Source organism: Rhinatrema bivittatum, chromosome 8 (genome assembly GCF_901001135.1).
Source record: "Rhinatrema bivittatum chromosome 8, aRhiBiv1.1, whole genome shotgun sequence".
Lineage (NCBI taxonomy): Eukaryota > Metazoa > Chordata > Amphibia > Gymnophiona > Rhinatrematidae > Rhinatrema > Rhinatrema bivittatum.
Genome location: NC_042622.1, coordinates 220,432,395 through 220,503,776, shown reverse-complemented (window position 1 = coordinate 220,503,776; position 71,382 = coordinate 220,432,395). Strand labels below are relative to the sequence as shown.

General features: G+C 47.9%; 2 protein-coding genes and 1 non-coding gene across 3 annotated transcripts in view; 2 read left to right on the top strand and 1 right to left on the bottom strand.

Annotated features, from left to right (window-relative positions):
* The window catches only part of LOC115097539 (mast cell protease 1A-like), a 26,385-nt gene extending 1,542 nt beyond the window's left edge, over positions 1-24,843 (top strand). The window contains exons 2-5 of the mRNA XM_029613470.1: positions 5,985-6,144; positions 8,829-8,961; positions 10,123-10,368; positions 23,280-24,843. Coding sequence (XP_029469330.1) covers positions 5,985-6,144; positions 8,829-8,961; positions 10,123-10,368; positions 23,280-23,417 — 677 coding nt within the window. The 3' untranslated portion in view covers positions 23,418-24,843. The remainder of the gene's footprint in view (positions 1-5,984; positions 6,145-8,828; positions 8,962-10,122; positions 10,369-23,279) is intronic.
* Positions 24,844-32,043: 7,200 nt separating this feature from the next.
* On the bottom strand, positions 32,044-46,419 carry MED16 (mediator complex subunit 16). The gene is made up of 15 exons (XM_029613469.1): positions 46,350-46,419; positions 45,708-45,868; positions 45,458-45,565; positions 44,724-44,893; positions 43,966-44,397; positions 43,774-43,879; positions 37,212-37,367; positions 36,348-36,559; positions 35,996-36,202; positions 35,064-35,274; positions 34,352-34,485; positions 34,067-34,259; positions 33,260-33,476; positions 32,979-33,062; positions 32,044-32,440 (listed from the first exon to the last, which is right to left on the bottom strand). Exons 2-15 carry the CDS (start codon positions 45,841-45,843, stop codon positions 32,314-32,316), a joined length of 2,493 nt encoding a protein of 830 aa, XP_029469329.1. The 5' UTR covers positions 45,844-45,868; positions 46,350-46,419; the 3' UTR covers positions 32,044-32,313.
* A 280-nt stretch (positions 46,420-46,699) lies between these two features.
* On the top strand, positions 46,700-46,806 carry LOC115098409. Its single transcript, XR_003858499.1, has one exon. It is a non-coding gene; the product is annotated as a U6 spliceosomal RNA (small nuclear RNA).
* Positions 46,807-71,382: the final 24,576 nt, after the last annotated feature.

Here is a 71,382-nt window from a genome sequence, read left to right as displayed (position 1 = left end):
CAACTTTTCACAAAATTATTTGCTCTCCGTCACATCTCTCTCGAGAACAAAAAGTAAATTGCACACAACACTGAAAACCGCATTCCAGTCATAGGATTCTAGGAAGGTTCCACACCTTCTGCTGGATCAGCGTACAAATGACCTAAAAATATCTTACACAATTTTTTGAAACCACAGAGACCCCCCCCTTCTTCTTCAGATGTTACATCAGAGGCAGTCACACCTGAAGAAGGGAGTCTCAATAGATCATGTATGCAAGAGAAGAAAGACATGAGGAAAAATGAGAAGAAAGGGAACAAGAGATGTCAGAGAAGGGGAAGGAAGCAATGAAGAGAGGAGAGAGGAGAGAGGAGAAAAGTAAAATGGAAAGGAGAGCCTGTAAGAAAGGAGCGAGGAAAAGATAGACGAGAGAAAAATCGGAAAAAAAAAAAGAGACATCAATGCAAGAAAAACCCTCATCCCAGTAACAAAAGGGAGAAAATAATATTTATGGCAGTTTAGTGACTGGAATAGGTAACACGGTGATCTAGTAGCTGCATGGCTCGGATCAAACTGAATTCTCTGCAGGCTGTGATGGCTTCTATTGCATAGATTTATTATTCAAAATTATTTCTATGACTACTACGACTTCTTATTTTAAAATGCAACTAGACATAGGCAGCACTGTACAGAGGCAATTATACTGTAAGGGGTAATAGCGTGAGGAAAACTAGCAGCGCTCATCACTTGCAAATGCACCCGGGATATTGAAAGTAAAATGTACTGCTTTTCTCTACACCCTCCTACTTACCGTAATATCCTAGCGATATTAAGTCGGAGGAATCAAAAAATGTAAACAAATAAATAAAAAAATTTAAAAAACCCCCAAAAATCTGCCCACTGGTCTGCGGGTTAGAAAAGCAGATGCTCAATTTTACCGGCGTCCGTTTTCCTACCCCGCAGCTGTCAGTGGATTCGGAAACTGACGCCGGTAAAATAAAGCGTCAGTTGCTGGGATCCGCTGACAGCCACCTCTTCGCTAATAAGGAGGTGCTAGGGACGCGTTATTGTCCCTAGCGCCTCCTTATTAGCACGACACCTCATTTAAGTAGAGAGTCGCGCGCCCAGGAGAGGTGCCTGGGTGTGCATAGGGAGAGTGGGCGCTCAACACAGAGTGCCGGCTCTCCTGCATTTTTTTACTGTATCAGCCTGTGAAAGCAGTGGTGTTCCCTCCCTCTGATTTCTTATCAAAACTCAGGCACAGCTGTGTGGCCTTCACTTTCTCTCTCAGGCTTTAGTATAAGTTAATAAGAATTGCTATCTCATCATAGACTTAGCGGAATAATTAAATAAACAGACTCTTGCCTGTTCGTAAACATTTCACAGTGCAAAACAGCAAACAGGAGTTCACTCAGAGGTTGGCCTGAGCCTTCAAACTAGTCTGTGTCTGGGTGAAACTCTGAATCCATATGGCCTACCCTCTATATACATCCTCAGCAAAAGTAACAGAAAATGACTCCAACACTGCCTCACCCTCCATTACCTCCTCTCATTGCTTCTCCCATTTGATTTGATTTATGTTCCGCCCTTTCAGGCATTTCAAAGCTGATTACATTCAGGTACTGCAAGAACTGCCCTGTGTCTGATTCACTCTCACACCCAGTCAGTCCCTCCCCCACATATCTTCTCTGGATCTATCCTTATTTCCTCCCTCAATATTTGTATTATTATTATTATTACTTTTATTTCTTTTTATATTGCATTTCTAATTCAATCAAAGTAATTAACAATTAAAATACCTTACAAATATAATTGCAATTAACATTTAAAATGCACTGCAAACATAAATACATAAAAATATAAAATATCCCGCCTGGCTCTCACATCCCCCTTCACCCCTCTTTTTCTCGCAAGCCCTTCTGGCTCCCCATCACACCCCTCAAGCTCTCTGTCACCATTCTTCTCTCTCTCACACACCCCCTCCATCACTACCTCACCCCCACCCTGGCTTTCTTTCACCCATCGGTACTGTCTCGCACATGCACACACACACACACATGCACGCACACACATACATACACACACACACATGCACGCACACACATACACACACGCACACACATGCACACACACACACATGCACATACACACACGCACACACATATGCACACACGCGCGCACACACACATACACACGCGTGCACACGCACACACACACATACACACACGCACACATGCACACACACACATGCACACACACATACACACACGCATATGCATGCACACACGCACACACACACATACACACGCGCGCACATACACACGCACACACGCGCGCACACACACACACATACACACGCACACACACATACACACACATACACGCACACACTCTTTCCTCCCACATGCGTGGAATGCCCTCCTGGAAAAGGTAATAAGGACGAGAATGGTAACAGAGTTCAAAAGGGCGTGGGCTAAATACAAAGGATCCCTAATGGCTGGAGGATGTTAATAATGAAATGGGGGTAATTTTCTATTCACTACTTGGGGTAGCTTGCACAGAGCGGCAGCTGCTAATACCCTTAACAGAAAGCTTGGGGATAACCTGCATGGAGCAGCACTTACTATTACACTATAAAACTTGCTGGGCAGACTGCATGGATCATTTTGTCTGCCAACATTTACTGTGTCACTATACGCTGACTCTCTTATCATCTCAGAGGGCCCCAGTTTGCGTTGCTGATTTCAGGGAGAGGGAGGGAGGGGGGGAGGTGAGGAGATCGCATTCACCTCCCTGCCTGCAACCCTCGCAGTCCCAGCGTACACCCACTCTTCCACACTAGGCTTTCAGAATTTCTCTCCTCTCCCTGCCCATAAAATCGCAGCCCCTTGACGAGTGTTGCAGGTGCTGCCTCTCTCCTCTCCCAACTCTGCCCTGGGCCGAGTCCCTAGTGCTAGGATCCCAGGCTGGGTCGGTGTCTGCTCCAGCTCCTCCCCTCCTTCTGCAGGTTGGAACAAGGCAACAGGGCGGGAGGGGATGAGACTAGAGGGGGACACAGCAAAACAGAAGGCAGTGGCTCTGCTTCTTTCCCTGGGCCCCTCGCCTCCTCTTTCCCCCTCACACCTGCAGTTGTCTGCTCCAGTCTCATTCCCGCCCTCCTGTGGAGACAAGAGTGGGAGGAGGGGGGCAAGGCTGGAGCAGGCATTGCAGAGAAGAAATCATTTGCTGGTTGGCTTCCCTGGCCCCTCCCCTTCCTGGTCCCAGAACAGCTCTTTTCCATTGCCTGGCAGGCAGGTGTAATAAGATGTGCTCGGCAGAGCATACAATTTTACCTGCAGGTGCGCGCACATTTTTTTTTTGTGAGTGTGCAAACGTTACTCCTGATGCAGCAAGGAGTTTTGCACACACACAAAAAAAATGTGCCTATAACAATGTGCATACAGATTAACGCCCCTCATCCAAATCTCGTGCTAATGATGGCATTTAGCTATTTCCCAAATAAATATAGACAATAATCCATGCCATCTCATTTATCAAAAAAACTGGAATGGAAAAGACCTTCATATGCTCGACCCCCACTGAAGCCAGACGTTTGTAAGGTTTCACGTGGATTTAGTCATCGGTCCGAAATTGGGGAAAACAAAAATCTTTCCTCGATGTGCACTCTTCACAAACTGGCAAACAAACAATCAGCCAGTGCTCAAATACCGCCTGAATCGGCGCCGCGTACTTATATCGGCACAATTCAAATGCAGCCGCCACTTATCCCAGAACTTGTCTCGCACGGAATCCTGACGTGAATTCGCGTTTCCCAAGAGGCTGCGTCTGGGGCGTTGCACGGGCCCTCGGTTTTTTTCAAGATAGCGTGGCAAACGAGACCACAGCACAGCAAAGCTCCTGGAGACTTACGGGATTCATATTGAGAAAAGTCACGGCTTTATCTGAACTCTGCCACTTCAAGCACGAAGTATTCCAGCGCGGTCTGATTGTTTTGCCAGTTGGCGAAGAGAGTGCACACTGAGAGAAGATCTTGTTTTCCGGACCGATGATTAAATCAGCTTGAGCGCTTGCAAACTGATTGCTTCAGTGGGTCGAGCGGATAATGGGCCTTTCTATTCACATTTTTTTTGACAAATGGGATGGTTTGGATTATTGCCTGCATTTATATTATTTTGGTCCAGCCTTAAATGTAATTGGGTTTGATTATTGGTGTTAGCTATTACCCACCCCATCCCCAGTGCAGAGAGGTGTGCTGGCTTAACTCAGGTTTCCTTAGCATTGAAAACATAACTCCTGGACAGAGGTGGGTAAAGTTTCCAAGGATAATGTTAGTCAATGGGCGGAAGTTTGAGCTCTAGGGACACACAGAGAACATGGTTTATTTGCATAACTCATGCTTTTATGCTTGCTAAGCATTATTTTAATGCACATTGTATGGGTTTGTGTGCTTAACTCCTGATTCATTAGCTTATTGCATTGGGAGTTAAAATCTTTTTAGCAGATGCATTAAAAAACTGTGCATTTAATTTCAGCATGCCCCTGGCTAGTGCCAGCCGAAGCCCCTGCCAGAGAGAGAAAGACTTTATAATTGGTACTAGTGGTGACCTCTGTTCTGGGTCATGATTAGGAAAGGATCTTTCCATGGGCACAGCATTGGAGGGAGCTTACCATGCCTTGCAGCGTTCTGCTTTTGTCACGCTCACCCTGCTAGCCCAGCCACTCTTAGCGGAGCACAGTCCGGGGTTCCCCTGTGATGGGCTAGGGATGGGGGCGGGGCTTACTGCCTTCGCACCACCAGTCTCTGCAGCCGGGCTGACTGGTCAGGAAGGTGCAGGTTCTAGGGCAAATCAACCACAGTGGGGCCCTAGAAAGCCGAAACTATTGTGTTAGGGATGGGGCCCTCTAACATGCGGGATCCTGGGCAGTCACCCCCTATTTGCCCGTAGCCTTCAGTAGTTGGGTCTGGGCCTCTTGCATAGCTGCACTACTGCTTGGTTTATGGCAGTGGCAGACATGCAGAGTCCATGCATGCGCCAGGCATAACTTCAACATTACAAAAATGCAGTATGGATAATCTGTTTACATGGCTGTGGCCCTCCTGGGAACATATCTGGATGGGCAAGTTATGAAAACATTAAATGCAACTCCTCCACGCATCCCTTTGTGGTTCAATGAAAAAATATGCATGCTCTGATGGTTAGAGGCCATTCTGAAAATACAGTGCATGGGTGGTTTTAACACATTTTCAAAGGGAAATGCTAAGGATAACTTTGCCTTTGAAAATTCAGGTAAAGTACCCACATTTAAAGCACCCACCTCGCTTGTGCCTGCTCTTTTGGTTTACTGTTTAACTTGACAGATATCACAGTAACTCGTTCAGTTTCATCCCCCATTGCGTTACAGTGGACCCATTCAGCCCATTTTTCAAACATGAACACGCGGCTGTACTATGTCCTACAGAGCCGTGCCGAGGTGTTACACAGTAAGGGGAGCTGGGCTAATTGCAATTCCTCCAGGATAGAGCATGTCCTGATATTTAATTGAACACAAGGAGAAGCCATACTCCTGAGAAAATTGACCTGGCGGAGCATTACCACTCCATCCCAACCCCTTACAGCAGCTAAGAAGTAAACCCGGGGTTCACAAAAGGCTTTTAACCAGGCTGCAACAAGGCGTCCCGGGGCAAGGAACTTGTAACATGCACACATGTATGACGTTTCCACAAGGACATACATGCACTACTGGTATTGGAAGGGTATTCGCTAGTCATTAATAAGTATCCATTATAACCGGGGCCTTTTTTTTTTAAAAATGTGTTCATTGTAAATATATTTTTCATTATGCCTTATATATATATATATATATGTGCCAGATGTGAAAATATTAACCCAATGCTCGCGCAGGAGCTTCCGTAACTAGCAGCAATCAGAAGAACAAACGTTGCAGTAAAGAAGCCCAGGCAGGCGTTCCTTGTACTAATCTGCAAAGACCCTTTCGACTTGTAGGGGTCCTGCGAGATCAGATAATCGGGGGCAGGAAAGTGACGCCTCACTCCAAGCCCTGGATGGCCCTCATCACTTTTTCCCTTGAGGGGCGGAGCTGGCACTGCGGAGGATTCTTGGTGAAGGAAGACTTTGTGATGACGGCAGCACACTGCAACGGCACGTAAGGGATTAGCACTCACCTATCCAGCTTTGTTTAGTTTCTCCGCTAGCGTCTAAGACAGTGGTTCTCAATCTTTTTTTTTCCTGTCGGGCCCACATCTGACGGGCGATGCCCGCCATGTGAGACACTGAACGCATTTTGCCATCATATGGGGGCTAAATGTAAACATATAGGCCGCATCCACAGGAACACGGGGGTGCAGAACAGAACTAAGGATATTTCCCTGTACAGCTTATCATACAAAAAAAAAAAGATATTCTGGAGTCAGTAACCGCAACACAAACTCCCTCTGCTACTAAGCATACTGTAAAATAATAATGCAAAACATGAAAATAAACCCTCTGTACCTGTGTGGCAAACCTGCTGTACCACAGCCGCACGAAGTCCGAGGACTCAAACGGCAATAGCCCTACCTGGGAACAGGCAGCAGCGCATTACCATTGTAAGTGCTACTGAGAAAATGCAATAAATAAGAGCCGTACAAATCCCTCCATTCCAGTAAAATAACTTACCTCAGTCACACGTAAAACACAGGCAGATCGACCTTCCCCAAACACAGAGTAAAAGGCCACAAATCACAAAATGTGGAGACTAAAGCTGGAATGGAAACCCCAAGAAGCCCCTCTGCATGCAGAGCAACACCGAAGAACTAGAAAGAGAAATACATTTCCTCCTACAGGGGCCGATGCAATACCCTGAGCGCACTGTATAACCCGCAGATGGAAGCGGGATAAATAGGCGCTAATCCACCCCCTAATGCAATAGAGGGATTAGCGCCTATTTAACGCGCGTCCTACGCGGAGTGAATGGGATAGCGCTCATCACATGCAAATGCACGGGAAGGAGGCTATTACTCATTCACTCCAAATGCAAAAAAAATAAATGTATATCTCAGTCGCACAATTATCACTCAAATATTAACGCCTGCCCAGCTGAGCGCATTGAAAAGAAGGACAGAAAAGCAGAAAAACCTGTACCTCTTTTTTAAAGTAAAAGTAAATAAATAAATAACTCGGCAGCCCATTTTCAGTACTGGCAGACGGCCGGTTATGAAAACTGAGGCCGAGTTTACCGGCGTCGGTCTTCATAACCGGCAGCCGCGGCGGAGTCGCACAAGCAACCCTAGCGCGACCCCCTAATTTAAATATTGCATGGCGCCCCCCCCCCCCCTTTGGGGCACCATGCGCGCGTTAAGAGAGCGGGCGCTGACTGTTCAGCGCCCGCTTTCTACGCGCCTTTATTGCATCGGGCCCCACAGTAAGCAAAGTACATAAAGAGAAGAAATGCACGTTCCCCGAAAGTGACATCACTCCCCCTCCATGGCCCCATCATCCCTCAGGTCTCCCAATTACTCCCTTTCAGTCATCCCCTCACTCTCACATCTCTACCCAGCACTCCCACCCCCCCTCCCCATGTCCTCTTCCCTATTCTCCCTCTCTCCCCCCTACTCAACTCAACCCCCTTCCTGCTCAGCAGCACCACAAGCCCTCTCTCTTCCACCTCTCCTGGCTCAGCATCCCCATCCCAATCCCTTTCCGCAAACCCCCCAAAGGCGAGGAGAACATCAGCAGCACCACTTCCAGGCCCAGTGGGGGAAGATAAATTGGTGTCCTGTGGGGCTCAGAAGAGCAGGAGTCGGCAAAGTCTTGCTCTGATCTGCGTGAAGGAGGAAACAGCCTCCCACTGAGCCAGAAAGAGAAGGGAGGGAGAGCAGCCTCCCATCGGCCCGATAAAAGAAACGTCAACCAACTCCCAGCAGGGCTGATGCGGAAAGAGCAGCCTCCTGCAGGCCCTGCCTCACGCCCAGGACCTCGGGACGCAGCAGGATGTCCCGACACAGCCGTTGAGAAGCAGCGATCTAAGGGGAAGGATCAAGCAGCAGAACTCCCAGGGGTCCGTCTCATGGCTCCAGAGAGAGATTCCCTCAGAAAGCCTCTGCACATCTGGGTCCTGTTTTAACTGGACATTTTCCTACTGAGCTTCCCCTACTGCCAGTAAACAGTAAGCAGGAGGAGTAATCGCACAGAGTTCAGTGTTTGGCTTACCCCTCACTCTCCCCAGCAGTTAAGGATCCTCTGTGCTTGTGGTCCCAGGCTGTACCCCGCACTCCCCCTTCCCCATGGATCCTCTGTGCTTATTCCTGACTACCTTTTTCTCTCTTTCCTCCTGGTATGTAAGGATCCTCTGGGTCTGTCCTAGGTTTTCTTGAATTCTGTCACTGTTGTTGCCTCCAGCAGCTGCTCAGAAGGCCATTTGGTGCCTTCTATATGAAGAAATATTTTCCAGTGTTACCCTTGGATGTATCCAATTTGAGCCTCTTGTCATGAAATCTTGTTCTAGAACTTCTTGTGCCCGTGTTTCCCTGAATGTCTCCTCTCCCTTAGGATATTCACATTTAGGCCTCCAAGTCTCATTTCGCTAAAGCCTGTGAACCATTTTGGCAGCCCTTCCCCAAACTGCCCCCGACTCTGTCTAATACCCTCATGGAGGTGCTGCCTCCACGCCAGGTTAATTCACCTTAAGTTGGTTGCCCTAAAAACCAGATCTCTCTGTAGCACTGGAGGACCAGGGTTTGCCACCCTCGGTCTGGGGCAAGTGGGGGTGGGGTGGCTTTTGCTTTGCTCTGAGGTACAGGTTTGCTTGTCGCCGCTCACCTGCACACTGTCTGCTAATGTGGCTTTCAGGGACATGAAGGTTCACCTCGGCGTTCATGATGTGAAGGAGGATAAGTCTACCTGGCAAATTTTCGATGTGAAAAAGTTCTACCCTGGACATTACAAGCCCGATACCAAGGAAAACGACATCCAGTTACTACAGGTGGAGTCTGATTTTAGCACTGGCTGGAGGGATGTGCAGGGCGTTGTTATAACGTATTTGTGTACTTGAGAACTTCCAGGACTAGAAAATCCCAGCCCCCCCCCAAGGGCACAGGCTAGGCGACCTTAAGGGTCACAGAGAGTGGCAGAGGTGAGATACTGACTGAGGGGGGCAATCTTAAAATCTGCCTGGCTAGGTTCGAAGTCCGCGGTCATCTTTACGAATGAGCCCAGGGACAAAGGAGCCGCACTGCCCTTCTGGAGGGATGCTTTTTTTTTTTTTATTCCCCACTGAAAATAACACGTGTATATTTGAAAATGCAAGCCACGTGCCTCCTTTCTCTCCCCCTACAACCTAAACACACTCCCGGGAACACCTGCAGAAAAACCCTCGCTCTGATGATCCCCGTGCTGGGTAAACAGCTCCGGAAACCGCCATCCCCTCCCTTCCCAAAGCCAACCTCTGCTTCAGAAATTCAGCCCTGGCTACCCAATTCCCCAGTCCCCGCAACATCGCAGGAACCAGAAAGGGGCTGGGCAGCTAGGAGGGGGGGGGGGGGGCCCTTACTCCCCGATTCAGCAACCCAGAGGCAGGAGGAGGCGTGCGGTGGCAATTCCCAAAGCATTGACTCTCTTCCCACCCACCCCAGGCTGATCCTCTCCCTCGGATGGTAGGAGGAAAGCAGAGTTGCTTACCTGTAACAGGTGTTCTCCTAGGAGAATGTGGTGTTCACGGCTGTGACTGCCTGGGCCCCAGCTGCTGCTTTGAAGGGCACCACCCTAGGGGTGTCCCGAGTATTTAAAGTGCTAGTTTGGCCTCTGGCACATTCTCTCCATCACTTTGTTTTCTGCTCTGTTGGGTTTTTTTTAAACTTTAATTACAGATTTCATTGAAGGGGAAGGCCCATTTATTTTATGTGTATAATAAGAAGCAGTGAGCCGACTCATAAGAAAAGAATCCCATTCTGCAAAAAGGAACGGGTTCATAGAAATGCAACATAAAGAGGGCCAGAGCTCATCGGCCCACAGATGTGCTCTTGTGTTCGGAATAAGAGGGGCACGGGTTGCGTGTGACAGCCGTAGACGAGGGGAGGAAAGCAAGGGCCTGCACCTCATCCAGAGGATGCACATCCTGTTAGTAACTGGACTTTGATGCTTACAGCTGCACGGCCGTGCCCGCCTGAGCAAGACGGTCCAGCTCATCCCTCTCCCCAAGAGCGGCAGCGTGGTTCCAGTGAACTCCCTGTGCAACGTGGCTGGCTGGGGAAACTCGCCGGTCCTGCAGGCGGTCGACGTGGAGGTCATTAGTAACCACGAATGCTCAAAGGCCCTGGATGTGAAGGAAGGCTCTATCACGGAGACTATGATGTGCGCCGGCATTGGTAAAGAAGACAAAGACGCATCCCAGGTGAGTCATCTTTCAGGGGGGCACGAAGGAGGTCCTGGGATGGAGGTGCACTCCACTGGCTGCGGTGGGAGGTGGAAGTCAGGACTCGGCACGTCAAGGTTTTAGAGATATAGGGAGCAGGGGGCCGTGTATGGAATAATAGATGGAGCTATACTGTAACTTATGTGAATGTAAAGTCAGATCATATGTTATTTAAACTAGACTAGGCAGGTGGAAGCCACTAGATTCAGGCTCTGGTCTCTGCCAAACAAATGATTGTGGGGGGGAAACCCCATGAAACTGCTCAGCTCCTTGGTCCACGTAGATGAGAGGAGTATGTATGAGGATACACAGCAAGCCAAGCAGAAATGGCGTAAAAACTGGGAGCACAAATGCTCGTAGGCTAGGGCGTTACCATTCCTGATCTGCAAAGCCTCTGTTGCTATCAGAGACATGAGTCAAGGAGTGGAAAACGGCCACTCCAGGTTATAATCTGTTCAGGAAGGATAGGGGTGGGAGCCACGGGGGAGGAGTAGCTCCTTATGTAAAAAATAATATAAAAGTGACTGAAATGCAGGCGGCGTAGGGAAAGGAGGAGACGCTGTGCGGCTGCCTTGGACCGGAGCGATGGCAGGCAGGTCCACAGACACCGGTGCGATCCACAGCCCTCCAGCTCAGCTGGAAGAACTGGTCAGAGACATCCAAACGGTGGGAATGAAGGGGGCGGGGGGGGGGGGGCATGAGAAGGGCCACGCTGGGACAGACCAAGCTCCATTGCCCCCCAGCATCGTGGCTCCGACAGCGGCCAGTGCAGGTCACACATAGCCGGCTCACTCCCAGGGATAAGGGATGGCTTCCCCCAAGCGAACAACAAGTTTGTGGATTTTTTCCTCCGGGAACTTGTCCAAACCTCTTTTAAACCTCCGCTCATGCTTGTTGCCCTGACCAATGTCCTCTGGCAACAAGTTTTCACAGCTCAGTCGTAGGCGGCGTGAAAAAGAACTCCCTCCCGATCTGTTTTAAACCTGCTGGTTGTTAGTTTCACGGGGGGGGGGGTCCCCTTGTTTTAGTTATTATTTGTAAACATAAATAACCGTCCCCTACCTGTTTCGCCCCACTCGTTTTCTCAATAAACGTCCGTCGTTTCCCCTCTCAGCCGTCTCTTTGCCCCCGAGCTGAAGCTCCCGAACCTGCGCAGCCTCTCATCAGAGAGGAGACGCTTCATTCCCTTTATCGTTTTTCGTTGTCCTCCTGCGCACCTTTTCTGCTTCCATTATTTCTTTTTTTGAGATGGAACAATCGGAACTGCACACAATACTTAAGGGGTGGTAGCACTGTGGGTGAATACCAGTGGCGGACCGAGGGGCAATGCCCCTGGGCACTGATGGCCGACTCAGGGAGGCCCATGCAGCTGCCAGTGGGTTCCATCCCACGCGTAGCCGATAAACAGGATGACAGGCTGTGCGGCTGCCGGTGGACCTCATCCCGCCGACGGCTTGGTTGCAACACAGCAGGAAGACTGGCGGGGCCCATGGTGGAGCTCATCCCACCACGGCCTGAAGGGAAAAAAAAGTCACCTCCCAAGTGCTCCTCCTCCTTCGTGCCTGCACGGCCCCAGAAGAAAAACGTTGCTGGAACCACACGCGCAGGAAGGAGGAGGAGGAGCAGCGTTTGTGGGAGGGCCGCTGCGGATCCCACCTCGCAGCGAGCCGAGACGTGGAGACCCAGAGGCGAGCGGGAATGAGAGCCTGCGAGAGAGAGAGAGTGAGTGTGTGTGTGTGTGGAAGAAGACAGGTGGAGAGAGAAGAAACAGAAAAAAAAAAAAAAAAGAGACCCTATAAAAGCCTGTGACCAACCAATTAGAAAACCTAAGATCAGAAAGCAAAGGAATGTGCAAGAGCAGCACTTTCTCTATGCCGATCTTGCGATGTACGAGATCAGCATGGAGGAACTGGAAGCCCCCGCAAATGTTTAATACCGTTGGGCGTGCACAAAGGAGACAGAAGATCAGGTTCAGTGCCAGTAGCAGCGATCGGTGCCTCCCCTATAGCCACGTGGCAGCAGTGACAGTGGCAGCAGAGGAACGAGAGAGGTTCCGAGATTGCTGGCAAAAGAAAGAGAGGGGGGTCTGCCTTTAGTGTGTGCATGTGTATGAATGGGAGTCTGCCTGGGGGTGGGTGTGTGTGAATGCATGGGTGCCTGCCTGGGGACTGTCTGTGTGAGAGTGGGTGCCTGCTTGGGGTGTGTGTGTGTGTACGTGTGTGAGAGAGAATGAATTGGTGCTTGGCTGGGGGTCTGTGTGTGTGTGAATGAATGTGTGCATGTTCAGGGGTAGGGGAGAGATGGTATGGGGATGAATGGGAGCCTGCCTGGGTGTCTGTGCAAGAACGAATGGGAGCCTGTCTGGATGTGTGAATATGTGAAAGAACCAGTGAGAGAGAGAGAGAGAGAGTGTGTGTGTGTGTGTGTGTGTGTGTAAGAGAGAATCTGGGGGAGTAAGAGCTTGTGTGGGGGAATAGAGAGAGTCTGAGAGTGTGTCTGTGAGAGAGGTTGTGGATGTGCATAAGAGCATGTATGTGTGTGTGTGTGTGTGAGAGAGAGAGAGAATAGACGTGCAAGAATGTGTGAGAGAGGATAAAGTTTGTGTGCCCCCGAGCCCCCTAATACTTGACAATGTCAGGGTGACTGGAAATCAGGAGTTCCCAGGTATAGATAGCAGGGGCTTTTTATTTTTACCCTTATTAGCTTTAATTATTGGGTGTTATTTGATATATGTGCTGTTTTGAAATATTTTATTGGTGCTTGGGTAATTTAAAAAATGTATGACTAATTAATAGAAATTATTTTGTCAGTGGTATTAAAATATTCTTTTATTAGTATGGGGCACAGGTGGGCCTGCTGCATGTGTGGCTCGGTGCGTGCCCGTTTGAACAGGCAGGGCTTGTGTTCGATGTGTGCTGGGTCGGAGCAGTGTGAAATGCCTGCGATTGTCTTCCCTGACACGTTTGGAGGCTTGTGAAATGGCGCGGCAGGGGGATGATCCCTTCCCCTCAGCGCGTGAATGGTGGCCATTTTGAATTCTTTTTCGGCTGTTCTCATGCGCGCAGGTGGGAGGGGAAGGCCCCCCACCCCCTGTCTATCCTCAATCTGTGCCGGCCTTGAAGGTCAGAGCAACTCCGATGAGGCTGAGGTGCTCAGCACAGCTCAGCCTGCGCAGCCTCAGCCGTTTTCGACTGATTTTATGCTTTTGCTGCATGAGGCCTATTTGGCAAGCAGCAGGCGCGTGTCCCCACTCGCAAGCGTAGCAGTTAGCTGGAGGAGCATATGAGGGATCAGATGGTGGCTCGGGTCTCAGCCAGTCGCATCCCAGTGGTCCCGGAGGGGGAGGATATGGATGGTGCCGATGGTTCCCCGATGGGGGCGGGAAACCCTCTTGGGGAGGATTTGCCTTTGGACCCTGGCCTGGGAAGGCCTATGCAGGGTGTGGATGACATTCCAGTGTCTAAGGGCAACAACCCGAAGGTTGTACGTTTGTTCTGTAAGGAGGAGTTAGGTCTGCTGATTGCTCAGGTGCTTCAAGAGCAGGGTCTTAAGGTGCCGCAGGAGGATTCGGATTTCAAAAGTGCATATCCAGTTCTCAATGGTTTAAGGGGACTGCCAAGCGATTTTCCTCATCACAAGTCGATAAGGAAACTCGTGGAGAGGGAGGGGAATAATCAAGGCTAGTTTGAAGGTGGGAAGAGCTATGATGAAGCTCTATCCCTTACCTGAGCAAACACTGGAGCTCTTAGAACTCCCTAAGGTGGATGCAGCGGTCTCTGCGGTCACTATAAAAAAGACGATTCTAGTTGCGGGGTCCGCAGCATTGAAAGATCTTCAGGATCCTCCTAAAGAGGATTTTTGAGGTGTCAACTTTAGGTCTTCAGGCTACCATTTGTATGAGTTTTATGCAGAGGGCCTGTTTATGCTGGGTTCAGTAGCTTCAGGATCCTCAGACAAGCTCAGGTGCTGATGCCAACAGGGCAGAGTGTGTAGAGGCGGCAGTGGCATATGGGGCAGATGCCTTATATGATTTGGTAAGAACATCCTCTCGAATTATGGTAGCCACTGTTTCTGCTTGGAGACTGCTGTGGTTGCGTAACTGGTCGGCAGATGTGTCCTCCAAGACTCAACTGGGGTCCTTACTTTATAAAGGGAAGCTCTTTGGTGAGGATTTGGAGCAGTTGATAAAGAGTTTGGGGGAAAATAAGGCGCATAGGTTGCCTGAGGACAAGCTTAAGGGCAAGTGTTTTTTTCAGGCGAGGTCTCATTTTTGAGATATCAGGTGGTCCCATCCCAACCAGAGGTTCTTCGGTACCACAAAAGCAATTTTTGGCTCATGGTCATGCCTGGGGTTAGTCCTTTTATGATACCACTACCAGTAGTGCAGCAGGAGTTAAATCATCCCAATGAGGCGAAGCTGGTCCCCTCCCTCGTTCCTTCTATAAGGAGCCGATTAATTCGGTTTTGCAGGGAGTGGACCAAGATCACTCAGGATCAATGGGTCCTCACAGTGATAAGAGACAGTTAAGTGTTAGAGTTTGCAAGGCCCTTTCGAGAGTTGTTCCTGGTTTCCCCATGTGCCTCCTACAGCAAGCAGAGCGTGGTTCAGGAAACCCCTCGTCGGTTGGAGCAGTTAGGGACGGTGGATCCCATCCCTCGAGACAAGCACCAGCCAGGAAGATATTCCATTTATTTCATGTCCCAAAGAAAGAAGGCACTTTCCAGGCGATTCTGGACTTAAAGAAGGTGAATGCTGCAGTCAGGGTTCTATGTTTTCATATGGAGACCCTCAGATCCATTATTGCAGCAGTTTGCGCGGGCGAGTTTTTGGCCTTGCTGGATCTGACAGAGGCCTATCAGCATATTCCCATTCACTGGATCATCAGAGATTTCTGCAGTTTATGGTTCTCGGTCAGCATTTTCAGTTTCAGGCTCTTCCCTTCGGGTTGGCCACAGCGCCTCGTACTTTCACCAAGGTGATGGTCGTGGTGGTGTTGCATCGAGAAGGTATTTTGGTGCATCCTTATCTGATTGGCTGATCAGGGCAAAATCTGAGGCTCTGTCATCAGTCGGTGCAGAAGGTGGTCCACTTGCTCGAATCACTCAGTTGAGTGGTAAACCTGGCAAAAAGTCACTTGGTCTCTTCTCAGTCGCCTAAGTATCTAGGTGCCCGATTCAACATGCAGCAGGGCAAGCTTTTCTTGACGGAGGAGCAGGTTCAGAAGCTGCTGAGGTGGGTTCTGAAGCTGCAGAGAAAGGTTCACCATTTGCCAACCTTTCCAGTTCCCAGAGTGTGGGATTATTTGCAGGTTCTGGGTTTAAAGGCTTCTACCCTAGAAATGGACTCTAGGGCCTTTGCTCCTATGAGATCTTTGCAGGGGCTCTTTTGGTGTGCCGGGATCTGCTCTCGTTGGAGTTTTTTCTTCCCCTGCCTCTCGAGGGTGCGGCCTGAGACAGTCTGTCTTGGTGGCTACTGGATTCCAATTTGATGTGTGGCATGCCGTTGGAAGTTCCCAATTGGGTAGGCTTACTACAGATGTCAATCTTTCTGGTTGGGGTGTTTGTCAGCACCTATCCTCTCAAGGTTTCTGGGACAGACAAGAGTCATCCTGGTCAATCAATCGGTTGGAGACCAGGGCGGTGTGACTGACTCTATGGGCCTTCCTGCCTCTGATCAGTGGTTAGTCTGTAAGGGTGCTGTCCGATAATGCGACTACGGTAGCTTATAATCAATCGTCAGGGCAGGACCAAGAGTTGAGCAGTGTCCCAGGAGGCTCAGGAGTTAATTCAATGAGTGGAGCAAATTTGGAGTGCATAGCGGCTTCACACATAGCAGGTGTGGAAAATGTGTAAGCGGATTTTCTGAGTTACAAGATGTTGGATCTTGGAGAATGGGAGCTGTCGGAGGTAGCAATTCAGCTCATCCAGGAGAGATGGGGGGGGGATCCTCATGTAGATCTAATGGTGACTCGTCAGAATGCCAGTGTTTTGGTTTTTCAGCTGAAGAAGAGAGTTCGGGGCCGAGGGCATAGATGTTCTGGTGCTGCCCTGGCCTTGGGGAATGCTGCTTTACATATTTCCACCATGGCCCTTAGGGGGAAAGGTCTTGCATCAGATAGAACAACAATCAAAGCGAGATGGTCTTGGTGGCTCTGGAGTGGCCGCAATGTCCATGGTTTACGCAGATCTGGTCAATCTAGCCATGGCTGGGCCGATTCGGTCTCATTTTGGGTCTTCTTCACCAAGGGCTCATATTTTCAGACCAGGCTGCTCACTTTTGCCTAGCAGCATGGCTTTTGAGAGGAAGCAATTGAAGTGCAAGGGCTATCCTGAGGCAGTGGTGACGACACTCTTGCAAGCTAGAAGAAAGTCTACTTCTCTCTCATATGTCAGGGTCTGGAAGGTTTTCAAGACCTGGTGTGATGCTCTGGGGTGCATCCTCTGGAAGCTGCGGTGGTGGACATCTTTTTTGCAGGAAGGTTTAGTTAAAGGTTTGGCGCTAAACTCTCTTAAGGTTCAGGTGGCAACTTTAGATTCGCTTAGGGTCAAGACTGATGGTGCTGCCTTGTCAGCTCATCCCGATATCCTGCGCTTTTTGCAGGGTGTGAAGAATTTGTCCTCCGGTGCAGAGAATGTGTCCAAGCTGGAGTGCTAATCTAATCCTTAAAGGTTTGTGTAGGGCGCCCTTTGAACCACTCAGAAGGGTAATTCTTAAGGATTTGACGCTCAAAGCTGTGTTTCTGGTGGCCATTTGTTCAGCTAGGAGAGTTTCTGAGTTACAGGCCTCATTTTGCTATGATCCGTTTCTAAGAAATTCTGACTCAGGTGTGTCCCTCCCTTCCTACAGTACCTTCTTTTTTACCAAAGGTCATTTCCACTTTTCACGTGAATCAGACAGTGGAGCTTCCAGCCTTTCCAGAGGTCGATGCTTCAGCTCCTCATGTGAGAGAGCTTAAGTTGTTGAATATCCGCAGAGTGTTGTTAAGGTACCTGAAGGTTACTAATGATTTTCGAAGGTTGGACCATCTTTTGTCCTCTGGCGTAGTCCGAGGAGAGTTCTTCAGGCTTCGAAGGCTACCATTGTGTGATGGCCGAAGGAAATTATTGGGTTGGCTTACATGTGCAAGGGTCGACCAGTTCCTGAGGGGTTGTGCTCATTTGACGCACATTCAGGCTGCTTCGTGGGCGGAGGCCCAGCTAGTTTCTCTGCATGAGATTTGCAGGGCAGTTACTTGGAAGCCCCGAGAATACCTTCGGCAGAAAGGAGGGTACTGTTCGAAGGGCAATTACTGAGTCCGAAATCCGGAGAAAAGGCTCCCGCCACCAGGACAACTCTTGAAGCTCTGATATGCTTCTAGCCGACGTGATAGCCACAAAGAAAATCGCCTTGAGAGTCAGGTCTTTCAAGGTAGCCTGCTTAATAGGTTCGAAGGGAGAACCGCACAAGCCTCAGAGAACCAGGTTCAAACTCCACGAAGGACAGACCTGTCTAACCAAAGGATGCAGATGCTTCGTGCTCTTCAAAAAAACGTGACGACTGAGAAAATCCACCTGAACATTGTCGACTCCGGCTATGTGAGAAGCCGCCAGACGGATTAAATGGCACTCCACCCAAACCATCAGACGGTCGGCCTCTGCGGCTACGGGACGACTCATTACCTCCCTGAAGATTGATGTAAGCCACCGCTGTCGCATTGTCTGACACCCGCACCGACCGACGGCGAACCAGAGGAAGAAAACGGCGCAACACCAGATGCACCGCCCTGGTTTCAAACCGATTGATGGACCGTTTCGCCTGTTGCCCCGTCCAACTGCCCTGCGCCGCCTGGGATTGACAAACCGCTCCCCAACCAGAGAGAGGCTGGCATCCGTCGTCACTATCACCCATTGAGGTTCCTCCAGGTCCATACCGCGCTGCAGGTGGGCCAGAATCAACCACCACTGGAGACTGGACCGGGCAGGTTCCAAAACTGGCAATCTGATCTGGAACTCTTCCGACTTCGGCTCCCAAGAGAAAAGAACATCCTTTGCAAAGGCCTCATATGGGCGAAGGCCCAAGGGACTAGTTCCAGAGTAGACGCCATAGAACCAAGCACCTGCAAATAATCCCACACTTGGGGTAACGGTAGGGACAACAGCCGATGAACCTGCACCACCAGCTTGGTGGCCCGCTCCTCCGTGAGGAAGACCTTGCCTATTGTTGTATCGAATCGAGCCCCGAGGAAATTCAGAACCTGGGATGGAATCAACTGACTCTTGGCGTAATTGACGATCCACCCGAGAGATTGTAGCCGGCGGAGCACGGACTGAACCGCTGCTTTGCACAGCTCCTCCAACTTCGCCCGGATCAGCCAATCGTCCAGATAGGGATGGACCAAAATCCCCTCCTTCCGTAGTGCCACCGCTACAATCACCATCACCTTGGTGAATACGCGGGGAGCCATCGCCGATCCGAACAGGAGGGCTTGGAACTGGTAATGTTCACCTAAAATCATGAACCTGAGGTATCGGCGATACCGATCGTTGATACCTATGTGAAGGTAGGCCTCGGTCAAGTCTAAAGAAGCCAAACATTCGCCTGCGTGTACGGCTGCAATGATCAAGCGGAGGGACTCCATGTGAAAACAAGGCACCCGGAGTGCCTTGTTCACCTTCTTGATGGAGGCGGTCCAGAGAAGGGCGACCAAAAAGGTGGAAGGTCTTCATAGAATGACTTATGAGGAGAGATTGAAGAATATAAATATGTACAACCTGGAGGAAAGGAGGAGCAGGGGTGATATGATTCAAACTTTCAGATACTTGAAAGGTTTTAATGATCCAAAGACAATGACAAACCTTTTCCGTTGCAAAAAAATCAGCAGAACCAGGGGTCACGATTTAAAACTGGTTCTGAGTCTTCCTCCCTGTAATGTCAGGAAGTATTTCTTCACAGAGAGGGTGGTGGATGCCTGGAATGCCCTTCCGGAGGAAGTGGTGAAGACCAAAACTGTGAAGGATTTCAAAGGGGCATGGGATAAACACTGTGGATCCATAAAGTCTAGAGGATGTGAATGAAGAGAAGAGGCAAGGGGTGGCTTGCTTGTGGGAATGACGGCTACTACCTGGAGATTAATATCCTTATTCAATAAAAATACACACAGTTAATGTGACTCCAATATTGCTCTATGCTTCAACAGCAAGAGGAAATGTGGAAAAAAGGATTTTCATCCACAAAAAAGCAGGGGAGTAGCTTGCTTGTTACAGCGGTTACTACCCCAAATCAAATAAGCCTGATACTTCACTTTCAATGCACAACCAGCATAGCTCTCTGCTTCAACGGCAAGGAAAATGAAGAAAAGATGATTTATATTCAACATCAACAAACAAGGAATGAATTACATAGTCTGGATAAACAAACTAGCATGGGTGTAGCTTGCTTGTTACGGTGGCTACTACCCCGAATCAATTAAGCATGATACTTGACTTGGAATAAGTATCCAGCGCAGCTCACTGCTTCAGCAACAGAGGGAATTAAGTAAAGAGGATTTTTATTCAGACAACCAACAATGGCTGAATTGCACATGCAGGGTAAACAAACGGGAGTAGCTTGCTTATTACAGCGGTTACTACCCCAAACCAATTAGCTAGATACTTCACTTAGATGCAGCTCCAGCACTGCTGTCTGCATCGATGGTGGGGGTGGAAGGGAATTGGAACCAAAAAGTTACCAATAAGGGCCCTGACCTCAGCAGTCAGAGTAACAGTTTATGAAAATAAATAGGTGTGAAAGCTTGCTGGGCAGACTGGATGGGCTGTTTGGTCTTCTTCTTCTGCCGTCACTTCTATGTTTGAGATCCAAAATTGGGCAGAAGGAGCCCTCCTTCTTGGGGACCACGAAATGACGGCTACTACTTGGAGATAATACCCTTATTCAATAAACATACACACGGTTAATGCGACTCCAATATTGCTCTAAGACTCCAACATTGCTCTAAGCTTCAACGACAAGAGGAAATGTGGAAAAAAGGATTTGCATTCACAAAAAAGTGGGGAGTAGCTTGCTTGTTACTGCGGTTACTACCCCAAACCAAATAAGCATGATACTTCACTTTCAATGCATATCTAGCATAGCTCTCTGCTTCAACGGCAGGGGAGAAAGACTGATACTTCACTTTCAATGCATATCCAGCATAACTCTCTGCTTCAAAGGCAGGGGGAATGAAGAAAATGGATCTATATACAGCATGTCAGAAGGTAAGGTCAGCAATCCGGCACCAAAAATGCCCCTCCGGAGCCCCTGGAACCTGCACGGCAAGAATTTAAACCTCTAAAGGTTGTTTTTTTTTTTTCAACCGCTGTCAACCAGGGGAAAACAGAGCGTCCCTGGGACCACTAGCACTGCAGGGCTCACCCGAGGAATGCGTACATCTCAGGGTGAGGGGAGGAGAGTGACCGACCCACCAGTCAAATCTCCCAACTACACCCCAGCCGAGCCTCTACCAAGGTGACTTGGGAGGCGATTCCAACTCCAGCAAAGAACAAAAGTCACTAACTAGCTTTTTTTTTTTTTTTTAAATTAGCTTGATGTAGCCAAAGAATCCTTCAGAAAGAAAAGGCTTTCCGATAAATTTAAATCAAACACCCCCCCCCCCTTTTTTTTTTTTTTTTTTTTTATAGGATCAGGACCGCAGGTTGTGTCACCCTCATTTGCTGGAGTCAGAGAAAATACTGAAGGATCGCAGGTGGCACACCAGTGTAAGAGGGGGTGCCTTTCAGGTTTTTTCTCCGACTCCATCTGCTGGAAGGGAGACACAACCCAGCGATCTGGACTGATCCTGGTACGTACAGGGAATAGATTGTATATGTAATCCTCCACACATAATGGACATGAACGGAATACAATTTAAAAAAAAAATAAATGAATAAACTGAGCGGCCTGGGGATGAGTCCTAAGGTGGTGGACTGGATTAGGAACTGGCTGAAGAATGGAGAACAGAGGGAAGTGGAAAAGAGAGATCGCTGTGAGGAGAAGAAAGAGGGAGGCATGCCTTAGAGATGAGTCCTGAGGCTGGTTCTGATCATTGTTTTTTGAGAGAAATATTGTGTGAGGGTGAAAAGGAAAACTTAGCTTTTTTTGTAGAGGACACTAAGCTCTGCAACACAGTGAATACCCCTGAGGGAGTAAAGAGAATGAGAAGTGACCTACGAGAGCCTGCTTGGTTGAATGCTGGCAGTTAAGATTCAATGTGAAGTACTGCAGTAATATGCAGAAATTTGAGGGAGCAGGACACCATGGGGTAGATTTTATAAATGTACGCGCGGGCGTACTTTTGTTCGTGCACCAGGCGCGAACAAAAGTACGCTGGATTTTATAAGATACGCGCGTAGCCGCACGTATCTTATAAAATCCGGGGGTCGGCGCGCGCAAGGGGGTGCACATTTGTGCAACCTGTGTGCGCCGAGCCCAGCGCGCGCTGCCTGTTCCCTCCGCCTCCCCTCCCTAACACCCCCCCCCCCGGCCCTATCTAAACCCCCCTACCTTTGTTGGCAGATTTACGCCTGCAGAAAGCAGGTGTAAATCTGCGCGGGCCAGCGGGCTGCTGGCGCGCCATCACCAGACCCGGGGGCTGGTCTGGAGGCCTCGACCACGCCCCCGAAACGCCCCTCCATGCAAGCCCTGGGACTTGCGCGTACCCCTTTGAAAATCTACCCCAGTATGGGGAGATCACCAGAAGAAAGACCTCAAGGTGATGGTGTCTGATGATCTCAAGGGAGTGAAACAGTGCGATAAGGCGGTGGCCAGAGCCATTAGGATGTAAAGATGCATAGGCTGAACACAACCTCCAGGGGAAAAAAAAAGGAAGCTACAAAGCCTCTGTGCATCTCATTGGCGAGATCTCTCCTAGAATACTGTGCCCAGTTCTGGAAGCTGTAATGCAGAAAAGCCAGAGGCAGACAGGCTAGAGCCAGTCCAGAGAAAGGCAATGGGATCTGCACCAAAATCCAATGAGATGAGACTTGAGAACCTAAATGCATGTACCCTAGAGGGGAGAAGGGCTATGGGGAACGAGACAGAGACATTAAGGCACAAGTAATGCATCTTTTTCAGTGGAAAGGAAGTTGCAGAACTAGGTGTCATGATATGAAGCTCTATCAGGCTAGATTCAGAATTGTTTTTTCCATGGAAAATGTATTGCAGACAAAATGGTAACAGATTTCAAAAAGCATGGGATAAACAGAGGACCCCTCCCCCCCCCGAGTGGCAAAAGGATGGTAATGAAGCACTGGAGTCAGCCGCACTGATCCCAAAACAGCAGTGGTACAATAGCATTGGGCTTCCAAAAAGGCTGGGGGTGATCTGCATAGAAGGAATGTGGATACAACCCAAAGCTCAACGAGCATGAGGTAGCCAAATGTTCACACAGCAGCCTCACCACCTTTGCTGGCTGCGGGGATTACTGCAAAACTCGATAAGGAGACAGAGAAGGGCATCTGGCAGTTAGCGCAAGTGTTGTCTTGTAAGAAGCAAAGCTGAATATGGGTAAGGCCCATCAGTAAAAGTGATGGAGGCAGACGTGGAGGGCAGTGGTCAGGTAGAAGATATGTAGAGGTGGTTAGAGGGGGGAAAGCTGGTGTTGGGTTGCATATGGAAAGCTATTTGCTCATCTCCCCAAAGTGGACAAATTGCAGCTGGGCAGACCGGATGGACCATTTTGATCTATCTACTGACATTTACTATGCTACTTCTCACCAGGGGTGGAGTGTCCCTCCTCTAGGACCCCAGCACCTTCCCCTTTAAGAAAATTATTACTAAAAGTACCATCATCTTATTTTGTTTTACATTTCCTAGATCTGCTTTAAAGTCAATTTACAGGAACTACCGTTAAAACCAACCTGCTTTTGATTTTCAGGGGGATTCTGGTGGGCCCCTGGTCTGCGACGGAGTGGCAGAGGGTATCGTCTGCTGTGGTCCTCGACATCACCCACCTGGTATATACACCCGCATCTCCAAATTCATGCTATGGGTGCAGAAAGTAATTGAACACTGAAGCTGGAATCTGGCTGCAGCAGGAAGACGGCAGCTAATGGGGGGGGGGGGGGGGGGAGAATAGCTTTGCTGGGATTTGTTACCTTTGCTGCCCACAGTATCTCTAGTCAAGGACGCCCTTCTGCACCCGCAGCCCGTTTCCTACAGGCCAAGAAGGCAGAGAGGAGCTAACAGTCCATTTCATCGCAAGCATATCACCCTAGGAGACAGAACATGGATCAGATTCTGTTTCCATTCCACATTAAGCCTCCAGGGCCTTCACCTTCAGATAAAAATTAAACAAACAAACAAAAAAAATGTCATGAGTAGGCAAAGGGAGGGAGGGAGGTAGCAGGGGCCTTCTTTCACCCCAGGGCTTACCTCATTCCTTCACTTCTAAGCTTCCTCATCACTGCATTAAATCAGCTATTGTCAAAGTCAAGTGCAGCTGTTTGTGTAGTTTATGGCTAGGCCTGAAAAATGCACTTCATGCATTTGTCAGCAAATGTTTCAAGGCTGCAGGCAATTCCACCTGCTCAGGCTGAGTCGCTGGTGCTCAACAGCACAGATGAGACCTTGCTGGTGCTGTGTGTGTCTGGATTAGACAGATACCTGCTGAAACCCGTAGATCAGAGCTTTCCAAACCTTTACCTGATGTGACCCCATTAAAGTTTACATGGCTCCCTGGAGACAACCAAAACAATTAGCAGGTTCCCCTCCCATAATCACTCCTCACTTCCCTGCACTCCAGCTGAACCTCTCTTTCAGTCTCCAACCCTTCCAGAGGACCTCCTCTTAACCTCCAGCAGAACCTCTCTCCCAACCTCCGCTCATTCAGGCCTTTTCACATCCACTCCGGTGATTCTCTCTCTCCCCCCCAAGACCTTCTTATAATTCCAATCGATTCTCCGTCATCTCCTCCTATTAATCCCATCCTCTATTCCCCTTCCTTCTTGGCGTCTCCTCCTCCCCTCCACACCCTTTTCTCACATTACCCCCCAGCTGACCTTCTCTCATACTGCTGGCCCCAGAAGGGAGCTTCTATTTGAGGCACTCGACCCTATATGAAGGTTTTCTGACCCAATTTGGGAAGCCCTGCGCTAGCTTGAAGGGAAATACCACTACAGACGTCAGAAATCTATGGAAAGAGTGGGTGCCTCCTCCAACAGAGGAGGCCCACCCCGCCAACCCTGCTGCAACATCCAATCACCAAAGCTCATGTACCGCCTTCAGCATTGTATTACATGACAGAAGATTCTCTGAACAAGGCCATTGGCTCCAGGATCAATGCAGCATGAAGTGTGTCTGGACAGGGTTGTGCTGACCCCATGGCCTGCTGCTCTGTATGGATGTGTGCCTGCACAGACTGCCCCCACCACCCCCCATCCCTGGGGCTGCTCTGGATCTAGGTAAAGGAAAATTAGTTTCTTACCTAATAATTTTTGTTCCTGTGGTACCACGGATCAGTCCAGACTCCTGGGTTTTGCCCCCCCTCTAGCAGATGGAGACAGAGAAGTTTTCAAAACAAAACTCCACCTTATATAGGATGGTGCCACCTACAGTGTGGCAGTATTATGCAATGTCAAAGCAGAATGGCTCTCAAAAAAACCACCATAACTATGTACAATAACTCTTCAACAAGAAAAAGAAATAACCGGTTCACTTAACCCTCTTAGGAACTGAACCTGTAGAACCACTTGAGGACGGTCAATCCAATTTCTGCAGATCTGAAAACAAATCAATCAATAACTGAGCGGACTCTCCCTTACTTCCATGTGTTCCCTGGGCGGGACTCTGGACTGATCCGTGGTACTACAGGAACGAAAATTATTGGGTAAGAAACTAACTTTCCTTTCCCTGTACATACCCGGATCAGTCCAGACTCCTGGGATGTACCAGAGCTTTCTTACCTGAGATGGGATCTAGAGAGGCCTGTTCTAAGCACTGCTTCTCCAAAGCATCCTTCACCCAGTGCCTGAACATCCAGTCTGTAGTGTTTGGCAAAGATATGCAAAGACTTCCAAGTCGCCGCCCTGCAGATCTTCTGCGGTGAGACGATTTAACACTCCGCCCAAGAAGCCGCCTGAGAACGGGTAGAATGAGCCCAAAGACCAAACAGTACAGGCTTACCACACCGCAAATATGCAGAGCCTATAGCCTCTTTCAACCAGCACGAAATCGTAGCTTTAGATGCCATATTTCCTCGTTTTGAACCAGCCCACAGCACAAAAAGATGGTCCGTCACACGAAACACGTTAGTAACTTCCAGATAACGCAACGACGCCCGAACATCCAGCTTCCGTAAGTCTTTAGACATAGGGTCTGACCGGTCCAAAACAGGAAATGACGGAAGCTCCACTGACTGATTCATGTGAAAAGCAGACACCACCTTCGGAAGAAAGGAAGGAACCGTCCGTAAAGACATACCAGAATCCAAAATTCTCAGAAACAGCTCCCTACAGGATAGAGCCTGGAGCTCCGATATCGCTATCACATCTGCTCACAGGGTAAGGAAAATCACCTTTAACGTGAGATCCTTTATTGTAGCTGTTTTCAGAGGCCCAAAGGGCACCATACACAGAGCTTAGAGAACCAAGTTCAGATTCCAAGAAGGACAAGGGTGCCTGATCGGGGGACGTAAATGCTTTTCCCCCTTTAGGAAACGAGCCTCATCGGGGTGAACAGCCAACGCCATGCCTTGAATGGAACCGCACAAACAACCAAGAGCTGCCACCTGAACCCTCAGGGAACTACACGATAAGCCCTTGGCGAGTTCGGATTGTATGAAACCTAAAATATCAGACACCGAAGATCGAGTAGGAACAATCACCCGGTCCACGCATCAAGATTCAAAGATTCTCCACACGCGCACATATGCGAGGTTGGTGGATGTCTTGTGCGACCAGAGAAGTGTTGCCACTACAGTGTCAAATACATTTTGCTTCTCAGGCGGCGCCTCTCAAAAGCCATGCCACTAGACCAAAGCGATCGACCTCTTCCAAACACACGGGCCCTTGATGGAGAAGGTCCGGAAGCAGTGACAACCGCAGGGGACCCGCCACTGCCAGATTGACCAGGTCCACAAACCAAGGCCATCTCGGCCACTCTGGAGCCACGAGGATGACTTCTGCTGGGTGTATCTCCACTCTCCTGAGCACTTTGCCTATCAGCGGCTAAGGAGGGAAGACGTACAGCAGCACGTCAGTCAGCTAGGGCAGCACCAGGGCATCCAACCCTTCTGCTCCTGTTTCTCTGCAGCGACCGAAGAAGCACGGAGCCTTGGCATTCTGAAACGTTGCCATGAGATCCATGCGGGGTACACCCCACGTTGCACGTATGAGCTGGAAAGCTTTGTCTGCAAGCTCCCATTCCCCGGGATCGAGGTGGTGCAGACTGAGAAATTCCGCCTGAACGTGGTCGACTCCTGCTATGTGAGACGCTGCAATACTTACTAAATGCTTCTCCGCCCAGCTGATCAGCTGCCGGGCTTCTGTGACCACTGGCTGGCTCTTGGTTCCCCCTTGGTGATCGATATAAGCCACCGTGGTCGCATTGTCGGAAATAATTCTGAGGAGAGGGCGGAACACTTGCAACACTAACCCCACTGCCCTGGTTTCCAGACGACTGATCGACCAAAGATTCTTCCTGGGACCACTGTCCCTGCACCGACTTCCTCAGGCAAACCGCTCACCAACCAGAGAGGCTGGCGCCCTTAGTCACCACTGTCCATTCGGGCACCTCCAGGGGAACTTCTCAGGATAAGTTGTCAGAGATAAGCCACCAATCGAGACTGGAGCATGCCGTATCCGTAAGAGGGAGAGGTAAATGAAACTGTTCGGAGACTAGATTCCAACGCGAAAGCAACGCTGACTGTAAAGAACGCATATGAGCAAAGGCCCAGGCACCAGCTCCAGGGTGGAAGTCATGGAGCCGAGAACCCGCAAATAATCCCGCACTCTGGGGAGACAGTTGGCCAATAAGTCCCGCACTTGTCCTTGTAGCTTGACAATTCAGTCTGAGGTAAGGAACACTCTCCCCTGTTGAGTGTCGAATAGAGCTCCCAAAAACTCCAAAGTCTGGGTGGGCACCAGTCTGCTCTTGGCTAGGCTGATCACCCAACCCAGTGATCGCAGGAGTTGAAGCACTTTGTGAATTGCCAACTGGCTGAGCGACTCCGACTTTGCCCGAATTAGTCAGTCGTCTAGGTAGGAATGCACTAGGAACCCTTCTCTGCGCAGATGAGCCGCCACCACAACCATTACCTTAGTAAAGGTTCTAGGCGTGGTGGCAAGACCGAAGGGCAAAGCTCGAAACTGAAAATGGCGACCCATCACCGAGAACCTCAGAAACGTCTGGTGGTCGGCCCGAATGCCTATGTGAAGATACGTTTCCGTTAGGTACAGTGACCTCAAGAAACTCTCCTTTTCTTACCGAGGCAATGACTGACCGTAATGTCTCCATGCGAAAACGTGGCACCGAGGCAGCGGTTTATGCGCTTCAAATCCAGAATGGGTCAGAAGGACCGCTCTTTTTTGGGGACTACGAAGTAAATGGAATAACACCCTTTTCACTGCTCCGCCTGAGGAACCGGGGTGATGGCGGCGAGTTGCAGAAGGCGTTGCAAGATATCTTGTACTGCCTGTCATTTCTCTTTGTAACTGCATGGGGAGACCAGAAACCGCTCCGGAAGGCAGTGTGCAAAATCTAAAGCATAGCCTTGATTTATCACAGTAAGGACCCACTGGTCCGATGTCACCTTGACCCATTCCTCGAAAACAGGGACAATCTGCCCCCGACAGCTGGAACCGAGGAATGAGTCGGTGTCCCTTCATTGTAAAGACTTGGCCTCAGATGTGGACTGAGTAGCCCCAGTTCTGCCAAAGCGTCGGCCACGAAAGGGCTGAGACCAGGACTATTGACGACCGGACGCTTGCTGAAAGGAAGAAGCTGAAGCTCTGGACGACAAAATCTCTGATTCCCTCTGAATCGAGACCGTGAAGAAAAGAAGCCCCTCGATTTGGGCAAATCCTCTGGCAGTCGGTGAACCTTGTTCTCCCCCAGGGATTGAATCATATCCTCAAGGTCCTTGCCAAAAAGCAATTTACCCTTGAAAGGCAACGACCCCAGCTGAGCCTTGGAGGAAATATCCGCTGACCAGTTTCTTAACCACAGACTGCCGACACCATGGATCTGGCCGAAGTCCGTAACAGATCATAAAGTGCATCCGCACTATAAGCAATCGAAGCTTCCAGAAGCCCTGCTTGCTGTGCTTCTGATTCGGAAAGACCGGCATTAGCCTGCAACCACTCGTAAGGCAAAATTGCTGCACATAGCTGACCGCACTCCCAGTGCCGAGACTTCACACAGTTTCTTGAGCTGCAGCTCCAACTTTCTATCCTGCAGGTCCTTCAGGGCTGTAGAACCCGTAACCAGGATTGTGGTCTTTTTGGTGACTGCGGACACCGCCACGGACACCACTGCATCCACCTTGGGCACCTGCAGTACGTCAATTGCTTCCTCCGGAAGAGGATATAGCTATCCATAGCCTTGCTAACTTTCAATCCCAGATCTGGGGAATCCCATTCTCTATATAAGCAAGTCCGTGGCAGAAAAATGAAAAGGAAAGGAAGTAGCCAGGCCCCTCAGACCTAACAACACTGGATCCATGGCCCCTAGCCTGGACTCCTCTGGCGGCACATCTATGCCTAGCTCTCAGAGTATGGCAGGGATAAGCGGAGCCAATTCCTCCCTCCTAAACAGATGGACCACCTTAGGGTCTTCCCTTCCACAATGTGAGAGCCTCGTGCTGGATCCTGTGGATCTTGATCAGGGTCTGTATCCACCCCCATCGGAGGCTTGCCCTGCGGGTCCTGGTCCCCTGGGTCCGTATCCTGACCCGTGGAATCAGTATCGGTCTGATGAGCCCCTGTACGCAAAGGGTGCTTAGCTTTAGAGGACCCAGAGACTCCCTTAGATTTAGATTGCATTCGAGAAAGAGACTCAAGCCCACTAGAGGACGTTTTACCCCAGCCTGCAGCTTCCCTTCCCTCCTGGCTTTAAAAGCCTTATGGAGAAATAAAATAAACTCTGAGGTGAAGGAGGAAGAGGAGGAGGAGTGAGAAGCCCCCTCAGGGCTTACTCCGTTGCAGGTGAGAGAGGTTGTAAAGGTTTGCTCCCTCCAGGAAACCCTGGCTGAGGAGAGAGAGGAGGTGGGAGAATCCCCTCCCCCAAAGCTGCACGAGTCGCTGATCTAAAAGACTCCAAAATGGCCTCCATTCCCGCGCTCAGTGGGAATGGATCTCCCTCAGCTGATCTCGGTGCAGCTAACACTGAAGGAGCTTGGGCAGCCTTGCCTTTAACCATTTTTGTGGCCCCGGAGGATTCCTCCCCGCCCGGGAAGACACGCCGAGCACAGCCCCTCCCGAGAAAGACGCGCACGGGCCGAGCCACATGTGCGGCACGAAGATGAGTGCGGCAGCAGGCCTGAGAAAGCTAAAATTCAATTCTGTAAAAAATAATCACGGTACGCCCAAGCGCAGAGTCAGGGAGGGAAGAGAGCTGCAGCGCCGGTGACACTGACAGAAAATGAAAGAAAATCAAAACTTTTTTTTTTTTTTTAAAGACTTGCCCAGCAGTGGTCCACAGTCCTGATCCAGTGGGATGGAGTGAACCGGGCTCCCTGTGTCGCACCCAGCTGCTAGCTTGAAACAAGAGGCCCTTGACCCTGTAATGCAGCTGCCTCAACAACCAGCGGGGGATGGTCCCCTCAGGACCTTAAACCCCCCTGGGAGGCTCAGGACAGAAACTGCTCCTTCTTTTTTTAAATCAAAAGTAAAAAAGTTTTACAGACCGAAAACTCTCTAAAACTCACAGAACTCATTACTCTAGCTCCAATGAGCAATCAGCACAGACTGTAGGCCTTGCACCTCCACCATCTGCTGGAGACAGAGAAATACTGCCAGACTGTAGGTGGCACCATCCTATATAAGGCGGAGTTTTGTTTTGAAAACCTCTCTGTCTCCATCTGCTGGGGGGGGGGGGGGGCAAAACCCAGGAGTCTGGACTGATCCGGGTACGTACAGGGAAAGCTGTATTAACTCTGTTGAAGGGCTGCTCCACAGTTGCGCTGTAGCTGAATATGGGTAAGGCCCATCAGTGGAAGTGATGGAGGCAGACGTGGAGGGCAGTGGTGGGAAAAGGGTTGAGAGGTCAGACAGAAGATATGTAGAGGTGGTTAGAGGTCCCCATGGAAGGGCCTCTCCTGGGCTGCTTTGAGCTGGGTGTATCTGTGCAGACCCCCACCTCCCCGCATGGACTCCTCTGTACCGACCCCATGGAAGGGCCTCTCCATTGCTGCGCTGTAGCTCGGTGGGCCTGTTGGGGGCTCTGGCTCTAACACTTTGCATAACCGTCTTTCATACCCCAATTCTGCAACAACTCACACACATAGTCACAGGCTGGGTTAGATCAAAAGGAGTTAACAGATTTTAGGAGAACACAAAAGTGATGAATGAAGGTGCATACATTGCTATGTGCTATGCAAATGATTAATAACAAGGAATTCATAAGGGCATTAAGGCCTATCAGTGCAGGGATTACGTGAGGCCAAAGGTGCAGTGACCTTCAGGGCAAATGGTAGCAGATAGCTTAGTGGTCTTTGAAATGCTCGGCACCAGTTTGTTTTGGACAGACTGTGGGCCCTGGTTAAGGCCAGGCTGAGGACATGGCCTCGACAGCAGTAACACTGCCCCCCCTCTTCTCGTCCTACCCTCCAGCCCCAAAGGGACTATACACGTATGGCAGTGCAGAGCTCCGAGCAAGATCACAGCTGCATCAAACTTATAAACTTATTCAGAGTTACTCTCATTGCTGTGTGCCCGGGGGATATTGCATGTTAAACTCCTGCTTAGAGATAGAAGGATAAGTCATGCATGATGGCCACTGCTCTGCCTGGTATGGCTTTCAGCAGGAGCACCAGCAGTGTCTGCTCCGCCTTTACTGGCACGGTCATCTCCGGCCTCCCGAAATATAATTTCAAAGTAGCTAAGGGAGGTGGGGGGGGAAAGGGCAGCAGATAAACAAGGCAGTCTTGTGTGACAATACATAGTCACTTAATTCCTGTGGATTAAAGTTGATGCCTTAGAAACAAACAATCATTAGTTAAGCAGAGGCTGGAAAGGCCTGTGTGTACTGTAGAAATGTTAATACTCTGAGGAGATACAGAATTTGACCTCATCACAACACAACCCCATTTTCCAAGCATAAAAGATAGCCTACCAGGCACATGGCTTTCCCACTGTATCACACAAGAAAAATACAAGTTTGCTCCAGTACAGGATAGAGATGAGGGACATCTGTTCTCCCTGCACTCCCAGTGAGATCATGAAATGGATGAGAACGCTGCACTCCAGCAGGGAAGTGCCCGGCCTCAGCTGAAGCCAGGGAGAAAAGCCACAGCTGTTCCTACCTGGAGAGCATATCAGCAATGGCAGGAGCACCCTCTCTGAGCAGAGCGCCCGATCCCCCTCAGGCTCAGAGTCACACCACTGGCTCGAGTGCTCCCTCCTGACGGAGCGTCCTGAAAAGCGACTGAGCAGGGTGAAGACTAATAGAACACGGCTCATTTTCCACACCTCCAAAGGCTTTAGGAAGGTTCATTACAATTTAATTGGGAAAATAAAAAAATAAAAAAGGAATGTCTGTACAAAAGTGTCGCCAGCCGAGAGTCTCTCACAAGAGCCGATCAGGAAGCTGTCTCGCACCCTCACCAAACAGGGAAGGGGAGGCAGGCGTACCTCATGCCCGCAGCGGCACCAGCCTGAGCTGGAGAACACACGCGAGACTACAGCACAGCAAGCAAATAAGAGTTCCTCGTCCTAGGTAGCGCAGGACAGAGTCGCCCTCTCCCGTTCACGAGGCTAGGAGTAGCTGAGGGGTATCCTTCTCCATAGCCCCCCGCACAGGCAGTTCTTGATCCAGCGCTGCTCCCATTGTTTCACTGCTGTGGTCTTATTGGGAGATTTCAGCATGGTCACACAGCCGCATCTGCTTAAGAAACAAAAAAAAAAAAACCAAAACCACGGAGGAGGTGTGACGTACCCTTGCTGACCATTCCCCAAAGCACAAGGCTCCGAGGTATCCTTACCAAGGGGGACCATCCCCCAAAAGCAAGAGGGCTATGACGTATCCTCACTGCCCTCTCTCCTAAACACGAGGCTCTCACGTACCCTTGGCAAAACAAAGTCACTCTGCAAAGCTCAGGCACTATTAAAACACGCAGGACCACAGCAAAGAATCTGCTAAAGGCGTCCAGCGAGTGAGCTCTACCACCGCCCGCTGCTGTACTGCTACACAGTTTCAGCTTTGCACAAGAAAAAGGGCCCTAGTAAAATACTGCCCACGGAAAGGCAAAGGAGAAGAGGCTTCTCCTGAGCCCGAGCCAAAAGGGCTGGTACATTTCTCACATGCACGGAGGTGTGGGCATGGACGTCCGCCCTGCTTTCAGGCTAGAGCGAGAGAGGAGAGCTTTGCACCTGACACATACGAGGGGGGAGGGGGGGTGGTTAGACGCCTGCCCCCCTACCTTGTACAAGCTTTGCACTCCTCCGTGGGAAATGCTCCCAAATGCAGCCGCCTCAGGTGGTCGAGTTTTGGTTGTCCAGGTGCCCTGAATGAGAGAAGGAGGACACGGAGAAGGGAATCAAACAATTCTTGGCAGCAGGTCATGATGCCAGAAATAGCCCCCAGCCCTGGTTTTTAACTAAACTGGGAGGAAACCGCTGGGTCGGAGGGCTCACTAGCTCTGTGGGCCCTATCCCCGGGTACTCTCTTCCATTCCAGACTTATTTTATTGGCACTCCCCACCTGGCGATGGCATCAAACTGCGATCCCATGGTGTGGCTGGGCAGGCTGGGAGCCTTCCCGAACTGCAGACGCAGGGGCTGCTTGCTCTGTAACTTGCTGATAAGGCCGTTGCTGATGGGCAGCCAGTCCATGCTGGGAATGAGCAGCTGGCTGGGCAGGAGGCAGCACTCATCGATCAGGGTGTCGTCCGGCTCGCTCAGGTGGTTCTCATCGCGAGCTGAAAGACACAGGCGCAAGATCCACCCGTTAGTGCGCAGGGGCTGCGCTGCTGCTTTAAAATCGCTGAACTGATGAAGGGAGGGCGCTGCATCCTGGGGCATGTCCCCCCTTCCCCCCCCCCCCCTCTGCTGTGCAGAGACCCCTCCATCCGTACCCTGCACTTATCCTCATAGCCAGAAGGGGAGCAGCAGCACCACCATGTTTTTGGTTTCAGAGGTGCCACTCTCAGGGCTGGAATTGCTATCACGACCACCAAGAGGAGGTGAAAAATATATGACTGAGGTGTGGTGCTGAAGGCAGCTTAGTGAAAAGTAGGGGGGTGGTGGGAGGGGGCTCCCACCACTGTAAAACTTAGAAACATAGAATACAGCAGCAGATCGCAGACCCATCCAGCCTCTCCCCAATTAACTTCCTGGTGCAAGGCCACAGATCCCAGTTATCTCTGGTTTCCTCGCAACTAGGGACCCTTCCTAGGGTTTTTATGATTTCTGTTACTGTTTTTGCTTCCACCCACTCCACTGGAACACCAAACCACCAAAAGGATTCTCAGTGATGAAAGAGGGCCTCGAGGAGAGGGAGGAGTCTTACAGCACAGCCAGAGCTTGGTGAGCAGGCGGAAGAGCAGCGACAGGCTGTCCTGAGTGTCCGAGGTCGCCGTGTAGATGGGGAGGCAGCTGGGCTTCAGCAGGCCCCAGATGCGAATCACCACCATCAGCTCCCGCAGCATTCCCAGAGAGAATCCGTCCCGCAGGAAGCTATTCCCAGGGCGTACAGGGGACCCCTAACAATGCGGAGAAGGAAACAAAAGCAGTCGGAGAAGGGAAGGCACCGAGGGAATATGTCTCCTGCCAGAGCTTGGGCCTGTGCTCTTACCTGGTTGGGCAGGCTGGCCAGCAGGTAAAGCACAAAGTCCCCTACCCACTGGATGAGCTGCTGCAATGACTGCAGGGTGGTCATCTCCAGGACAAACTCCTCCGTCTTCAGGTTTATCATCACTTTGTCGATGTCTGAAACACACGAGTACAAGCAGGAGCCATTACCAGCCGGGCCTCTGCCCCATCACTCCAGCCAGAACAGCAGATTTTTAAGGCCTAGCAAGAGAAAAATGTGCTGATTTAACCGCCGCAATAGCTCGCTTATTGCGGCGGTTACTACCCCTGACTAATTAAGCTAGATATTTCACTTAGAGGCAGCTCCAACACTGCTCTCTACATTAATGGTGGGGGTGGAAGGGAAATAGAATCAAGGTTACTAAAAGCCAAGAGTAACAGATAAGTATGAGAGAGAAAAAAAAAAGAGTGCAAAGCTTGCTGGGCAGACTGGATGGGCCGTTTGGTCTTCTTCTGCCGTCATTTCTATGTTTCTATGATTTGCTTCAGAGCGATAAAAGGGTATGTTGAATTTAGAAGGCATACCAAGCCAGGCAGGCATGTCGCTCCCCTGTTTTTATTTTTATACGGCCAAAGCGTTTTAGTGCTCAACATTCCTTGGTGACGCAGCGGGAGGACTGGTGGACGCTGCCCCCCCCCGGCAGAGCTGCCATTCTGTTCAGACATTAGGAAGTGAGAAAGAAGCCCGATGCTACCTATGTCTGTAACCTTGGCACAGATCTCCGTCAGTCGGTCCCCGGGACTCTTGTCGGGCGTGTTCAGGAAGTGTGGGCGGAGCAGGGACTTCAGCGTGCAGCTGATGGCGATGAGGAAAAGCTTGGCGTGGTAGTCGTAGACTCGCGCAATGGTGCCGGAGGACAGCTTGCAGAGAGAGGCTTTCATGGCTACGATCCGGGTGGAAAGAACCTAGTTAGAAAAAAATCACATCATGCAGGAACTGAGCCAGAGAGAGTCTCAGCTTCATTGTTTATACCAAAACCAGAGCAGGCAAGAAATCCGGCCCAGATTCTGGGATGCCCTGATCAGAGTCCTCAGGTGCCCCCCCCCCCCCAACACATCCTCCAAATTTCATGTGCATAGGACAGAAACGTTTGGTGGAGGAGGGAACATGCACACATACACGGCAATCTCATAGGCCTTCTTTCCCGTCAGAAAGCAGATTAACAAAGCACAATGCAGACCCCAGGCAGGGCGTCCTGGGGCAGGAATGGAGCTGCAAACATAAAAATAAAACCAGCAACCTCAGCAATTACAGACAGAGCCATCATGAGAAGAGCAACATCTGCAAGATAACGAACTCCCAAAGCAACAGACACTCATCATTCACCAACAGGAAAGACATTCCTGGCAATGCTCCAGCCCGCCCACACCAGCTCCTAACACCAGTCACGGTGTTCATTTTGAAAATGGAGTAGGAGGGGGGTAGAACAGAGGGCAGCAAAGTTCATATCAAAAGCACACAGATACCTAGAGTATGAGTTGGCTTACACAAAGAACCTGCTATTAAAAAGTGTTACAGGAAGAAAGCTGAAAGGTTTAAGAACCACAGCAGCTCAGAGTCTGCACCCTTCCTGCTGCAGAGAGCCTCCCCCTGCGCTCAGGTCTGCGGGCTGCGACCCCCCCTCACCTGCTGCAAGGCTGCGTTCTGCCGCGTGTACTCCTCGTGCAGCTTCTCGACCAGGTTCTGCACCATGCTGGGCTGCACGTGCAGCAGGATATCCCACCAGTCGTAGCCTGTCACCATGCAGTACTCCAGCAGGAAGAGCAGGTGGCGCAGTGACGTGTTCATATCCAGCGTGTGCCCCATGGACGGGGAGATCCTCAGCAGGCTCAACTGTGCAGAACACAGAGAACGGGTCAGCGCTGCCAGGCAGGACATGCCTGGCAAAAAAATAACAAGTTACCGATGCAAACCTTGTACAGTAAGAAAACCTCCAAGAATGACCTTGAAGCCCGCCAGTGATCTTGCTTCCTCTTACCTTCCCATAGTTATCGATCCCTACCAGGGCGAGTGAGGTCCAGGATAGCTGCATGGCCTTAAAGTGAACAGAAGGGCCGGCCGTGCGCTGGCGCTTCACTGCCTGCTCATCCCCAGGTCGCTGGGAGGAGGAGCTGTAGAGCACCGCCATGGTCTGCAAAGAGAGGCGATGGACAATGTGGACGCTGCCGTCATGGAATGCCAAGGCTAATCCTGGGAGCAAAAAGAAACAGCATGTGAGAGCTTCACCACGCATGTGAGAGCTTCACCACGTATGTGAGCCTCCGTCCACAGGCAGAGAAACACTCACAGCAAAGTTCCCACTGAGGAGCCCACAAGCCAGGCAATTATAGTGCACTTTGCCCCCTGCCCCCCCTCCATCCCCCACTACCAGGCCAGGACCCAGCAGTTATGACAGGCAGAGGGGCCTCCAACCCCTCTATGCCCAGACAGGGAAAGGAAGGAGCTGCACCCAGTTCCACAACATACCAAAATGGTGAGCCAGTCTAACAACCCGGTGGCACAGCTAAGTACTTGCCATGTAGGAAGCCTAGTGCAGCCACCCTGAGCCTGGCAGTGCTACAACAGGCTGTTTTAGCAAACCCCGCAGGGGCGGTGGGATGGCTCTCCAAGGAACCTTCTGGCTGGTCCTTATGGGTCTCTCTTCTAAAATGAAAGACAAGTTCATGGGGAATAATCCCCGAAAGCAAGTTCTGATGCCCTTTCCTTTCACAACCAGTCAGTCGGAAGACAGCCAGACGTCTGGGAGCCAGTGGCCTTGTGATAACTGAAAAAACACAAGTAGACTCTGGGAGTGCCAGAGAAATAGAATAAAAGAAAAGGGAAACTGGTACTGCCTCCTCACCTAATCCAGGGCAGAACTTTGTGTCGTTGGCCACTTTCAGGTCTGTGTTGGTGAGGGAGACGGGCAGTTTTGGTAAAGCCACTGCGGACACTCGCCCCAGATCATTGGTCGCCGACAGGATGCGCCATTTCAGAATCATTGGCTGTTTGTCTCCAACTTCAATGAAAAAAAATGCATTAATTCCCTTAGCTATTCTCTTCCTCTACCATCTGCTTTCCCTGGGCTCTGCTTAGGGCTTATGCATGAAAGAACACTGTTTCCTCACCTGTGAGAAAGAGAATAGGAAAATTGGTTCTTACCTGCTAATTTTTGTTCCTGAAGTATCACAGATCAGTCCAGACAAGTGGATTTATACATCCCTACCAGCAGATGGAGACAGAGAACAAAACTTTGAGGGTCTGCTATATAACCGAGAGTGCCACCTGCAGTCCCTCAGTATTGACCTGTACCCAAGCCAAGATGTCTACCTTAAACCCCAATAAACCTTGGGTGAACAGATACTTAAATGTTGGAGCCCCCTGAAAACTACCCCCCCCCCTTAACCTAACACAAAAAACACATACCAAACTATGTACATTTCTCATTGCTCTGAATATAATCACATACCAGCTCAGTTTAATTTCTATCTTAATGTTTTATGATTATACTATTTAATTAATCTATGATTTTATCTCTCTTAACAGCTAATTTATTCTTTTACCCTATATAGTTTTTTAGCTGTTACTATTTATAATCATTGTATTTCTAATCTTTTTATCATGTGTGAACCGATGTGAAGGCTTGTCTGATGTGTCGGTATATAAAAACCAATAAACTAAACTAAACTCAGCAACATCCAGAAGCGAGGAAGTCTTTCGAAAGATGGGGATGGGTCTCTGGACTCATGCATGATACTTCAGGAACAAAAATTAGCAGGTAAGAACCAACTTTCTTTTCCTGCTTGTACCCCAGATCAGTCCAGACAAATAGGATGTACCCAAGCCCCTCTATTCTGGGCGGGAGCTCAAAAAACCTGCATGCAACACGCTTTTTCCAAAGGTCACCTCTTCTGGCACCCGCACATTCAAGCGGTAATGACTGGTAAAAGTGTGAAGAGAAGACCACGTCGCCGCACAACAAATCTCCTGCAGAGAAAGCAGTTGACACCCCGCCCACGAGATTGCCTGGAGCCTAATGGACTGCACTCTCAACCCCCTGGGCAAGACCAGCTTACATCTGTAAAGGCCGAAGCTGTCGTCTCTTTTAACCATCGTACAATAGCGCTCTTGGAAGCCTTATTTCCCTTCTTTGCTCCAGTGGACAGGACAAATAGATTATCAGATCTCCAAAAGGCATTTGTCACCTTAAGATACCACAAAACAATTCATTGCACATCCAATAAGTGAAGCTCCCTCACCAAAGGAGCATCTGCAGACAAATTTGGAAAGGCCGGTAGCTCGATAAGCTGGTTAAGGTGAAAGGAGGAAACCACTTTAGGCAAAAAAGGAAGGAACCATACATAAAGAAATCCCCTCCTTCGAAAAACGCAGGAAAGGATCCCTATACAACAAAGCTTGCAACTCAGAAATCCTTCTAGCTGAACAGATAGCCACTAGGAAAACAGCCTTCAGAGTTAAGACCTTTAAAGAAGCCCTCCTAATCGGTTCAAAGGGAAGCCACACAGCACTGTAAGAACCAAATTCAAATTCCATGCTGGGCAAATCTTCCGAACTGGAGGACACAGATGTTTTGCCCCCTTGAAGAAACAAACCACATCTGGATGAGACAGCAACAGTCTTCCCTGAATCCTACCTCAAAGGGACCATAAGGCTGCCACCTGAACCCGAAGGGAATTATAGGCCAAACCCTTAGCCAAGCAGTTTGCAAAAAGGTCAGGATCTATGGAATGTCCACCTTCAAAGGCTGAACCTTGTTCTGCAAACACCAGGATTCAAAACACTTTCCACACTCTGACATAAGCCAATGATGTGGAAGGTCTCCTTTGCTGAAGCAAAGTCACAATCACAGGCTCCGAATAACCCTTCAAGCGGAGATGTTGCCTCTCCAAAGCCAAGCTGCTAGACAAAAGCGATCCTCCCGGTCTGAAAATACGAGTCCCTGCCGCAACAACCCTGACAGATGGGTCACGCGAACTGGACTGTCCACTGTTAGATGAAGGTGGTCCGCAAACCGCAGCCGGCGCGGCCATTCGGGTGCCACCAGAATCACTCTGCCCAGATAAAGCTTGATGCGCTGCAGCACTCAACCTACCGTGAAAACACATATGGCAACAGATGTGTCAGCCTCGGATGAACAAGAGTGTCGATGCCCTCCAATCCAACCTCCCTTCTACAACTGAAAAACCGATCAATCTTCGCACTTTCTAGAGTTACCATGAGGTCTACCGCTGGTCTGCTCCACCGACAACTCCCACTGCCCCAGATCCAGATGTTGTCTGCTGATGAAGTCTGCCTGCACATTGTCCACTTCAGCCACATGGGGAGCAGCTATCCTTACTAGATGTTTCTCTGCCCAAATAAACATTTCTTGCGCCTCTAGCGCTATTAAGCAACTCTTCGTTCCGCCCTGACCGTTGATGTGTGCCACTGTCATTGCATTGTCAGAGAACACTCGCACTGATTTGTCTTGAATGAGCATGAGAAATGCCAGTAAGGCTTTGCGCAGTGCCCTGGATGCCAGCCGACTGATGGACCAGATCGCCTCCTCTGACAGCCACTGAACCTGGGCCAATTTCCTTTGACTGCCTCACAACCAGGCAGGCTGGCATCCGTGGTCACCACCACCCAGTCGGGCACTTCCAGGTCCATTCCTTTCTTCAGATTGTGCCGAGACAGCCACCACGAGAGACTGAACCTGGCCTCCTCTGGCAACGGAAGCTGAAATTCCTCTGAAAGCGGATTTCAATGCGACAACAGAGCCCTCTGCAGAGGACGCATGAGAGCTAAAGACCATGGAACTAAATCCAGCATAGAAGCCATGGAACCCGCAAATAATCCCAGACCCTGGGAACAGACAGCCGCAGCAGCCAAAGAACTTGACTCTGCAATTTGACTACCCTCTCTGTAGTCAGGAACACCTTCCCTATCCGGGCCTTGAAGTGAGCCCCCAGATATTCCAAACGACTAGGACGGCTTCAAATGACTCTTTGCCAGATTCGTCACTCGGCCCAACGAATTCAGGAGTTGCAGGACCTGCTGGACCGAGCAACACTCCACTTTCGACTTCACCCGTACTAGCCAATCTTCCAGGTACAGTGCACCAGGATACCCCCCTTCCCTAAGCGCCACCACCATCATCACCATCTTTGTGAATGAGCACAGCGCCGTCGCCAAATCAAAGAGAAGGGCCCAAAACTGGAAATGTTCCCCCAGGACCATGAAACTCAGGAACCTCTGGTGTTTGGCCCGAATGGGAATATTGAGATAGGCTGCCATCAAGTCCAACAACTCCCCTTTGCGCACTGCCCCTTTCAGCATGCCCAATATCTCCATCCGAAACCAGGGCACCCGAAGGGAAGCATTGTCCTTCTGCAGATTGAGAATGGGATGAAACGTCCCCTCCTTTTTGGGCACCTCGAAGTACACAGAGTATTGACCTTGCCCCCTCTCCAAAGGGGGCATTGGGACATTGGTGCACAGGAGCTGTAGCCATTGCAACATATCCCACACCACCTCTCGCTTGCCCCGGAAGACACAGCGGGAGATTACAATGGCATCCCTGAGCGGATGAGAAAATTCTAAGGCGTAGCCATCTCTTACCATCTCCAGGACCCACTGGTCTGATGTGATCTTGGTCCACTCCTCATAAAAGGGGGACAGCCTCCTTCCAATAGCCTCTGGAGAGGAGTGGACCAGCCTGCCTTCATTAACCAATCTTACTTCCACCTCCCCCTTAGGAGCCACCTTCCCTCGGAGGTCTGGGTTGGGCTCAAAAGGACTGCTGTCTACCTGAACTCTGTTTTTGCGCCACCGACCCAGGGCTCCTGCCAGTGCAAAATCTCCTCGCCGCTCGGAATCCAGCTCGTGGAGGAAAAGACTTCTTGGGGGTTCTCCTGTCCTCAGGCAACTTATTACCCTTCGACTCCCCAACTGCTCCATAAGCTGCTCCAAATTATCTCAAAATAGCAGCTTGCTCTTGAAGGGGAGGTTAGACAGCTGGGCTTTAGACCACACATCTGCCGACTAATTTCATAGCCATCTGACATGTCTTCTTCCACCATAGACCTCTTGAGACCCAAGGACCGCAGGATCCCTCTGGACTCTGCATGCCTAGGCTTCTTAGCCACCTGGGACTTCCTGGGTAAAGGCCTCTTGGTCCCTGCTCCCTTCTTAGCCAAATAGGCCTTATGGAGCAGGACAAAATCCATTGAATAAACTTCCTTATCCAAAGAAGAAGGGTCTGTGTCTGCATCCCCCTACACCTGTTCCCTTCCCCTGCCACCAGCAGGGTCTTGCTCCGCAGGAAACAGCATGGGAGGGGAATCCCGAGGCTCTGGAACAGCAGCCTGGCTCCCAGTACATGTAAACAAAATGGCCGCCGGCTCCTTCGACCCCCCCCCCCTCCCGAGGCCCCCAGAGCCGGGCCAGCCAACCTTGTGCTCCTGCTGCCACCCCCGCCCCCCCCCCCCCCCGAAGATCCCAGCCCCTCTGGAGACGCATTCCTGGCAAAACACAGTTGATCGAGGAGCGCCTGTCGTGAACCAGTTGTGACAAACTCTGCCGCGCTGCACGGGAGGCGGTATGCCGGCGCACTCTTGCCTAAAAATAGATCCTGCCGACGCAAAGAGAAAAACGGCGCTGTCACAGCTCCCGGACCCGATGGAGGAAAGAATTCTCCCCCCGCCCCCTTACATGCCTCGCGGCAGAGAAACTAATGCAGCCGCTCAGACTGCCTCAGCCCTGCTCTTGCTGCTGCTCCTCCTGCTACTTCCTGGGGTTTTTTGGGGGTTTTTTTAAATTCCAGACTGCAGGATTTCACCTCTACCATCTGCTGGAGACAAAGAAATACTGAGGGGACTGCAGGTGGCACTCTCTGTTATGTAGCAGCGTCTCCAAGGTTTTGTTGACTGCCTCCATCTGCTGGAGGCATAAACCCACTTGTCTGGACTGATCTGGGGTACGAACAGGAACTTTTTATAACTCCTAGAAAAATCTACTTCAGAAACCTGAACATACACATCATGAAAGAAAAAAAAAAAAAGAGTCTAACTAGGGTCAGCACACAAAACGGAAACAGTGTAACGGTGGAAGCAGTGAAATCTGAACAGAGCTTTGTGCAAGCTAAGCAGGTCTTTTACACACATTTTCAGCATTTTTTTTTTAATCCTGATGTATTAGTACACCATTAGCTTACTGCATAAGGAGTTAACTTTATAAAGCATCAGTAAAGAAAACGTGCGCTGCAATTCAGTGTACTTTTTTTTTTTTACTTGCATCTTATTACATTGATGCCAGAGTGAGATGCCAAGCAGAAGAAAGGGATGTTTGAATTTGATTGGGTCTCTAAGAGATAGCAGGGTGCTAGGTGCGCAATCTCTGCTGGAATAAGAGAAAATGGGATCTTGGACTGCTTCCCAGAGATGGGGGTGGCAGCAAAAAAAAAAAAAAAATATATATATATATATTCTAGCTATAAATCATGTTAATTAAAGACCCATGAGTCTGCTCTACCCCATCCCCCAGCAAAGAACATTTTGCAAGAGTCTCTCTGAACACCATACAGCAGCAGCAGTGTCTGTAGGCCAAGATTAAGGCAGATGGGGGCAGTCTAAGCCGAAACTCCACCACCTCTGCTAAGCCACTGAATCCTCAAGGACACCCTTCCCCAATCATCCCTACATGTAGCCTTCCTTCCTGAGGCCTCTAGCTTGGCTTAGTCTGCTAGTCTGTGCTGCAGCACATTTATCTGACTCTGCTTTGTACAGTGAAGTGGATATTAAATGAGGCAGCACATGTGATATAATTAAGAAACAATGCATGCATTCTGTGGAAAAAAAAAGCTAGCCCCTGTATTTTATGGCTTATTAAATATATCTTAGGATTAAACCCAATGAGTCTGCAGCCTACACAGCCCCATTAGGATTTTTATTTTTAGCAGAAGTGGCTTTTACCCAGAGTGCCACACTTCACTGAAGAGAAGGGACGTGCGCAGACCATGCCCCATCCCGGAGATACACAAGAAACATAATCAAGAGATTATTAGCTCTGCTCACACGAGTGCCCTCTTGCCCCACTCTGGATTAATAACCACAAAAAAGCCAAAACCACCACTGCTCTCACAGTGACATCTGGCGTGCATCCAAAAACCCATGAGAGAGACATCTGCATCCTGAGCACTCGGGAGACGATGGAGAAAAATGGAGCTATTTCAGGAGGATGCACACATCAGACCCTGGAAGGAAGTGAAGCCAGGAAGAGAAAAGTCATGCCCTCCAGCCCTTGAAGAAAACTGGAGAGCAATGAGGAGACAAACTTAAGAGCGAGTGTAACAGCTGGACATGGTGCTTTAGAAACAAGAGCACAATGGGAAGGATGGTAAGAATCACAGGGCAGCTGGCGCTTACCCATAGGCGACAGTTGCTGAAAAATGTTGTTGACTGGGAGCCCTTCCTTCCTCAGGGACCAGCACTCCACAATGCTGCTCATCTGGCTGGAGGCACACAACAGCACCTTAAAAAAAAACAGACAGAGCACAGATGAGCAAGAAGCAGAAGCAGAGGGCTCCTGGTATGCCCCATTTCCTGCAGAGAGCTCACCTGCTCAGACATGTCCCTAGCCAGGAACTTTAGGTGCGTGACGGCAGAGTACTTGTCTTTGCGCGCAGGGTCTGTTGTACAACGCATGAAGAGTGAGGGCAGAATCTCAGTGTCAATTTTGCACTTCTCACTCACCACGCTGACACATACTTTGTAGAACTGGACAGGGGAGGTGCTGCTGCCATCTGACGTGGCCACCACAATGTTACCCCCACCAGTGAAGGCAATGTCTGCCAGTGCAACCCTGCAGCGCAGGCGGCACAGGCTCTCGGTGGATGTCAGCACCTGTCCATTAGGTTTCAGTAAAGAGACTGTCACTAGGCCACTGATGGTGACTGCAATCCATCCTTCCATGGGCTTCCCGCCAAACAGAGTGAGAGAGGGAGAGAACTTAACCCGGGAAAACTTCTCTCCAAAGTTAGATGCACCGGACTGGAGAGGAAATAAAAGACAAGTGTCAGAATAAATGGAATTTTGTATAAACATTAAACCCCACCAGAGTTGCTAGTCACTTGACAGCTCTGCTCAAGTTGTAAAAAAGAAAAATCTCATTTTTGTTTGAACATGAGTTTAAGATTGAGTAGATAACGATTCCTTTTATTTTCTAAAAACCAATTTCTGAATAAAATTGGGCATTCTTAAAATAAGCCTAAGTCCTTCAAAGGCTGCACATACTAACAGAGCCACTGGTGGGATGCTGCTCCAGAGTCTAACCCAGACTTTTACTGAACTTAAAACACCCCTGGAATACCACAAACCTTTTCCACGTGGAGGGCCAGCTTTACTCCATTGTGTAACCAGGAGAGGGCCACGATAGGATCTCCCTCCACCAAACTTCCTACAGTGTGCTCCCAGCTGTTGGCTAAGTGGTCGGTCATCCCCCAGCATTTGATGCATCCATCGGCATCAGCAGACAGGAGCCTGGAACCTAACAGAAGAAAACAATTAAAGCAGGCACTGCTCCTTCCAGTGCTGCTCTAGAAATACCAATCATAAAAACAAAGCTTCCTGCCAGCTTCTCATCCTCCCTGAGGCAGCCCAGAAAGGGCCAGCAGCTTTTATGATTCCTTCATTCTTAAAACCTTAAGCATCAAAACATTTCAGGGTAAGAGTTACAAAACTATACAAGCATCTTTCCTAGCTCCCGTGTGCAGGAAGTGGGATAATGGAACATTATCTTTAGTAAGGAACCAAAATCATTTAACAAAACAAAAACAAACAAACAAAAAAAAAAAAGAGATACATAACAGGACCCTATAATGAGAACAAAATTTAGAATTTCAGTGTTTTGTTTCCTCGCTTGTACTTAGGGCAGGAAGTGAAACTTTTTAAATGGTGAGACTGGGTCTTAGGATTCTATTCACAACAAACCAGACAGTCACAGTAAGTTCCACTCGGTCCTTACGGCAAGCACCTAAACAGCCATCTGTACTCAGCCCTCAGTTGCAGGTCAACAGCCACAGGCACACAGTCATAGAATAGGGAACTCTACCTGATTGGTCCCATTCCAAGCAAGTGATGACCTCGCTGTGCCCAGAATTAATGGAGTATCCATCCCATGGGTGCTCGGTGTCCAGGATATGGATCATGTGGGTAAGAGCTAGAAAACAATGAAGAAATGGGACAAAAAGCCAATGATTGAGTCCTACAATATATGGACTTCCCGGGGGCTATTAGGGGACATGTCACACATAGAGAGATTACAGCACACCGCACAAAACCCAGATCACCCTGACACATACCTTTTTCCTCCTCATTTTTGAGATCTGTGGTAAATGCTATCAAGTTACGGCAGGACCAAGCACAAACCAGAGGGATTGAAGGACAATGGTCACTCTTAGGTACTTTGTCCCACTCACAGACATAGGCTACATCCATTCTGCAGCTGGAGCCCACTGCGTGGCTAAGAACCAAAGACAGAAACACCGACTCAAAAAAGTTCTGCAAAGTCTGTATTCCCTGGCAGCAGGTTTATCTTTGTCTTTTTTTTTTACTGCTACTTTAGAAAGGCCAGTCAAAGGCGCTCTAGGGAATCAGGCATGTCAATCCCTGTCCAGGGATGTCAGAATACTAAAGCGGGAATATTTTTCCGTAAACTAAGCTGGGGAGCTAGGAACGGTCTTGCTGCTATTTGTCCCGGAGCAGGAAAGCACGATCATTACCATCAGCGATCCCGAGATGTAACGGGCTCTGGTGATAAGGGACCTGCTCTTTAACAGGAAGGATTAGAGAGTTTTTCTTCATCTACCCATGCGTGCTCCCCCGGCGACCCCCCTCCGATTCTCTCATCGCCAGTTTCCCCGGGCTTCTTCCCTCATACTCCGTCTCGCACCCTCTGACCTCCCATCTCTCAGCCCGTGGCTTCCTCCTCTCACCCTACCTACCTCCCCTCTCTCTCGCCCTCAGATCCAGAAGGGCCTCCCCTGGCGTCACTTCCACCCGACAATCCTCTCCCACCGCTTTGCATTCTGAAAGTCGCAGCATACTTATGTCGTCACTGATACATTTGCATAGATTATTCCAGGATGCCATGCGCCTCAGTGCTGAAAAAAGTAAGAGAAATTAAAACAAATTACTTTTCTAAAGTGAAGGACGCTATGCCATACTCATGGCATCGTTATCATTGTGTATTTTCTCGTGTGTAATTTGAAACATCCCAACATGGTAATCGCCACAAGATAAAAGCACTGACGATTCTAGGGATATAAATACAGAATCGCTGCCCTGTAAAGTCGTGCTCGCTTCGGCAGCACATATACTAAAATTGGAACGATACAGAGAAGATTAGCATGGCCCCTGCGCAAGGATGACACGCAAATTCGTGAAGCGTTCCATATTTTTAGTACTCAGGATTAGCAAGGATGACAGGAAAACTAATGAATTATTCAGAATTAGCAACCATGACGCGCGAATTCGAGAACTGTTACATGTTTTTATAGTTCAGGATTAGAAAGGATAACATGAAAATTCATGAATTATTCAGGATTAGTAAAAATGGCATGCAAATTCAAGCTGTTCCACAGTTTTATTATTCAGGATTAGCGTGGTCCCTGCTTAAATTCGTGAAGCAGCCCGTTATCACCCGCATCGGAAACATGTTCAGCACAAAGAGATCATAATCAGGTGTCTCTTCTAATGTGGTGTATATTTAGGATCCCTCATTTTCAATTTAAACCAATTTTCACCCATAAATGTCTGAAATTTTCAAAGGTGACAATCATTTTATACCGATTTTTGCCCTAATTTTAGGCCTATTAAAGAGAAGGCCTTTGATATGATCTTTTCTTTTTGAGGTTTTGGGGCAAGCTGACATCCCAGATATATTTATTCACTGGGTTTGGGCAAGTCATACCAGACCCAGGGCGTGAATTATTGGAAAAAGTTCTCTTACCCCGTTTTTTCATGTAGCCCGTGGTACTCGGCAAGGGTGTCCTCTTCCTCCCCATTTTTTGATCTGGCGATAGAGCCTTTGGCCATAGCTATCAGGCAGAATCCAAATAGGAGAGGGTTTAAGGTATGGGGGAGGGACCAGAGGATTTCACTATATGCAGATGACGTTCTTGTGTATGTGACCGACCAAACGTACATGACTTGATATTTTGACCAAAAATGGTACTCTCTCAGGCCATAAGGTCAATTTTGACAAGCCTGACCTGTTTCCTATAGGAACTGCGGAAACAGTACCGGAATCTCTGTCGCATTTCCGGGTGGTACTGGAGGGATTCAGATATTTGGGGATTTTCATTCCTCATGACTATAAGGATTTATTTGCTAAAAATTAGCGTCCCCTCATCGGGAAAGTGAAACAGGATATGGCGGCCTGGATGAACCTATCTGTTAGAGTTAATTTAGTGTATCTGTGGATCTGCACAGTACTATCACTAAATTCATACGCCGACATAGGTAGGCACGGATTAGGCTTGCCCGATTGTGGCTCCCTAAACGACAGGGTGGGACGGCCCTGCCAAATGTGCAAATTTATAACTGACCGGCCAGACTAGTGGGCTTGAAGGCGTGGTTAAAACAACTCCAAGCTGCCGTGGTTGGCGCTTGAAAAGGATCAGGTTTGGGCTGTTAGTTTGGCAGTGCTTCCTTTTCTGCCATCAGATCCCCTCACCCCCGCTGTCATACTTTGCAGGTGTGGCTCCTATATATCGTAACCCGGTCCTTTCGGGAAGTCCTGTTTATCCAGAGGCGAGAGCGTGGTGAGATAAAGGGTCTGCTTTCGGTAACACAGTTGTGGGATGATGAGGGATTCCAGACTTTTCAGCAAATGCAGTCGGAATATGACCTAGGCCCAAACTCGTGAGTATTCTATCTGCAATTGCAGAGGGCGTTGGAGAACAGGTTGGATTCAATTCAGGCGCTGGATAATCTGATATGGAGGCTTCCCTTATTGCTGCGGGAGGGGGGCGGCTGTTAAGGGCATTAAGATTTTCTAGCGTGGGATGTTGGCTGCTGAGTTCAGGGTGGTAACCCAGTCCCCTATTATTCATGCCTGGAGCACAGACTTGGTCTCTGAATTTAGCCACTAAGGCTTGGAATACTATTTGGGGCTTCTGCCTTTGTTTTTAAAAGGACTGAGCGCATGGTAGAATTATGGCACTGAATGTATCGGACTCCCCTATATTATGCAAAACTTTCCCAGATACCCCAACGGAGTGTTGGAGGGGGTGTGGGGAGACCGTTACATATTGTCATATGTGGTGGGCTTGTCAGGGTATGCACTATTTCTGGTCGCAGATTGCACAGGAGATAGCCAATAATTTAGGCCAGTTCATATTAAACCTATTTTGGGTCTCCTTGGGCTATGGGATGAATCCTTAATTCCCAGAAAGCACAGGACCTTGGTTGTGCAGTTATTGTTGGCAGCCCACTTCATAATTGTGACTTTTTGGAAAACCAATCCTTGTTTGACTTATTGGCGAGCTCAAGTCGTACAATGGCGGATATTGAAAAATTAAGATATGATCTAAAAGGGGAGCGCTTTAAGTATGTATGTATCATCATCGATTTTATCGGTCCAGATAGAGTGTTTGTATTGTAATACAATAGCTGGGAGGTATGATGGTTGGGAGAGATGCACTCCAGAGCTGTGGATGTGTTTCAAGGCCTCCCGCCACTGCTGGAAACCAATGCCGGCCAAAGCAAGTGCTGCATTTCAAATCCTGCCCCCAGCAGCGAAAGCACTCTTCCTCCAGTGCCACGGATGTTGCGGTCCTGGCCGCGAGCACCGCGACCAGGCCCTTACCTCCTTGTTCCCGGACCTGCTCCCGCCTCCGGAGCCCTGGCTTGCGGCCTGTTTGGCGGCGCAGCCCCGCTGGGGCTGCCCCGCCGCGGAGGTGCCTGAGGACGCCCTACTCCTAGGTGCACGTGTGCTACTTGGGCACCTTTCTAGCCCGTTTCCTGCCAGTCATCGCCTTGCAACGGGTTAGCCTCCCGGTTTCCTGTTGCGCTGTGCCCTGGAGTGACTCGCTTGGCTTCGTCGCTCCGTTCCTGCTACAGTACTTGCTTGGTTCCTGTTTACCTGCTACAGTACCTGCTTGGTTCCTGTTTACCTGCTACAGTTCCTGCCTGGTTCCAGTACCCGAGTCCTGCTACAGTTCCTGCCTGGTTCCAGGACCCGAGTCCTGCTACAGTTCCTGCCTGGTTCCAGTACCCGAGTCCTGCTACAGTTCCTGCCTGGTTCCAGTACCCGAGTCTTGCTACAGTTCCTGCCTGGTTCCAGTACCTGAGTCCTGCTACAGTTCCTGCCTGGTTCCAGTACCTGAGTCCTGCTACAGTTCCTGCCTGGTTCCAGTACCTGAGTCCTGCTACAGTTCCTGCCTGGTTCCAGTACCTGAGTCCTGCTACAGTTCCTGCCTGGTTCCAGTACCTGAGTCCTGCTACAGTTCCTGCCTGGTTCCAGTACCCGAATCCTGCTACAGTTCCTGCCTGGTTCCAGTACCCGAATCCTGCTACAGTTCCTGCCTGGTTCCAGTACCCGAGTCTTGCTACAGTTCCTGCCTGGTTCCAGTACCTGAGTCCTGCTACAGTTCCTGCCTGGTTCCAGTACCTGAGTCCTGCTACAGTTCCTGCCTGGTTCCAGTACCCGAATCCTGCTACAGTTCCTGCCTGGTTCCAGTACCCGAATCCTGCTACAGTTCCTGCCTGGTTCCAGTACCCGAGTCCTGCTACAGTTCCTGCCTGGTTCCAGTACCTGAGTCCTGCTACAGTTCCTGCCTGGTTCCAGTACCTGAGTCCTGCTACAGTTCCTGCCTGGTTCCAGTACCCAAGTCCTGCTACAGTTCCTGCCTGGTTCCAGTACCCGAATCCTGCTACAGTTCCTGCCTGGTTCCAGTACCCAAGTCCTGCTACAGTTCCTGCCTGGTTCCAGTACCCGAGTCCTGCTACAGTTCCTGCCTGGTTCCAGTACCTGAGTCCTGCTACAGTTCCTGCCTGGTTCCAGTACCCGAATCCTGCTACAGTTCCTGCCTGGTTCCAGTACCCAAGTCCTGCTACAGTTCCTGCCTGGTTCCAGTACCCGAGTCTTGCTACAGTTCCTGCCTGGTTCCAGTACCTGAGTCCTGCTACAGTTCCTGCCTGGTTCCAGTACCCGAATCCTGCTACAGTTCCTGCCTGGTTCCAGTACCCAAGTCCTGCTACAGTTCCTGCCTGGTTCCAGTACCCAAGTCCTGCTACAGTTCCTGCCTGGTTCCAGTACCCGAATCCTGCTACAGTTCCTGCCTGGTTCCAGTACCCAAGTCCTGCTACAGTTCCTGCCTGGTTCCAGTACCCGAGTCTTGCTACAGTTCCTGCCTGGTTCCAGTACCTGAGTCCTGCTACAGTTCCTGCCTGGTTCCAGTACCCGAATCCTGCTACAGTTCCTGCCTGGTTCCAGTACCTGAGTCCTACTACAGTTCCTGCCTGGTTCCAGTACCCAAGTCCTGCTACAGTTCCTGCCTGGTTCCAGTACCCGAATCCTGCTACAGTTCCTGCCTGGTTCCAGTACCCAAGTCCTGCTACAGTTCCTGCCTGGTTCCAGTACCCGAGTCCTGCTACAGTTCCTGCCTGGTTCCAGTACCTGAGTCCTGCTACAGTTCCTGCCTGGTTCCAGTACCCGAATCCTGCTACAGTTCCTGCCTGGTTCCAGTACCCAAGTCCTGCTACAGTTCCTGCCTGGTTCCAGTACCCGAGTCTTGCTACAGTTCCTGCCTGGTTCCAGTACCTGAGTCCTGCTACAGTTCCTGCCTGGTTCCAGTACCCGAATCCTGCTACAGTTCCTGCCTGGTTCCAGTACCCAAGTCCTGCTACAGTTCCTGCCTGGTTCCAGTACCCAAGTCCTGCTACAGTTCCTGCCTGGTTCCAGTACCCAAGTCCTGCTACAGTTCCTGCCTGGTTCCAGTACCCAAGTCCTGCTACAGTTCCTGCCTGGTTCCAGTACCCAAGTCCTGCTACAGTTCCTGCCTGGTTCCAGTACCCGAGTCCTGCTACAGTTCCTGCCTGGTTCCAGTACCCGAGTCTTGCTACAGTTCCTACCTGGTTCCAGAACCCGTACCCAGTTACAGTATTGCTACTGTCCTAGTCTGGTTCCAGATACCTGTCCTGATCCACCACCCGCCTAAGTCCCAGCGGCTGGGCCCCTACGGGCTCCTCCCAGGGGGGCTTCGGCTTCCAAGGGTGAAGCCACCTAAGTCCCAACGGTTGGGCTCCTACGGGCTCCTCCCGGGGGAGCACCAGCTTCCAGGGTAAAGAGCATCTACGTCCCGCCTGAGCATCTGCCTCCCGGCCTGCTATTCATTAGAGACATTGACCACCTTTCCCAGTCTCCAGCAGGTCGGCCCAAGGGTCCACTAAACTGAGACTCCCACAACAACGGATGTGTTGTTTCAAGTCCCCCCCCCCCCCCCCCCCCCCAAGCAGCCACAGTGCCCGCTGTCCGGTGCCGCTGATACGGCATTTGAAGTGAGCTGTGCCCACCAGAAGCTCTTCCCAGCAGCTGCAAGTCCTGCAGAGCACATGAGCCGTGGCAAGCATGAGGCCGAAGAAGAAGACAGGAGGAGCCTGGAGCCACCCCCGGCTGTTTCACTGGGGGGAGGGGGGCTGGGGTGGGAGATTCTTGGTGGGTGGCGGGAAGAGAGAAAAATATGCCAAGCGGGGGGATGGGGTAGAAAAGAGGATGCTGCTGAGTGGGTGGGTGGGTAGGAGAATCTGCTTAATATTGTTGTACTGCTCTACCTTCTGACCACCAAAGTAAAATCTGATATTTACCTGGAAAAATAATGAGTCATTTTTTTTCCATTGATTTTCCCCTGTTTTTGTTCTTGTCATAATATGCCCTAATATGTTTCCAGGAAAAATACAAATAAAAACAAAATGAAGGTCCTTGAGTATATTATTCATTGGAGAAAATGTAGAAAAGCATGCTACATTGGCAGGGATCTTTATTTTGTTGAGCGCTGGCATGCTATCTTAAATAAATGATTATTGGATTTGATGGTCCTAATTATAGAATCTACTCAAGAATTGGGGACTCGGTTTAGACAAGAATTAGATAATAAGATTACATTAATCAAGACTGAGTCAGCTGTTGATGTTCTGATAGCCATTACATATATTTAAAAAAATCCATGGAAAATTTTAATAAGGAATTAGAATATAAGAATTGCTATACTGGGTCAGACCAAGAGTCCATCAAGCCCAGTATCCTGTTTCCAACAGTGGCCAATCCAAGTCACAAGTACCCAAACATTAAATAGATCCCAGGCTACTAATGCTGGCAGTAAGCAGTGGCTATTCCCTATTGATTAATAACAGTTTATGGGCTTCTACTCTAGGAACTTATACAAACCTTTTTTAAACCCAGCTACACTAACTGCCTTAACCACATCCTCTGGCAACAAATTCCAGAGCTTAATTGTGCGTTGAGTTAAAAAGAATTTTCTCCGATGTGTTTTAAATGTGCCACATGCTAACTTCATGGAGCGCCCCCTAGTCCTTCTATTATCTGAGAGAGTAAATTACTGATTTACATTAACTTGTTCAAGTCCTTTCATGATTTTGTGGACCTCTATCATATCCCCCCTCAGTCATCTCTTCTCCAAACTGAACAGCCCTAACCTCTTTAGCCTTTCCTCATAGGGGAGCTGTTCCATGCCCCTTATCATTTTGGTTGCCCTTCTCTGTACCTTCTCCATCGCAATTATATCCTTTTTGAGATGCGGCGACCAGAATTGTACACAGTATTCAAGGTGCGGTCTCACCATGGAGCGATACAGAGGCTTTATTACATCCATTGTTTTATTTGCCGTTCCCTTCCTAATAATTCCTAACATTCTGTTTGCTTTTTTGACCACCAGTTTAAACTAAGAATTTACTAGAAATTAGTCTGATTATAAAAAAGGTAGTACACATCACTGGATGAACCAGAATAGGAATGGAGGATCTAACAAGATTACTTCTGATACTTCATCCGATAGAGCCTCAGAGAGAGAGGAAAGTGACAGATCTACTTTTGGTAGTTTTTTTTTAGAAATAGGCTCTGTTTCCAAGAGGAACAAGAACAACTGGAGAAGCCGCAGAGGCCTGCAATCAGCACAGATTCAGATTCAATCAATGCTTGTGCTCACTCTCAATAGAATCAGCAATTATAAATTTGTCTGATTGAGTGTTGAGGCCAGCGGAGGTCTCTGTGTTATCAAAAGGATTGTCCTTTGTATCCACAACTGCACATGAAGCATGTCAATTTTGAATTGATTTTCATCGTTTTATTAGATTGTTATCTGTATTATTTTCATCACAATTATTTATTTAACCATATCACACAATTCTGAAGATCATATTCATTTCCACACCATAACAAAAAAAATCTTATCTATAAAACGTTTCCAAAATCTTATGTGCATTGAAAAAGGTGAACATTCAATCCACTGTGCCTCAAACCATGACGTGAACAAGTTGGTGAGTGAAGGGGCCATGGTTCATCCCAGTTCTCTTCCAGAAATTTGCAGGGGAAAAAAATACCCTGGAATATAAAATAACTTCTTCAGGGCCAAAGCCTCTAGATGTACTATAAAGTCCGTTGACATAGTATGTGGTCTGTGTTGCGCTGGAGGTGGATTCTTGGGCTGAGGTGGGGTTGACACAACCCGCAGGTGAGGGCCTATGGGTCCCCACCATCAGCAAGTGGAGTGGGCTGAAGCTAGAGGCCACTGGAGCTTCACCTATACCAGCCCACGTTCCCCTCTGGTTGAGCCTTTGGGTGCCGGGCCTCGAGATTGAACGTCAAAGGCAGGTAGTTCAGCCCAGAGACAGCAGCCAGCAGATGGCGTAGTTCTATCCTGGACTGGTCCCAGTACAGAAACTCAAGCACCAAGGAACGAGGATTGACTGAAGGTGCTTGAGCAAAGAAAGGCCGGAGCCTTAGGAGTCCAAGTCCAGAGAATAGGGACAGAGGCGTCACTGTCAAACTTGAATGAGAGCTGGCAGCAATGGGAAGGTGTAGCAAGCAACGTAGAACTCTGGGCACAAAGAAGTCTATAGCGTGGTCGTTCGTAAGAATGGACAGGGCACAGAGAAGGCAGGCGTGGTCAGACGTAGCAGTGGTCAAGGCTTGGAGAAGGCAGGCCTGGTCAGACGTAGCAGTGGTCAAGGCTTGGAGAAGGCAGGCGTGGTCAGATGTAGCAGTGGTCGAGGCACGAAGAAGGCAGGCAAGGTCAGACGTAGCAGAGGTCAGGCTTGGAGAAGGCAGGCAAGGTCGGATGTAACAGAGGTCAGCACCAGGAGGTCAATCAAGTACAGATGAGACGAACGAGGAAACAGGAACTTGGAGACACTCAGGAACACGGATCAAGGAACATGGAGGCAACGAGTACTCGGAACCAAACAGGGAACTGAGGAGACCTGTTGCAAAGGGAAAGCTTCAGTACGAGGCCTGAGCATTTATACGCTGAAGAATCTGACGTCAGTATCCGGGTCCGTGGCCAGATTCCCGCTGCGGGCCCTTTAAAAGGTTTACTGATGCGCGCGCGCCTAGGGAGGGGCGCGGCGCTGCTGGTGGCGCCTCTCCGCGAAGCCCGCAAAGAGGCCCGACGGATCGAGGCAACCTGGCTGGAAGTCCCGGGAAGTGGAGCAGGGCCGGAGGCGCTGGCAGGAGCCCAAGGTCGGAGCCGGCGGCCCACTGCCGCAAGCGACGGGGAGCTGGGGCCTGGAAGTTGCTTAGAAAGGTGAGAAGGCCGCACCGCGGGCGGCGAGCGTAGCAGTCTGGAACAAAGACCTTTCAGTCTTTTAGTAGTTATCTATTTCATGAGCAGTTGTAGAGGAGGAGTCAGATCACCAAATAAATACTTAGAACAATCTGATAATTGACGTAAAATTTCATTAACATAATCTCAATGATTTTTAACCACCACAGCACCACCTTTATCCGCAGCTTTAATTCCAAGTGAAACATCTTGTGCCAGATCTCTCAGAGAATTAAGTTTTTCTCTTGTCAAATTCATTTTTATATTTGCATCGCTGCGACTCACCCGTGGTTGCCTCTTTTAAAACTGACTCTTTAAATGAGTGTAACACAGGATGTATTGGACCAGGTGAAGCCCATGTATGCCACTTCTGAACAACAGATGTTGTAGAGACGTCAGATAGGTGCTCAGAAAAATATAATTTCAATGATAATTTACATCATCATTTTTTTGTCAATATCCTTCTTGGATCTTAAAATGATGGCAACGTCTGAAGGGATACTCGAGATAACTGTATACAGATAGGAATACATTGGGGCCGATGCAATACCGTGCGCTAGTCGCTGCACACATCACTGACGCGTGATTGGACGCGCATTTTGGATGCACATCCATAACCCCTGATGCAATACGGGGATTAGTGCTTCCAAAACGCCGCAGAGCTAACAGCACTCATCAAATGTAAATTCCATGTAGATGAGGCTATTAACTAATCCCCGCGAGGCAAACGATTTCCCGCACGGCCATTTCAACGCGCCAAATTTTACGCCAGTCCCAGGCTGGCGGAGAGGTATGCCACGCTCAAGGGCGCATTGAAAAAAAAAAAAAAGAGAAATCCTGCTTTCTGTGATTCCTCCTCATAGTATCATAGCGATGCTAAGTAAGAGGAACCAAATAAAGCAGATTTAGTTAAATAAACAGTTTTTGAAAAAAAACAAAATTCTGGATGCCCAGTAGACACAGGCTGCATAATCCTGTGCGCGTCTATGCCAGTAGCGGGAGAAAACAGACGCTTGCAGATTGAGCTTCCGTTTTCCCAACCTGCTTGACAGCCACCTCTCCCATACGCCCGATGCAGAGGAGGTGCTGAGGACCCACGGATTTTCCCTAGCTCCTTCTTTTTTGCATGGCCCCTATTTTAAATATTGTATCAGGCACTCAGGAGAGGTGGCTGGGCGCGTGTTAGGAAAATGGGCGCTCTATAATGAGCCCCCTTTTTCTGCACCCAAATATTACATCGACCCCATTGTTATATTATTCTAGTGCACATTCGGTATCACTTAAGAAAAGTTTACTTGATTCAATTCTTACAGTATCGAATGAACTGCTCGAGTACAGAAAATTATTAAAAAGAATCCCGTGCATTGAGAATTTTTTGACTCGTATTATCCTTAAGTGTGCATTAAACAAGAGTATAAAAGAGCTTTATGTTGTGACTGAAGTTTGCTTTTGAAAATTCAGAATAAGGAGATGGTTGGTATTTAATGTTTGCATATGTATAACAAGGAATTTGCCTTTATCTAAGAAGCTCGGAGTATGTATCAGAGGATTCATTAGGTTGAGTCAAGCTCAACTAATAGCTAATAATTAAAAAACTAGAAAACACTCCATGAAGTTAGTAAGTATTTCATTTAAAACAAATCGGAGAAAATTATTTTTCACTCAATGCACAATTAAGCTCTGGAATTCATTGCTGGAGAATGTGGTAAAGGCAGCTAGCATAGTGGGGTTTAAAAAAGTTTTAAGTTTTGGATAAGTTCTTGGAGGGGAAATCATAAACTATTATTAACCAGATAGACTTCTGAAAAGCTACTATTTGTCAGTGGGTGTTAGCAGCATGAGATCTGTCTACTTTTTGGGATCCTGCCAAGTACTTGCGACCTGGATTGGCCAATGTTGGAAACAGTATACTGAGCTTGATGGACCATCGTTCCCCAGTATGGCAATTGTTATATAGTGAGTTCTGAGAGGCCATTTCTGCTGACTTCTCTTGTGCTCGTTCCAGGGCCTGCGTGGGGGATGGGTGAGCAGAGCATGTTAATGAACCTGAGATGGCTAACAGTGGCCAACATGCCTCCTCATCCTCCTTAAACTATCCACTGCTTTTGACATTGTTGATCACCACTTACTCCTTGATACTCTGTCCTCACTTGGATTTCAGACTCCATCCTGTCTTGGGTCTCTGCTCACCATTCTATTTCACTTTTAGTGTGTTCTCTGGTGGATCCTTCTCTACCTCCATCCCACTATCAACTGGTGTGCCTCAGGGCTCTGTCCTGGGCCCGCTTCTCTTCTCTCTCTATACTAATTCCTTTTTTAGTGCTCTGATCTCCTCTCAGGGCTTTCAGTACCTTCTTTATGCTGATGACTCCCAGATCTACTGCTCCAGACCAAAAATGTCATCAGGTATCCCGTCCCAAATCTCAGCCTGCTTGCTTGACATTTACTGCCTGAATGTCCCACTGCCGCCTTAAACTCAACATGGCCAAGACATAGCTTCTTATCTTTCTCCCGAAACCCACTTCTCCTCTTTTCCTTTTCTCTATTTCTATGGATAATATTGTCATCCTCCCTGTACCCTTAGCTCTAACCCTGGGGGTCATCTTTGACCCCTCACTTTCCTTCTCTGCACACATGCAAAACACTACTAAAATGTGTCGTTTCTTTCTCTACCAGAAAAAAGGAGAGTCCAAGATGCCTGACCTGGGTATTGCCGTACTCCCCAGAGATACAGGGGGGAGTGAGGAGCATAAGAAGACACTGGTATGTTTTACAGCTCTACGCTGTCTTAAGGAACAACCGTTGATAGCGTTCCGGCGAGGAAGCAATATAAAAGTTCAAGTGGTACGTTTGTTTTATAAAGAAGTTGTAGCAAGGGGAGTTGAAGAAGCAGGACACTTCCCATGTAGCTCATGTTCAATGTGTGCACAAGCACATTCTAATAGTAATTTGCCTTTGCGAAAACTATGGAGTTGTAAACCTAAAATGAGGACAACGTGCTTATCAAGCAAACTCGGGTATGTAGTGTGGTGTCCCTGTGAATTGTTGTACATAGGGAAGACAATGAGGAAACCTCAAACTTGTCTGAGCACAAAAGTGCCTTAAAATGTAAAAAAGTAGAGGCTCCGTGGTACAGCATTGTTTAGACAGGGGACATGAATTTGAAGATCTTAAATGTACAGTCTTAGAACTGTTGTGTTGTGATGCGAGGGGTGGTAATGTGACTCTGAGGCAATTGCAAAAAGAGCAACATTGGATTTTTAAATTTATTTATTTATTTGTTCGTTTTTCTATACCGAAGTTTAGCTAGAGGCCTTCACTCCGGTTTACATTTGAAACATCGAAATACATGTGTAGAAACCATATGAAGGTCATTACAGTAAACTGGTAGAACCAAGATTTACATTTAACGATATGATTGGCAATACAACATTTAGGATATAATGAGATATAGCGAGATAAAACAATATAACGAGACATAACACTATAACAAGATAGTTGGTAATTCACCATTTAGGATAATTAACAGCGGGGGACAGGTTATGACTCTGGTTGTGACAGTGGAAGCGAATGGATTGGCGTTAGCAGGTTTTCTAGCGGCATATTGGGAGAATCATTATATGGTTTAAATAACCGTAATGGTATGGTTTGATATGTATATAAGTTTGAAGTGTCCGTAAGGGTATGGGGTGTTGGTTGTGACGGGTGGTTTAACCGATCCCGTCTTTGAAGGTTTGTCTGAAGAGCCAGGCCTTGAGTTCTTTTTTTAAAATTGAGCACGGTACATCCCGCAGGATTGAACAAAGAAGTGGATTGGTCAGTTTTTTTGTAAGGGATGAGATCCGATTGGATGAAAGTGAAGTGGGGGTTTGCCTATTTAAACTATACTTCCGGTCAAGGGCGCACAAGCGTTGTACGCCATCTTTGAGAGCTGCGGATAGGAGCCTGGTCGGACAGTAAAAAAGAGTAAGTTCCATTGTAGTGCATACGGGTTGAAAAATAAGGAAAACGTTTAATAGATGAAATAAGTGATGAGTGTTTGTTGTGTTCTTTCATTTTAGAATATTGTTGTGTCCCCTGGGCTTAGAGAAGGGGGAGCACCGCAGCGGGTAGTATTAAGCAACACAAGGTTTTTTCAGCATATGAAAAGTCTTAAGTGCACGTAAAGTCAAGAAAAAATAAGTAAAAAAAAGTCTTTTTAATAACTGGTAAGAAGGATTAAAAAACAAAAAATAAGATTATGGGAAATAAAAAGCAGTAAAAAATGATACATGGGAAGCAGTAAAGGACGTAAAATCTAGTGCTCATGCATGATACTGGCTGAAGCCCATTGCGGGCAAGAGCCTGGAGATTGTATTAAAAAGAGCACACTCAACTCTGATACTAATTCCCTATATAATTTTAAAAATATTTTTAAGAATTATTTATTTATTTATTTTATTTATTTTGTGTTTTTTTATACCGGCATTCGCGAAGGATATCACATCATGCCGGTTTACAATTAACAAAGGGGGTGTAAAAAGAAGATACAATAAGAACACTAAAACCGGTGCGGAACGAAATGGTTGGGAGTGGTTTTGTTGTTTCTTCCTCTATAACATTATCAACATCTGTCCCTCTCTGAACACACTACCTGAGCTCTTATCCATTCTCTCGTCACTCTCCCAGCCTTATTGATTTTAAGCGTTTTCTTATTTCATGAAATTCCCAAAGTGTTTTTTCGCCCTTTATGTTTATCTTGATTAGCTTGTAAGCTCTACCGAGAAGGGACTGTCTCTTATGTGCTTTTGTACAGCTCTGTATACAGTGAGTAGCCCTATAGAGGGGATAAGTAGTAGTAGCTTCCTCGGAAAATGGGGACAGTGCCAGGTACACAAGAAGACTGTGTCTCTGGTGCTGTTTAGAAGCTGATGAATGTAATTTTACTGTCATCATGCAGCAAAAGACTAGTGATTTGGGAAATGAATTCTTCATAATTCCCCCAATTACCTTCCATCAGCAAACAGATCCTTTTCCCTAATTATAAAGCTCTGACCTCGAGAAAAGGATAAAGTTTAGAGAACAAAGTTTTGTTTTGTTTTTCCTTTTCATGCACTACAGAGTGTTCTTGTACTGTGAGTCTGCTGCCCAACAGGGAAAATATTAGATAGGCCTGGGGAGCAAATATGACCAAGACGTTACTGCTTCATCTCACAAATACTGTGATACTGCCTGCAAGGAGACACACGTATTACATACAATCACATACAACTGCACACATCCACATTCAACCATAAACACGGCATACCCCACATATAGCCATATACAATCGCATGCAGCCACAAACAGACAACAGCATACAACCCCATATACCACATGCGGCATATATGCCCTTATACAACCATTTACTATCACCTGCAATCATGTACAGCTGCAGAAAACTGCATACACGAAGTCACACTCTGAGGCATGTGGGATCCGGTCTAATCCTTTCTGAAATAACCCGAGATTGGATAAGGGTCACATTAGTAAAAGGCCTTCCCCTGGACTCTGCCCATCTCTCTCCTTGCTCCAAGGTCTACCCTGGGTTCTGCTCATCATTTGTTTTGTGCCCTTTCCCTGGGCATTGCCCTATCGCTCTCCCCTACCAAGATCTTCCTTTGGGCACTGCTCATCACTGTCCTGATGCTAAGGCCTTCTGGGCCCTGCCCATCACTTTCCTCCTACCAAGGCCTTCCCCTAGGCACTGCCCATTGCTCTCTTCATGTCCTTCCGCTGGGGACTGCCCATTTCTCTCCTCTCATCAATGCCGAGTCTGCTTGGCCGAGTCACGGCCAGAATTTGGGTGTCAGTGTGCTATTCTTCTAGAAGAGAGCAGCCCAGCATGCCAAACCTCATGGAGGAATACCTTTCATCAGACTGCCCGGAAAACATCCAGGCCGAACCCTGAATAAAGAGTGAGAAAGAGTGCAGCAGCCGCAAGTCTGCAACCCGGGAGAGAATGCAGCAGAAATGGCATGGCATGCTTTCAGGTGGGGGAGGTGGGAGTGGCCTGTGTTTTGTTTGGTGAGGTGAGAGTGGCACACGGGGTGAGGTGAGAGTGGTGAGGTTTGCAGGAGGAGGGGTGGGACAGGAAGGGTGTGAGATGAGATGGGAATGACGTGGGGTGAGGTGGGAGTGGTGGCGGGGGGCAGGCAGTGTGGTGGTTCGTGAGGTAGGGAGTGATTTTCCGTACAGTGGGGGGTTGGTGTGGCCAGGCAGCAGGAGGAATCGGGAGAGTGGGATTTCTGAGCTAATCCTGGGGAGCTCCAGTTTATACATTCACTGGACAGCAGCCATGACCTTGAAACACCCACACCGATTATCCTACCACCTGATTGGCCAGATGAGGCTGTCCTTTGTAACTATGGAAACCATCTCTGCCAGTTTTGCCCTCATCATCCACAAAACAGTAAACAACGAGACCATTTGCCATGGGCCTGACTTTTATTTCAGAAAAGACAGCCTGGAACATAGCTGTTTGTTTGGTTTAAACATGTTTATTAACATTGATGAACAGCATGTTAAGAAATATTAACAAGTCATCAACATAGTTAAACTAGTCTGCTGATATATCTAATAGGCTGAGTAAATCCGCTTGCATAGGTAGCTGGCAATGGCAACAACAATTGAATAGTGACGATGCCGTTTTCTGGTCCATCGAACCTTAATTTGCGGAATATACAGTGTACATTTATATTTTCCTTCCCTATCCCCCCCCCCCATCTCCGAACATATCACATCATTGGCAGAGATTTGGCTATGCCAGAGACAATGAATAAACGAAAAACAAATACTGAAAGGAAAAGAAATTAAAATGAAACTTTGTTATAGTGAGTTCAGAAGAAGGCTCCTGGCTCTACTAGTAAGGTTTTGTAGATAGGGGTCCCCTATTTTTAAGAATTTTGATTTGAGAGGGACGGATATGCCCTTATGCAGCTGTTTATTTAATTACATTTGTTTCTTGCCCAATCAGAAAATATCTCAGAGCGAGTTACAATGTAAATGTCTTTGAGTCGTATAGATCTAACTATGGATAAATGGGAAGCCTTGAAAGGCTGGTTTGACATTGATGATCCTGGCAGACATAGTCTCTTCATTGTATAAGTCTTTATAATTATGTTTGCTGTTATATGGGCCCCTGATGGATTTTGGAATAAGTGGACACAGGAACTACAGCTGCAATCACCAATTCACATTTTTGTTTATTGTTTTGCTCAAACACACAAACTTTCAAATAATATTCAACTGAGAGAAACACAATTTAAATTTTTAAACAGAGCATACTTTTCACAACGTCAAGCTTTCTTGGCTCGCATATCGGACTCAGACATATGTATCAAGTGTTCAAGACTTTGGTCTTGCTCCAAAGTACAAGCTTTCTGAAGAAAGGTTTATACCTATATGATTACTACCATGACATTGGTCTTTGATGTCTCTTCTGCATTGTTTGGAGATATTTGTTCATCAGCAGGGGCGCATTGCCCTATTGGGGGATCAGGCTTTCCCCGGTGGGCTGGTCACTCCCATCACGTGTTGTTTTTTTTGTTTTTTTTACTTCCCGGCCAAAGAGAAGAAGAGGGGCTGCTGTGGCCCAAAGAGAAGCCTGCAGAGCTGCGGCAGAATCATCCTGCGGTGGCCGGGAAAGAGGCTTGCGAGGCCGTGACGGAGCTCATCCTGCCGTGGCCAGAAGACAGCCATGCAGGGCTGCGGCAGAGCCCATCCTGCCGCAGCCGGGAGAGAGGCCTGTGAGGCTGCAGAAGAGCCCATCCTGCCGCGGCCGGGAGAGAGGCCTGTGAGGCTGCAGAAGAGCCCATCCTGCCGCGGCTGGGAGAGAGGCCTGTGAGGCTGCGTGACCCTACCCCCCACCCCCAACTTTGCAGGAACTGGGCAGTAGCAGTGGCCTCCTGCCACCTTCCTTCCAGCAGTGAGAAGCAGCATTGCCATCCAACAGCAGCAAAGACAAGGCCCAGAAGAAAGAGGGAGGCCTGAAAGCTGTTGGTGTGTATGCTTGTGTGTGTGTGAGAGAGTGCCTGCCTGTATGTATGAGACAGCCTGCATGTTTGTGTGTGAGAACTTGAATGTGTGCATGAGACAGCGAGTGAACCTGCATATGTGTCAGAGCCTGCATGTATATGAGAGCAACAGAGCCCGCATGTGTGTGTGAGATCCTATGTGTGTATAAGAGAACGAGAGAGCCAGTGTATGTGTAAGAGACTTTGTATGTATGAGAGCAAGACAGCCTGTGTATGTGTGAGAAACTGCATATGTATCAGAGAGCGAAAGAGCCTGCATGTGTCTGTGAGAATCTGTGTATATATGAGAACAAGAGAGACTGCATGGGTGTGTGACAGCAAGAGAGCTTGTATGTGTGACAGCATGTGTGTGGGAGGGGGAGAGAGAGAGAGGATAAAGATTGTGAGGCCCCCTTCCCCAATCCACAACAATCTGTGGGTGACTGGAAATCAAAAGATCCCAGGTATGGAAAGCTGGAGATTTTTAATCCTATTATTTTAAATTTTGGGGTGCTATTTCATGTGCCTGCTGTTTGAAATATTTGGTGTCTGGGTATCGAGGCAATGAAGACACATCAGGCAGGATTCATGGCAGGCAGGAAAAGGGAAGGACCACTCCCGTGGGTCCCCTTTTTATTGTGCATACATTCAATAGCATACAATGTGTCATCACATCATTGGCTCCTCTCCCCATAGCATACAGACGTGTCACTACACTATTGGCTTGGCTCAGGGGGTGTGTACGGATCATTTCATTGGCTGCTGAATCCTATACCTCCTGTCTTTATCCTGCATCTGACTAGGGGCAACTAGCCCTTCTTTCAGGCAATCAGGGTTAATTATAAGCTAATGATTTAGATGCACTAGTGGTGCTTCATTCAGTGCAAAGGCCAGGGAGAAGGGAAGTTAGTGTTAAACCCTGACATGGCCTGCTGGCAAGCTCATAATTCCCCACATCTCACCTTTTCTGTTTTTATTTAAGCAGCACAAGAAAGCTTTAGACCCCTACTGAAATCTGTTATGTCTTGGTATGGGCTGGAGATAGGGGAAGGGGGATATGGAGAGAAAAGCTGATTCGGCGTGGTGTGCCAGCTGCTGCAGAGCTCCTGAATCTCCACATCACCCAGAGCTGGTGCAGCGTGGTGTGCCAACGGCTGCAGGGCTCAGGATTCCCTATTAAGCAGCATACAAGACATCTTTATATCCAGGCTGAAAGCAAGGTTTTAGTATGGATATGAGGTTGGGTATGCACTGAATACAGCAGCACAGGCAAATAATTAAGACAATTACGGTCATTATAATAGAAATCACCCTTTTGAGACCAGAAATATCAGGGAGCCAGGACCATAGCCAGTCCCATGGAGAAGTTGATATTCTGCCTGAAAGTGGTGCATCAGCAACCATGGTTTCTATCTGCTCTATGGTATGTGTGAGGTTTGCTTTATAGTCTGATATGTACACACAGCAATGAGATCCAATTAATGCACAAACACCACCCTTTGAAGCTAAAATGGTGTCTAAGGCATAGCGGTTCTGTAATGCTACCTCTCTAATCTGAGAAACTTCTGTTGTGAGTAATTTTAATGCATGGACTGTCTGATTAAATAGGGCAGTCGTCCAGTTAGCTAGGATGTGTATGTCCCTGTAATTCATAGCTGTTCCCATTGGAGGAAACAGGCTTCTAGCTACCTGGGTTTCTGTATACTTATCTATGGGATTATTGATCGCCTCCCTTTTATTACGGAGTCTTGCTTTGGGTAAATTTATGACTGCATAGTATGAGGGGAGGATGTAGCCTAGAGTGCATCTGCCTCTCCATCTGGGGGGAATGTGCATATGCTCTATGCCCACATAACATCCAAATGTTCCCTATCTGGTTAGTATACCAGTTACGGGTCTGTTTGACTTGTTGTACCATTGCGGATACATATTCACACAAGCTAAATTGCCCGTCTGAGAATTTTTCTTTTCTATCACACCTTTTTGGTTCTCCCAAGGAACATCCTGAGATCAGCCAATTGCACATATAGTGGGTATAGCTATGCAAGTATTCTGTGATATTTTTTGGGAATTCAGGGTATGCTGTTACATTAGAGTATGATCGGATCATGACTTCTTCTAATACAATGGTGCGGCTACAATATGGATATTTTCCCACCCGAAGCCCCTCCCCATCCCCTGTATCATAGTCCCAACAAAGAGCGGCAGTCTCTTGAATACGGCTGCCGATGGGTATTATGGTGTTACCAACTGGAGAGTTAAGGGGATAACCTCCCGGCCACGGGAAACTCATCCATCCTGTAAGATTAAATGGCATGGCATGCATCATTAGTCCTCCGCGGGTATGGGTTGGCAGGTGTGTGCAGATCCAACAGTCTGTTCGATTCAACAGGTGTGAAAAATTCTGTGCATCGAGGATGTACATGTTGTCCTGCCAAAATCCTTGTTCGGAAATCGCCATAGCTGGAAAAATAAGGCAAAAGAGGAGGGTGCAGAACACAATTGTTAATGAGTTGGCATGAAGGCAAGAGAAGGCGGCTAATAAGAAGTTCTCTGGAGTTTTCTCAAGGTCTTGCTGTTCCAAGATTTGTGCAGGTTGGTCAGATAGCGCTTTGATCTGTCCCCAGGTCATGTGGTGCTGCTTTTTGCGAGGAGTCCGGTCTCTGTCCTTCTAACGGATGTGGAGGCTCAGGGAGAAGTTGGGGATCGGGTCCTGTAGACCTGGACACCTTTCCATCTCTCCACAGCTTGATATAACGGCTTGGAACCCAAAGTGGACCTGTGGGAGCAAGCAGAGAAGCATATCCTCGTCCCTAGGTTAAGGGAACGGGACCGTACCAGACAGGGTTAAACATTCTATACAAAACTGATGGCTGTGGGTGACTAACCCTAGTCCCATAATGATTACCCATGGCTGTGGTCTTATTTGAATTTGATATGTTTAGATGATTTAAAGTGAACAATACTTTGTTCAGCCAGTCCTGCTTAGTGGGAAGTCCAATGGCATTCATTCCCTCCTTTTTGTTTGTGTTTTGTCCAGAGGGTATGATTGGCTCTCTCCACAATGGCTTGCCCTGTGGTGTTGTAGGGGATGCCAAATACATATTTAATGTTCAATTATTGACAAAATTCATGCAAAGGAATGGCTGCAGTAAATAGAGCCATTATCAGTTTTCAGAACAGAGGGTAATCCCATTATCAAGAAAGTTTTTATGCAGTGATCAATTTTCATTCAGTAAAATAGCATACATGTAAATTGATCATTTAAAGGAAAAGTCATTTGCAGTAGGCTGAATCACAAATGACAAGTATTTTAGACATTACATTAAACATATGTTATATAAGACTGACACATATTCATTCATCCTGCAAATATTCATTTACACAAAACTGACACATATTCATCCATCCTGCAAATATTCATTCATAGTCTTCTTGACATCAAGACAGACAACAGATAACACATAATTTAAGCTAAAAATTTTGTATCAAAAAGTATCAAAAACAAAATTAGATCAAGGATCAAAAATCAAAAGGTGTCAGAAAAATGTTTGAAAAATGTTAAAATAAGCTGCAAAGTGTTCATCTTCACATCTCTCATGGTGGGAAGGCTGTCAATCTGGAAAATATTAAAAACTGGCATACAGCAAAAATTTAACTAACGTAAGGATTAAAGTGAAATTCTTACTTTTTTTTAACCATGGAGAAATCAATTCTATTATTCAATTTAATAAAATCAATTTGGATTTGCAAGAAAAGGCTTGGGAGGGATTGCTTTAGATGTAGCAACCTCTATCAGTAAAAATTTTAAGGTTCAGAATTCTGTAAAAATTTGTGAAAAAGAAAATAAAACTGAAGTTTCCTTAAGATAGGAGGACTATAGACCTGAAAAATAAAAACTAGTATACAACAGAATTATTAAAATAATAATATAATATAACTGGTAGAATAGCATAGCGCCTCCTAGTGGAGGCACCATCATTACTTTATAAATTGCAACCTGGAACAATAAATTCAATCAATAATACTCTGAGCTTACTTTCAATGTGGAATATCAGAATACAATTTCTTCATTTAATTATTAGAATAGGAAATTAAACACGCTGTTCGCTCAGCTCTGTCTGCTGCACGCTAAAGTGACTGTGATTACTATTAAATGTCCTTGTCAGTAACCTCAGTTCAGTATTAAAGAAGTTTGAAAGTATTAAAAAGATTAACAACAGAAAGACAGAGTGAGAGGAAGGGCTAGTGTAGGAATGCATTGAAGGTTGAGGGAAAAGATTTGGATCAGCAGGAGATCTGATCTGTGCCCCCCTTTGAAAGCTGCAATGTTGAATATGGAGGCAAAGAAGACACTTGAGGCAGCTTTCATCGCAGGCAGGAAGAGAAGGGGTGAGCCCTCACGAGGCTCTTCCTTTTATTGTACATTCATACAAAGGCAGATGATGTGTCATTACATGATTGGCTACTTTCCCATAGCAACAGACGAGTCCCTACACTATTGGCTTTGGCTCAGGGGGTGTGCACGGATCATCTCATTGGCTGCTGAAATCTATACCTCCTGACTTTGTCCTGCCTCTGACTAGGGAACACCCAGCCCTACTTTCAGGCTAACAGGATTAATTATAAGCCAGAGAAATACATGAAGTCAGGTATCCTTTCCTAGGCAGAGAAGCTTAAGCACAAGTGATGCTTTTATTCAGGCAAATGTCAGGGAGAAAGGAAGTTAGTGTTTAACCCTGATGAAATGGCTTGCTGGCAAGCGCATATTTCCCACATCTCACCCTTTCTGTTTTTGTTTAGGTAGCTCAATAAAGCTTTAGACCCTTACTGAAATCTGTTATGTCTTGGTATGGGCTGGAAATAGGGGAAGGGGGATTATGGAGAGAAGAAAGCTGATTCGACGTGGTGTGCCAGCTGCCGATGAGCTCCTGAATCTCCATATCACCCAGAGCTGGTGCAGGTGGTGTGCCAACGCTGCAGGGCTCATGATTCCCTATTAGGCATCTTACAAGACATCTTTGTATCCGGGCTGAGAGCAAGGTTTCAATATGGATATGAGGTTTGGGTATGCACTGAATACAGCATCACAGGCAAATAATTAAGATAATTACAGTAATTATAATAGAAATCACCCCTTTGAGACCAGAAATATCAGGGAGCCAGGACCATAGCCAGTCCCATGGAGAAGTTGGTATTCTGTCTGAAAGTGGTGCATCAGCAACCATGGTTTCTATCTGCTCTATGGTATGTGTGAGGTTTGCTTTATAGTCTGATATGTACACACAGCAATGAGATCCAATTAATGCACAAACACCACCCTTTAAGGCTAAAATGGTTTCTAAGGTATAGCTGTTCTGTAATGCTACTTCTCTAATCTGAGAAACTTCTGTTGTGAGTAGTTTTAATGCATGGACTGTCTGATTAAATAGGGCAGTCGTCCAGTTAGCTAGGATGTGTAAGTCTCTGTAATTCATATCTGTCCCCATTGGGGGAAACAGGCTTCTAGCTATCTGAGTTTCTGTATACTTTTCTATGGGATTATTTATCGCCTCCCTTTTGTTACAGAGCCTTGCTTTGGGTAAATGTTTGACTGCATAGTATGAGAGGAGGATGTAGCCTAAAGTGCATCAGTCTCTCCATCTTGGGGAAATGTACATATATGCTCTACGCCCACATAACATCCATATGTTTCCTAACAGATTAGTGGACATGTCATTGGTTATCATTTGGGCTATATAACTACAAAGGGTAAATCCTTCATCCCCTCTATACTTTCTGTACCTGCTTGGGTCTCCCACTGCACATCCTGAAATCTGCCAATTGCATACATATATGTGGTATAATTATGTAAGTGTTCAGTGATTAATACAAAGGTTCAGTTACAATATGGATATTTCCCACCTGAATCCCCTTCCCATCCCTGTATCATAGTCCCAACAAAGAGCGGCAGTCTCTTGAATACAGCTACCAATGTGTAGTATGGTATTATTAACTGGAGAGTTAATGAAAACACCTCTCTGTAAAGGATAATTAGTCCATACTGTAAGGTTAAATGGTACAGCATGCATCAGTCATTCTCCGCGGGCTTGGATTGGCATGTGTGCGCAGATCCAACAGTCTGTTCGATTCAACAGGTGTGAAAAGTTCTGTCAGAGTCCTTGTTCTGAAATCGCCATAGCTGGAGAAATAAGGCAAAGGAGGAGGATGCAGAACACAATTGTTAATGAGTTGGCATTCAGGCAAGAAAAGGCGGCTAATAAGTTCTCTGGAGTTTTCTCAAGGCCTTGCTGTTCTAAGAGTTGTGCAGATTGGTTGGATAGGGCCTTGATCTGTCCCCAGGTCATGTGGCGCAGCTTTTTGCAAGGAGTCCGGTCTCTGTCCTTCTGAGGGCTGTGGAGGCTCAGGGAGAAGTTGGGGATCGGGTCCTGTAGACCTGGACACCTTTCCATCTTTCCACGGCTTGATACCTGTGGAAGCAAGCAGAGAAACATATCCTCGTTCCCCATTTTAAGGGAATGGGACCATACCAGACATTAAATATTCTATACAAAACTGATGGCTGTGGGTGACTAACCCTAGTCCCATAATGATTATTCATGGCTGTGTTCTTAAATTTGATATGTTTGGATGATTTAAAGTGATTTAAAACAATACTTTGTTCTTGTTCAGCCAGTCCTTCTTAGGGGAATAACTTTGTTCAGCCAATCCTTCTTAGGGGAAAATTCAGGGGCAATCCCTCCTTTTTCTTTTTGTTTGGTCCAGAGCTCTTAAGGGTATGATTGCTCTCTCCACAATGGCTTGCCCTGTGGTGTTGTAGGGGATGCCAAATACGTATTTAATGTTCAATTATTGACAAAATTCATGTAAAGGAATGGCTGCAGTAAATAGAGCCATTATCAGTTTTCCGAACAGAGGGTAACCCCATTATCAAGAAAGTTTTTATGCAGTGATCAATTTTCATTCAGTAAAATAGCAATAAATGTAAATTAATCATTTAAAGGAAAAGTCATTTGCAGTAAGCAGAATCAAATGACAAGTATATTAGACATTACATTAAACATATGTTACACAAGACTGACATATATTCATTCATCTTGCAAATATTCATTTACACAAAACTGACACATATTCATCCATCCTGCAAATATTCATTCATAGTCTTCTTGGCATCAAGACAGACAACAGATAACACATAATATGAGCTAAAAATCTTATCAAAAAGTTATCAAAAACAAAATTAGATCAAGGATCAAAAGTCAAAAGGCGTTAGAAAAATGTTAAAATAAACTGCAAACTGTTCATCTTCACATCTCTCATGGCGGGAAGGCTGTAAATCTGGAAAATATTAAAAACTGGCATACAGCAAAAAATTACTAAGGTAAGGATTAAAGTGAAATTCTTACTTTCTTAACCTTGGAGAATCAATTCTATCATTCAATTTAATAAAATCAATTTGGATTTGCAAGAAAAGGCTTGGGAGGGATTGCTTTATATGTAGCAACCTCTATCAGTAAAAATTTTAAGGTTCAGAATTCTGTATAAATTTTTTGAAAAAGAAAATAAAACTGAAGTTTCTTTAATACAGAAGGTATGTAGGCCTGAAAAAAAAAAACTATTATACAACAGAATTATTAAAACAATAATATAATATAACTGGTAGAATAACATAGCGCCTCCTAGTGGAGACCCCATCATTACTTTATAGATTGCAACTATTGTTCCAGGTTGCAATCAGTAATACTCTGAGCTTACTTTCAATGTGGAATATCAGAATAGAATTTCTTCTTATAATTAGTAGAATAGGAAATTAAACATGCTGTTCGCGCTAAAGTGACTGTAACTACTATTAAATGTCCTTGTCAGTAACCTCAGTTCAGTATTAACGAAGTTTGAAAGTATGTTTGAAAGTATTAAAAAGATTAATGACAGATTGAGAGGAAGGGCTAGTACAGGAATGCTGAGTTATAACATATATATACTAGAGAGAGAAACTGCAGTACTAAATCCAGTTTTCTTTCTTTTCAAAAGTTCTCCCTCCCTCCCCCATGAGTGGCAAGCAAGAGTTACAGTAAAGGGGGGGAGGAGCAGTGTTTCTCAAAAGAAAAGAACTGCACCCAAGGAGTTAATCCTTCAGTCAATAGGAACTTAAAGATAGCATT

Bases quoted from the DNA above. Each gene is read 5' to 3' on its own strand.
- MED16 (XM_029613469.1), bottom strand. From the start codon at position 45,843: ATGGATGTAGCCTATGTCTGTGAGTGGGACAAAGTACCTAAGAGTGAC. The intron at 43,880-43,965 runs GTGAGCTCTCTG...TTTTTTTTTAAG, and splicing joins CTAGGGACATGTCTGAGCAG to GTGCTGTTGTGTGCCTCCAG. The intron at 33,477-34,066 runs GTAAGACTCCTC...TGTGTCTTTCAG, and splicing joins CACCAAGCTCTGGCTGTGCT to CTCGCGATGAGAACCACCTG.